This window comes from Aegilops tauschii, chromosome 4, assembly GCF_002575655.3.
Source record: "Aegilops tauschii subsp. strangulata cultivar AL8/78 chromosome 4, Aet v6.0, whole genome shotgun sequence".
NCBI classification, from domain to species: domain Eukaryota; kingdom Viridiplantae; phylum Streptophyta; class Magnoliopsida; order Poales; family Poaceae; genus Aegilops; species Aegilops tauschii.
The window spans coordinates 281,811,451-281,883,539 of record NC_053038.3 but is presented as its reverse complement, the minus strand read 5'-3'; positions in this window follow the sequence as shown (position 1 = coordinate 281,883,539).

Here is a 72,089-nt window from a genome sequence, read left to right as displayed (position 1 = left end):
GCCCCCGCCCCGAGCTCGCCGGCGATCCCCGTAACCTGCCTCCTCCCTCTCCAGAGCCGCTTGTGCTCCACTGGCCTCTCCAACGTGTCCGTGGTGGTCCACTGGTGCGTGCTGGTGCCATTGGAGCTACTGAACCGGCCCTGCCTTGCCGGAATCGCCATCTTCGACGAGCCCCACCCGCTGCCGCCGCTGGAGAGCCTCGCTCCGACCCCGTCCGGCCACCCCTAGTCACACTACGGGTACGGGCGGGAGCACCTCGCCCTCCTCTTACTTCCTATCCTTCTGGATCTGGCCACCGACCTTTCCTCGCCGGAGAAACCCCGGCGCGTCGCCGTCCCGTCTCTGTTTCTCTCCCCCCCCTCTGACTTTGACCACTGGGGCCTGCTGTCAGCCACTCAGGCCACGCCTGACGCGGGATGAGTGGTGGCGCCCCGTGGGTTTACGTCTTCGACGTCACCCCCTCCCCAGTTTCTGTTTTTATTTAAATTCAATTCAAATTATCCAGAGAACTTCAAACAACCACAACTCTTTAATCATAAGTCCAAATGAAGTGATTCTTTTTGCATTGTGTTCCTACAGGAAAGATCAAGCCGCTCACCAAAAATGAGATTTCTCTCAGCTATCTAGATTTTCTGGTGATTTTCTGAGCGTTTCTAGATATTTTCTTTCTCTATTTTTAATTATTTTTAGAAGGTGAAGCTTGTCTTGAGGATCACTTGGAGGAGTGTGAACCTTATCTGCACTAAGGCAAGCCAATGCAACATTTTCATGGTGCCATTTCAATATTTGTGATTTTTCCAACTTGAATAATGATTTAGTTCATGCATTTAAATCACTCAACTAAATATTTAATTCTGTTGAATGCTTGATTTGCTGGGTATGTTTAGTTTACAGTAGTATGAAACTAACTAAGTTAGTTATAGTCAGTAGAAGTAATATTTGGTTATGTAGAAATAAAATGACTATGGAAAAATAATTTTGGTTAGTATTTTCTTAAGTGAGAAAATGAATTATATTAAGTTAATATCATGGTTAAGTTTGCTGAATAATAATATCCAAAGAAGTGGTATGAGTTGTTGATGATTATGGTTAGTACTTGATGAGGTTGACCCATTTATTTCCGATGATATGTGATGCATATTGTAAGGTTGCATTTTCATGGCATATCATGGCACCGGTTATTTTTACTTTGAGTTAAACCTGATAATTACTCAACTTGAACATATCATTGATCGGGTCATCGTGCCACTGAATCGAGTTTTTCCCAGTGCAACCACATTCGCCTTTATGGGAAGGCCTTTATTCGGTCCGTTGTCATGCCTCTGGTCGGTGCCTCCAATGAGGGAAGGTTATGGGCGTGTGTTACCCTGGACCGGTAAGCAGACATAACCTTGTGTGCCCGTAGTTGTTATGGTACCTTGTCCACGTTTGGGACCGTTTATGTTTTGCCACGATGGTGGCCATTTTGCCAAGACGGTGGCCGTTGGTGCCTTTGGTAGGCACGGGGCCACCCAGGACGTAGCACAGTGGGGAGTAAGTCGGAGTGGCCGGGAGAGTGTCATGGCAATGGAGGGGTTCCGTCGGAATGCCGTTGGTCCACCCGAATGGGAGTGCGAGGCCATGGATTCCGTGGTGTGGGTACAGTGCGCTACCTCTGTAGAGTGTATTTAATCTATCGATAGCCACGTCCTCGATGACGGACACATCTCGGAAGTAGGTCACACCATGGGTCAATGTTTAAATAATCATGCACACTAATGTTAATAACATGGCATTGTTGGAAAGATGATATGTTGATGATGGAGACCAAAGTGATGGTCCGTTTGTGATCCGAGAAAGATCACCATTTCGTTACGAGGTAACCGTTTGGAGAGACCAAAGTGTTGGTCCGTTTGTGATCCGAGAAAGATCACCGTTTGGTTACGAGGTAACCCGTTTGGAGAGACCAAAGTGTTGGTCCGTTTGTGATCCGAGAAAGATCATCATTTGGTTACGAGGTAACCCATTTGGTAAGCAAGTCCGAGGGACTTGAGGCACGAGATCATGTTCACTGAATCCCTAGTATGATTTTGCATTGATGATAATTTGTTTAATATCATGATATTGTTTGTCATTATGTTTATGCTGGTTGTCAGCTTGCAAGTACATTCAATGTACCGACCTGGCGTGTCATGCCTGATTTCAGGAAAGTCTCGCTGGATCGAAGTGATGTCCGAGTCTAGATCGTGTCCACATCGGTGTCACTGTGCTATGGAGTCCCGCTTCATCGTCGTTCCGCTACCGCGTAGTTGTCGTGCTCGAGGCCCCTTTATGTTCACTAAATAATGTACATATTGTTCAGCCGCACCGTGTGTGCCGCTTGGCCTCGCAACTTGATGTAATGGGAACTATGTTCCGCTAGTATCCATAAAGCGGTTGTTTTGTGTACAAAGATGTTGTGTGTTGCCAGAAGACATGATCTCTGGGCTGACAATGCAAGATAAACCGGTTGCTCTGAGCCGGGGTGCCACACTCTCGCTCCGAAGCAACCCTACAGGGCGAGAGCGCTGCATTTTTCCACCAGAATCCACCATAAGTCAACCAAAGCAGGATTAGGGTTTTACGCCTCACGGCAGCCCGAACCAGGGTAAAACTGCCTGTGTGATCTCCGCCGTGCTGTGTTACGCTTCTCCGCTCTTTGTGCAATGTACCCATCCCCCCGCCAAACCACAAAGGGGCCGGTGGCCCAATTTTTGGTCATTGTTTCCCGCGACATCTTTGGCACGCCAGGTAGGGGGGCAGCTTGCGCGAACCCGAGAGTCCCGCCAAACCACAAAGGGGCTGATGGCCCCATAGGTGGCAGTTGTTTCCCACGACATCTTTGGCGCGCCATGTAGGGGGGCAGCTTGCACGAACCCGAGAGTGTAAGCAGCTCATCATCTTCAGCGTCAACAACGTCATTCCTCGATGGCGCCCAAGAGAGGATGGAGAATGGCAGGGACGGAGGGGGAGCGCAACGTCGCTCCCCAGCCGACCCTGTCCAGTCTCCATCGCTCCGTTCCACCGCGGTAATAGTAGCGGCGGAAACCAGAAATCAGGGCAACAAGACTGCCCTGGGCGGATTAAGCAGTATGGATGTACTGCAAGCCTCGTCCAAAAAAAGGGAAGCAATGTGCAAAGGTACGGGGTTTGTCTCTCTCTCTATCGCTCTCGCTTATCGGCAATCGAGCTACTCTAGGTTTTTTAGCATCATCTGCGCCGATGAGCCTGCGTGACAATTGGTTCAGTACTTACCCTACTGGGGGGAATCTTGAGTAAAACGCCAGTGCAAATCCATTGATCGATGCTCCGGCAAGTACGCTCTAGCAAGGCCATCCGCATTGGCATGACTTTTGTGCCAATCGCCATTGGATTGTTTGGAGAGTGTGAAGAGAAGGAGAGGGAAACCCGCCATGCCCGACATTGCATCCTACCGCCCACGAGATACATAAGGTTTTTTTACCGACCCTTGCCGGGGGCTGGAAACAAATATGCAAGCGGCACCATCTTTCCCGAAGTCTACGAGCCAAGCAAGCGGCCGCAGCTGGGAGGAATGGATGGAAACACAAATAAGTGCTAAGTTCATGCTATCATTGCGTTGCTACAGATTTTTTGATTCGCATTTGTTTATCCTTTTGAGTGCCGAGGTGTTCGTATGATGAAATCTTTCACAAAATGGTGCCTTTACTAGATTCTTGTATGCACCCTCGTTCCATTTAGAGCCAGCTCGCGGAATGAGTGGCTGCGTCGGAAACTACTGAGGAAAAACCTGTCGGGACGCATCTACGCCAACATAACTGACAAGGACCAGACTCTTACGACCATTGCGGCAATATGATACCGGCAGGCAACCAAAATGTGCAGAGAGCCTAATCATGCGAACACTAAAAGGATAAAGCTCAAAAGGGATAAACACGCAATTCAGATTAAGCAAAAGTATCAAGTTCCACACAAAGCATAAACAGCATAGTGTCTAACACAGGACATGCATCATAATTTTGGTTTCAGAACAACACAGTAGCGGGAGTAATTCAAGGATGGGTCTGCCGACCTCGCGAAGCAACGGAGACACCAAGAACCTTGTCGGCGAGAGGGGTGGCTTTCTTCTCGGCAGCAGAAACGTCTGCGCCCGGCGGCGGCTTTCTAAAGCCGTCGGCAAGGTCGAGATCCGGGTGGCGACAGGCGATGTTGCTCAAGACCATGAAGAAGGTGTTGCGGACAATCTTTTGAGATTCACTTGCGAAGCGACCCGCCCTTCCTTCTTCGTGCGCCTTCAGCTTCTCGATCAGCTCGTTGAAGAAGACCCCTAGCTTAGCGCTAGGGGGCCTCCTATTTGCTGGCTGAATAAACCGGCCCTTCCATGCCCATTGCCACAGTTTGGGCAGTGAGACGCTTAGAAATGTCGACCAAGCTTTTGGTCCAGAGGTCGACCTGCCCGGAATGGTTCGCCTGTTTGTCCTCTGCATCTTTTTGGAGGCGCCTTGTGGTGTCCAGATCCTTCGACAACTACTTCTTACGAGCCTCGATGGATTCTATCAAGCCCTCCATGGAACCAATCGTGGCCTTCAGATCTTCGATGGTGCCATTGGCAGTCTCAAGGCCTTGACTCTTGGAGGAGAGCTACGACTTTGTGTCCTTGAGAAGGGTCTCTGCTTTCTGCACCTCCTCCTTGAGAGTCAAGACCTCCTTGGAACTCCCGGTAAGCTCTTCATTTAACTTGGCCACCTGTTGGTCGAGGTCAGTCTTGGCGGAGGAGGCAGCAGCAAGGTCATCAACAAGCTTTTTCAGCTAAGCGGCAGAGTCAGTTACCAGAGTGTCCAGGGCGGCCTTGTGTTTGTCCTTCAGCTCTTTTGTGCGATGCTGAACAAGGGCCTCCAGGTCATCATGTTTGGCGCGAAGAGTTGTTTCGAGCTTCTCCTCTCGGAGGGCCATATCCTGCTCCACGGTGTCCAAGAGCGCCTTGCGCTCCTCCAGGCGCGCCTCCCGAGTGATGGCGTCCTCCTTCATCATCAAGAGTGTCTCATGTTGCCTCAAGAAAACTTGGAATTGCTTACCGTGCAAGTCGCGCAATTTAATTCCCATGTCCTTCAGCCTCTGGTCCACCTGATTGACGGACTTGTGATGTTCTTTGAGCTCATGCCATTTCCAGTGATGTCGGTCCCGCATCTTTTTGATGCCCGCCGCTTTGGACTCCATGAAGGACAATCCTTGGTGATGGTGACGGAGTCGTCCACTTCTTCGACCCCTTGGTACAGCGATGCCAGAATGCACTGAAGCTCTTCATCAAGTTACGCGCTCGTTGCCGCTGACGAACCAGGAGCTCCAAGTCCGGGCTGCGCAAGCACCAAGGCCAAGTTGCTCGAAGATGGTGGCGGAACCTCCACCGAGGTGCCAAACGAGGGAAGGGGCCCATGCACTACAAAAAAAAGACACATCCGTGACATTTTGAGCCGAACGAATTTTTTTACTGTCATGCCTATGACACTTCTATGACGATAATTGTGACAAAACCCGGTATCATCATAGATGTGGTGGGCTCATACTTCTCTGGCAAAAAATCATGAAAGAAAATGGGCTTTTCGTCTTGGGCGGGCCGGAGATGCAGCTGCATGACATTCTTTGGGCCGTCCATAACGGAACAACCCGTGGTAGATGCGAGGGCGAGGAAAATCGGGGAGTTCCCGGTTACAGTGGGTGGTCGGGGGCTGAGCAATGTGCATTTCTCTCGTACACGTACGTGCGTGGGTGCGAGCCGTTGGGCTCTAACTGAACCCGAGCGAGGCGTTCGCCTACTAAACCCAAGTGATTGCACTGCAGGCTACGCATTACTGAACCCGAGTGATCGATCGATCTGGCTGTTAACTGAACACGATCGAGCGATTCCTTTGCTACTTCTGCTAACTAAAGCTGATCGAACCTGCTGCCTCCTTCCCTTGATGAACAATGAGCGTTGTTGGGGGGGTGGATGAATAGTTCCCGGTGGGGGTTGGATGAACAGGACCCCGTGGTAGTAGAGGCCGTTGCCGCTAGATGAACAGGACCCCGATCGATCGAGCCGGTTGGGGTGGATGAACATGACCCCGTGGAGGGTCGGATGAATAGGACGACCCTGTGCAGGGCTGGTTGAATGGTAGCCGGTGGAGGTCCGGATGAACAGTAGCCCATGGAGGGGTGGTTGAATAGAACCCCGTGGAGAGGGCTGGTTGAACAATAGCCGGTGGAGGAGCGGTGGAGGCTGGATGAACAGGAGTCTGTGGATGAATAGTCGCAGGTGGAGGCTGGAGGAGGTCGACGGTGGATGAACAGTAGCCCGTGGAGGCTGGAGGAGGTCGACGCTGGAGATGAACAGTAGCCCGTGGAGTCCCGTTTTGCGGTACGCCACACCCCTCCCGATGAACAGGACCCCCATTTCGACAGTACCGCTCCAACACAAGTCCCTTTCCTCCGTTTTGCAGTACGCCACACCCCTCCCAATCAACAAGACCCCGTTTCAACCGTAGGAGGTCCAAGAGAAGTCTGTTTTCTCCATCTTGCGGTATGCCAGACCCCTCCCTTTGAACAGGATCCCGTTTCGACCGTGGCCGGTCGAACACAAGGCCATTTCCTCCGTTGTATGGTACGCCAGGCCTCGTTTCGATCGGATGTTCCGTCCAAGCCGGTTGGCTCCGATGAACATGACGACGCATTCCGTTCCGACCCAGCCGGTTGGTTCCCGATGAACACGGCATCGTCGCTGCCTCAACATGTACACGAGCCCTGGCTGTACCTATGCGCGAGTAGGCGTTCGAGGCCCCGCCCGTATGTACGTACGTGGCCGTATTTACTTTCTTGCACCCAGGTTGTACGTACATGTACACGATATTAACGAGACTGCCTGACATGCTACGTGCGTGCCTCTACTACAACACGTGAGCACCTATACTACCACACGTGCCCTTCCTTACTCGGCCACGGTTCATCGTTGCAGCCTGCAGACAGACCGATCGACCAGTATGTACGTACACGTTCACGACCAGAATGACAACGCTATGTACGCTTCGACCAGGTGGGTCCCAACTGTTAGGCACTTCCTTGCGTGCGAAGATGTAGTTGGTGGGTCCCAGCTGTCTGGGGGAAATGTGTTTTTCATGAAATACAGTGGCCTGCCTCGTGGGTCCCTGCTGTCAGATGGAGGAATCATTATTTTGCGCGTAATAAGGAGGCACTTCCTTGCTATGGCCGTGGACCCAGCTGTCAGCCTCTCCACGTACAATACACTTCCAATGGAAGTTGTTCCTTGACCACATTGACCACGCTGCGCCGAGAGCACCAAGGCGGTGGACAAAGGCGAGGCCTAGGAAGGGGACGACACGGAGCCGGGGAAGACGCGGCAGTGGATGCCCACGCGGAGAGGAGTATGAGGGTTCTCTGGTTCGGCTGTGGTGTGAGGCTGCCGTAGCCGAAGAATAACAGGGGGTGTGGGTGAGTAGAGAGATGGCCTAGCTAGCGGTGGGAGTAGTAGGGGGCAGTGAGGCCTCCGCGGCAGCACAACCGGCCACGGGAGGAAGGAGCATGCGACACGACCGATGCTGGTTTGGGCTGCTGGAGCAAGAAGACCAGAGGTTGAAGAAGAACTACAGCCGTTGGATGGACATCGTATGGTCACTAGAGCTAGAATCATTCATATTGACTAAGTTGACAACGCCCTCCGTCCCCGTCAACTTAGTAGGCCCACAAGTCAGCCTCCCACTATGGTGGGTCCCAGCTAGCAAGGGGTATTCATTTTCTTTGTGCGTAACAAGGAGGCACTTCCTTGCGTGCGAAGATATAGCTGGTGGGTCCGAGCTGACAGCGGGGGGAACATTTTTTCGCGAAATACAGAGGCCCTTCCAGTGGGTCCCAGCTGTCAGGTGGAGGAATCATTATTTTGTGCCTAATAAGGAGGCATTTCCTTGCGTGCGGCCGTGGACCCAGCTGTGAGCCTCTCCACATATAGTCCACTTCTGATGAATGTCGTTCGTTGACCATGTTGACCACGCCACGCCGATAGCACTATGGAGGGAACGACACGGAGCCAGGGAAGACACGACAGTTGTTTCCCACGCGGAGGTGAGTACGAGGGTTTGCTGGTTCGTCTGTCGTCGCCGGAGAATAACAGAAGGTGTGTGTGAGTAGCGGGATGGATAGGACAGTGATGGGAGTACGGTGGGGCGGTGAGGCCCGCGCGGCAGCATAGCCGGCCGCGGGAGGAGGGAGCAGGCAGTCCCACCGGCGCTTGTTTGAGCAGCTGGAGCAGGAAGAGCAGAGATTGAAGAAGCAAGACGGCCGTTTGATGGACATCCAACAGTCACTGCTCTCGTGTGTTGACTAAGTTGACACGACGTTGCGTGTGCGCCAACCTTTTTTAGGAAAGCGTACGTGTCAACCCATAATAGGCGCACAAGTCAGCCTCGAATACATGGAAAACAGCATACAGCCCATCTGCCAGTATTTCTAATAATATACAGCCCATTCACTAATTCTTAAGGATTTTTTTCGAGCCCATCTTCTTTTTGTTAGCAATACAGCCCATATTGTGGCCACGGTTAAAAATAATAATTTTTGTTTGCATATTTCGGTGCGGTCAACTGTGTTTAATCCCGACATTTCGAGTCACATTCAAACTAATTTGAAAAATAAATTCATATCAATATAAAATCCAAATAATTGTCCGCGCATAAAAATCAATGGAATTTAAAATCTCAAAATAAAAAAAGAAATTTGAAACTAATTGCCGGTTTGATTTGTTTTAAAAATGTACAGCCAATTTCTCATTATTGATAGCCCATTTTCTTGTCTTGAAAGATTTGCAGCCCAACAGGGCTGACAAAGCGAGTTGGCCTCGGTTGGGTATTCTGCAGAAGAACTAAAAAACTGGGCTAGCCATTTTCAGAATGAAAAAAACTGCTGGGTTGGTCTTGTGGTAAACATAAAAGAAAAGGCTGGCTAGACAGGCCAGAGTGCCCCACATAGCCAAGTAGACACCCTGCTTTCGTCTCAAGAACAGAGATAACTGGGCAAGCTAATTCCCTAAAAAAACCTGTGCAAGCTACTGGGTCCCTCATGTCAGCCGCTCGTTGTGCAATTCTCTTGTTTATTGACTACGTTGACAATGGCATGGGACCCGGATGTTAGAAATTCATTAGGAGGATCCATTTTTCTGGCTCGAAATAAGGAGGCACTTGCTTGCGTACTGCCATGACGCTGGTGGGTCCCTGTTGTCATCCTCTCCACGTACAATCATCTCCTGATTGTGTACGCGTCAACCTAGTAGGCCCAGAAGTCATCCTCTAAACCCGTGACGGACAAATACAGTCCATTTAAAAAAATAACAGCCCATTCCATACGTTCACACGGAAAGTTAAACATACAGAGAAAAGTAACAGGTCTGGCCAGATATAGATTGCTGAACTTTCACATTGACAACCATCATAGCCAATTTAACAATCTAATCCCACTAATACTCTAGTGTACAAGTACTGACTTACTCCTAGCTAACTAGACGATGTCAGCCGCCATCTGCGGTACACGCTAAATGCCGGCACTGACGTCCTCATCCTCGCCTCGGACTTGTCGGAGGTGCGATAGGGCATGTTTCTCGCGCACGTTGGCCCTTTCCATGCCGGCGTGGTCCACTGAAGCTTCGGCTTGTAAGTGGGAAACCCACTTGAGGAGCTGGTAGTAAAATCCGACGTCGCGCACGCGTGCGTGCTCGACAGCCTCTAGGGCTATTTGCCGGGCACCGGCCTCCACGTAGTCGGCTCAGTCGCGAGCACTCTACTCGCTACTCAAAGCGGTAGTGCGTTGCTGCTCCATACCCCACTGGCGGCGCAAATCAGCGATACGCCACTCCTCCACTAGGCGGTAGCACTCCAACAAGTCCTCATACTCCGCGTTGCCATCAAAAGATCGATAGAATGCCTCCTCCCTCCATCTTCCTTCATGTGAATAACCAAACACTTTCTCCTGCGGGGAGCGCCTCTGGCATCGCCTATTGCGGACGGCCGGGGGCATGACGGGTGTGGCGAGAGCGAGGGCAAGTGGCGAGCAACGTCGGCCCAGTGGGGGTTGTGAGGGGAGCCGATATGGCGAGTTGGGTGACGGTGCTACCGGAGAACGCCGGGAACCAGTAGTTATAGGCGGAAGGTAGTTGAAGTAGTGTGTCGCGGGAAACGCGACGGTCATCGGCATTCAATGGATAAGCAGGCATTGCTTAGTGCGCCAGCTTACCATGGAAAACAGGAAAAACTGATGTGTCGTCCCGTCCCGTCAGTGGTGCATCTCGTCCGTGCTGGGTCACACTTCGGCATGACGGTCAAACGAGTGCACTTGAATCATCTAGATGAGGTACTCCCTCCTTGCCAAAAATGATTCCACCACTCATCATCTACCTTGGTTGGTGAGATTTTTGAATTGAGCCTTGCAAACCGAAAAGGAGGTAGTACTGTCGGATGTTGGGTTCCGGCAAACCCTTAAGGTTCGAACTCTGGGGTGCGCGTGAAGTCTTTCCCTCCTACCGACCTACGCCCTAGCTCGCTAAGATCTCGCGGTCGAACTTGACGAACTTGCAACACAGAAAGACACGAGATGTATACTGGTTCGGGCCACCGTTGTGGTGTAATACCCTACTCCAGTGTGGAGGTGGTGGATTGCCTCTTGGGCTGATGAAGAATAGTACAAGGGGAAGAACAGCCTCCTGAGGTTGAGGTGTTCTTGTGCTTGGTGAACTTAGCGGGAGAGAGCTGGGTGAACTACTCGATGCCCCTACTGTGGTGGCTAGATCTACTTATATAGGCCCTGGTCCTCTCCCCAAATATTGAGCGGGAAGGGAGCCAACAACGGCGGGCAAATTTGAAGGGGGACAGCTAGTACAAGCTATCCTGACAAAAGAGGTCTACGCCTGCAAAAGGCTCTGGTGGTGACGCCGTCTTCGGCTCAACAATGGCCTCCGTCTTGCCGTCCTCCTGGTCTTGATATCGTTGCACAGATAAGGCAACCTTTGTCTGATGCCTCGGTACTCCTCGCCTGTGCTGGCCTCCTTAGCACCAAAGAGGAAACAAGGACTCTACGCGCGCTGGCGCCCGCCTGGTGCCAATCGTCATGGCTCACGTCACGAGAGCCTCGTGAGGTTCGCCCCGCCTTGATATCTCCGCTCCTCGTGAACCCGCCTGACTAGGCCACTCCTGAGGAGGTATTGCATCGTCCGCCTCGCGAAGCTTGGCCCCTCGCGAGGGTCTTGTATGTCTTGCTGATGAAGATGGGCCATACCGCCCGCTGGCCTGGTCACGCCGTGGGCCGCAGGCAGGCAAGTCTGGGGACCCCCATTCCCATAACGCCGACAGTAGCCCCCGGGCCCAAGGTGCGCTCGGGCTTGGCTTCGCGGCGAAGCCAAGGGTCAAGTATGGAGCGCCGCGGGCCCCAAAAGCCCGCGGCCTCGGTTGACGTGTGGCGGTTGATTGGATGTGGGCGTCTCCACTTCCCGACGCTGCCCTTGAACCCGCCTGGCTATGTGGCCCCCGCATCTCACACAGTTATTCTTCCGTCGCCCACGCCTGGCTCCTCCAATCTCCCTGCTTCCTCGAGGCCCTGCTTTGCCCTTCCAATCTGACTTTCGCTCCGCCTGCTTCATCGCCATGGCGCCAAAATAGGCTGAAAAGGGGAAGAAACCTCTGTCTTTGCCAACGGCGCCTCCGTCCTTTGAGCAGCGCTCGGCCGGCTCGGGTGCTCAACGACGAGGCCATGGACAAGGTGCGCCCCATGCTTGCCTCCAGTTTCAACGAGTGGGGAGAGACGGCGGCTTGGCCCGTGTCTCGCACTCGCATGGCGCAGGCAGCCACTGAGGTCCCGATCTTCATAGATGCCCTCTGGGCTGGCCTGATTCCTCCCTTCTCTGTCTTCTTCAACGCGGTGCTCGAGCATTATCAGATCCACATGCTTCATCTCGACCCTCAATCTGTGACACTTCTTGCCGTCTTCGCCTTCTTGTGCGATGCCATGGTGGGTATCGCTCCTTCCGTGGCCCTCCTCTGCCATTTCTTCTAATTGCATCTGACCGGTCCCCAGCAGAGCTTGGGGTGCGTGGGCTTCCAAACCGTGGCCGCGACAGCGGGCACGGGGATTGACTTCGAGCTTCCTTCATCCACGAGCGAGTTCCTGATACGATGGGTGTTTGTTGACGCCGACGTGCTCACACCTCTGCTCCAAGTTCCGGCGGGGCCTGCTGTTCCAAACTCCGGCTGGGGCCATCAGAAGCTCACGAGCCCCCGCCTTGCCCCCGTCTGGGCCAGGTTGAGGTGGTTGATGGACCGCGGGGTGACTGCGCCTATGGTGCTGAAGGAGTTTGTCAAGCGTCGAGTCGCTCCACTTCAGCGCCACTCCCGCCCGATGTGGCACTTGCTCAGCAGCCAGGGCCATATGAGGTTTCAGGAGAAGGGGCTTCCTCTTGCGACGCGGCAAACGGTGCTCACGGTCCAATCGGGTGTCCCTCTGCCGGACGAGATGCCCAGGAATAGCTGCCTGCTGTACCGCTGCGAGAACAAAGCCACATTTGCCACGAGCATGCCTTCCTTTGATGAGTGGGGGCTGCGCCCAATCGTCCTGGTGTGGTCCCGCGAGAACCCCGTCGTCGTGGTTCCCTTCTTCACCAACGGTGCCGAGTTCGCCCCAGGTGAAGGTGCGGGAGGGCGAGCTCCGACGGGGGCCGGTGGCTCGAGTGCTGAGCAGCACATGCCGAGTGGTGGTCTTGGGGTATCGTCCTCGGGGGCCTGCGACCCCCCTCCTGAAGCGTCGGTTACTGAGGAGACACGGCCTGCGGCTCCCGAGGCCAAGGCTCCAGGAGCCTCGTGAGGTTGGGGTGAGACGGTGTTCGGCGGTTTGCCACAACCGAGCACCCCTGAAGCCATCTTTCCAAGCTCTTCTCCGGCCCCGCCGCGCACCGGCCGTCACGTCCAGCGCTTCGGTCGTCTTTGCGTGGACTTCGAGGAGCTCCGTAAGAGGAAAGGATCCCCTAGCGTTAGCAATATCTTCGGGACGTGCCCCCTCCCTAGCTGCGTGGGACCTTATTTGCAGGCCAAAAAACAGGGGAGGTCTTGGTATTCTAAACCTTGGTTCTCAGAATGTTGCACTTCTGATCAAACATGCGAATAACTTCCTTAATAAAAAGGATCTCCCTTGGGTTTCTTTAATTTGGGATACCTACTATCATAATAGGGTCCCCTAGGGAACTTCTGATTGTGGCTCATTCTGGTGGAAGGATATTTGCAAGGTCATGCATCATTTTAGGGAGTGTGCTTGGGTTCAGATTAATGCAGGGGACACTACCCTCATGTGGTCAGATAACTTGCAGTTTGATGGTCAGGTGTCTTGCCTTCAACTCAGATTTCCCAGGCTCTATTCCTATGTTAAGGACCCCTGGGTCACTATTCTTGAGTTCTTGGACTCTCAGGATATTTTCCAGCACTTCCACCTTCCTTTGTCCAGCCAGGCTTTTGATGATCTGACTATTCTCCAGTCCATGTTGGGTGGCCTTAATAGAACACCTGGGTCCGAGGATATTTTGTTTTGGAAGGGCACTGCCAAGGGATACTCACCAAAGTTGTTTTACTCACATACTTTTGCATCAGCATATTTCAACCCTTTGACAACTTGGATCTGGAAGTCCTCTTGTACAATGAAAATCAAAGTTTTTGCTTGGATGCTTATTATGGACAGGATGAACACCAAGGTCATGGTGGATAGGAGGCATTGGCATTTGGAGGATGGAGTAAACTGTGTCCTTTGTCCTTTGCAGACTAGGGAAACAAGGGATCATCTGTTCTTTAATTGCAACTTTAGTGTCAGAGTTTGGAACTATCTGTAAATTGATTGGTCTTCTGGTGACTCCATGGCTCATTTGGTTCTTAATGCTAGCAGGAGTTTTAGGAAACCCTTCTTCACCGAAGTGCTATTCATTGCTTGCTGGAATATCTGGATCATCAGGAACGCTAAGGTCTTCAGGCATGAGAGAGCTAGATTTAATAAATGGAGATCTGCATTCATCCATGACATCAGCTTAATGCAATATAGAGTGAAAGCTGCCTACAAAGATGATCTTCTTCGCTGGATTTCATTTCTGCCACCTTGAGGCCAATAGTATGTATCTTTTAACTTGTTTTTTCTCCTTCTTCCCCTAGCTTACTTTGATTACCTCTTGTAATCCCCCTTTGTACTTGTACTGTATCTCTTTTTCTCAATAAAGTTTTAATATGCTGTGGGGGTTTCCCCTACAGTTCCCAGTCAAAAAAATATCTTCGGGACGTTGAAGCGATGAAAGTACATCGCCATTGACGCCTAAGTATCTTATTGTCATGGCTTCTTGCATGTAGTCTTCTTATCCTGACGTCAGTCCTTCAGGGCTCCTTCCGTTGAAGCTGTTGCGTCTTCTGAGAAGTGGCCTCCTCCTTCCTCAACTCCCCCATCGGCCTTGAGCGTTCCTGGTCTGCCTGCCGCCCCTGGAGCAGGGTCGGTTGAGGGAGCGTTTCCGCCTTCGTGGTGCGCTGAGCCCGCGGCTTGGTCACCCCTCCCCCACAGTCTGGCGTGGAGCTTGGCTGGCGTGCCCAAGACTCCTCCTTTGCTCGTGGACAGTAGTTGGTTGGCTTCAATCTTCGGCTCCTCTTCAAGCAGCGAGCCCCGATTGGCTCGGGCTCCTGGCGAGGACTGGCTGACGTCAGGTGCGGTGCCGGCCCAACAGGGCTGACAAAGCGAGTAGGCCTCGGTTGGGTATTCTGCAAAAGAACTAAAAAACTGGGCTAGCCATTTTCAGAATGAAAAAAAACTGCTGGGCTGGTCTTGTGGTAAACATAAAAGAAAAGGCTGGCTAGACTGGCCAGAGTGCCCCACACAGCCAAGTAGACACCCTGCTTCCGTCTCAAGAACAGAGATAACTGGGCAAGCTACTTCCCTAAAAAAACTGTGCAAGCTACTGGGTCCCTCATGTCAGCCGCTCGTTGTGCAATTCTCTTGTTTATTGACTACATTGACAATGGCATGGGACCCAGATGTTAGAAATTCATTAGGAGGATTCATTTTTCTGGCTCGAAATAAGGAGGCACTTGCTTGCGTACTACCATGACGCTGGTGGGTCCCTGTTGTCATCCTCTCCACGTACAATCATCTCCTGATTGTGTACGCGTCAACCTAGTAGGCCCAGAAGTCAGCCTCTAAACCCGTGGCGGACAAATACAATCCATTTAAAAAAATAACAGCCCATTCCATACGTTCACACGGAAAGTTAAACATACAGAGCAAAGTAACAGGTCTGACCAGATATAGATTACTGAACTTTCACGTTGACAACCATCATAGCCAATTTAACAATCTAATCCCATTAATACTCTAGTGTTCAAGTACTGACTTACTCCTAGCTAACTAGACGATGTCAGCCGCCATCTGCGGTACACGCTAAATGCCGGCACTGACGTCCTCGTCCTCGCCTCGGACTTGTCGGATGTGCGATAGGGCATGTTTCTCGCGCACGTTGGCCCTTTCCATGCCGGCGTTGTCCACCGAAGCTTCGGCTTCTAAGCGGGAAACCCACTTAAGGAGCTGGTAGTAAAATCCGACGTCGTGCACGCGTGTGTGCCCGGCAGCATCTAGGGCTATTTGCCGGGCACCGGCCTCCACGTAGTCGGCTCAGTCGCGAGCGCTCTGCTCGCTACTCAAAGCGGCAGTGCGTTGCTGCTCCATGCCCCACTGGCGGCGCAAATCAGCGATACGCCACTCCTCCAACAGGCGATAGCACTCCAACAAGTCCTCATACTCTGCATTGCCATCAAAAGATCGATAGAATGCCTCCTCCCTCCGTCTTCCTTCATGTGAATAACCAAACACTAGCTCCGGCGGGGAGCGCCTCTGGCATCGCCTATTGCGGACGGTCGGGGGCATGACGGATGTGGCGAGAGTGAGGGCAAGTGGCGAGCAACGTCGGCCCAGTGGGGGTTGTGAGGGGAGCTGATATGGCGAGTTAGGTGACGGTGCTACCGGAGAACGCCGGGAACCAGTAGTTATAAGCGGAAGGTAGTTGAAGCAGTGTGTCACGGGAAACGCGACGGTCATCGTGCATAAGCAGGCATTGCTTAGCGCGCCAGCTTACCATGGAAAACTGGAAAAACTGATGTGTCGTCCCGTCCCGTCAGTGGTGCGTCCCGTTCGTGCTGGGTCGCACATCGGCATGACAGTCAAACGAGTGCACTCGAATCATCCAGATGAGGTACTCCCTCCTTGCCAAAAATGATTCCACCACTCATCATCTACCTTGGTTGGTGAGATTTTTGAATTGAGCCCTGCAAACCGAAAAGGAGGTAGTACTGTCGGATGTTGGGTTCTGGCAAATCCTTAAGGTTCGAACTCTGGGGTGGGCGTGAAGTCTTTCCCTCCAACCGATCTACGCCCTAGCTCGCTAAGATCTCGCGGTCGAACTCGACGAACTTGCAACACAGAAAGACACGAGGTTTATACTGGTTCAGGCCACCGTTGTGGTGTAATACCCTACTCCAGTGTGGTGGTGGTGGATTGCCTCTTGGGCTGATGAAGAACAGTACAAGGGGAAGAACAGCCTCCTGAGGTTGAGGTGTTCTTGTGCTTGGTGAACTTAGCGGGAGAGAGTTGGGTGAACTGCTCGATGCCCCTACTGTGGTGGCTAGATCTACTTATATAGGCCCTGGTCCTCTCCCCAAATATTGAGTGGGAAGGGAGCCAACAACGGCGGGCAAATTTGAAGGGGGACAGCTAGTACAAGCTATCCTGACAAAAGCGGTCTGCGCCAGCAAAAGGCTCTGGTGGTCACGCCGTCTTCGGCTCAACGATGACCTCCATCTTGCCGTCCTCCTGGTCTTGGTCTCGTTGTACCGATAAGGCAACCTTTGCCTGATGCCTCGGTACTCCTCGCCTGCGCTGGCCTCCTTAGCACCAAAGAGGAAACAAGGATGCTACGTGCGCTGGCGCCCGCCTGGCGCCCGCCTGGTGCCAATCGTCATGGCTCATGTCACGAGAGCCTCGTGAGGTTCACCCCGCCTTGATATCTCTGCTCCTCGTGAACCTGCCTGACTAGGCCACTCCTGAGGAGGTCTTGCGTCGTCCGCCTCGCGAAGTTTGGCCCCTCGCGAGGGTCTTGGATGTCTTGCTGATGAAGATGGGCCGTACCGCCCGCTGGCCTGGCCACGCCGTGGGCCGCAGGCAGGCAAGTCTGGGGACCCCCATTCCCAGAACGCCGACAGTAGCCCCCGGGCCCAAGGTGCGCTCGGGCTTGCCTTCATGGCGAAGCCAAGGGTCAAGTACGGAGCGCCGCGGGCCCAAAAGGCCTGCGGCCTCGGTTGACGCATGGCAGTTGATTGGACGTGGGCGTCTCCACTTCCCCACGCTGCCCTTGAACCCGCCTAGCTATGCGGCCCCCGCATCTCACACAGTTATTCTTCCGTCGCCCACGCCTGGCTCCTCCAATCTCCCTGCTTCCTCGAGGCCCTGCTTTGCCCTTCCAATCTGACTTGCGCTCCGCCTGCTTCATCGCCATGGCGCCAAAATAGGCTGAAAAGGGGAAGAAACCTCTGTCTTTGCCAACGGCGCCTCCGTCCTTTGAGCCTGCGCTCGGCCGGCTCGGGTGCTCAACGACGAGGCCATGGACAAGGTGCGCCCCATGCTTCCTCCAGTTTCAACGAGTGGGGAGAGACGGCGTCTTGGCCCGCGTCTCGCACTCGCATGGCGCGGGCAGCCACTGAGGTCCCGATCTTCATAGATGCCCTCTGGGCTGGCCTGATTCCTCCCTTCTCTGTCTTCTTCAACGCGGTGCTCGAGCATTATCAGATCCACATGCTTCATCTCGACCCTCAATCTGTGACCCTTCTTGCCGTCTTTGCCTTCTTGTGCGATGCCATGGTGGGTATCGCTCCTTCCGTGGCCCTCCTCTGCCATTTCTTCTCATTGCATCTGACCGGTCCCCGGCAGAGCTCGGGGTGCGTGGGCTTCCAATCCGTGGCCGCGACAGCGGGCACGGGGATTGACTTCGAGCTTCCTTCATCCACGAGCGAGTTCCTTATACGATGGGTGTTTGTTGACGTCGGCGTGCTCACCCCTCTGCTCCAAGTTCCGGCGGGGCTTGCTATTCCAAACTCCGGCTGGGGCCATCAGAAGCTCACGAGCCCCCGCCTTGCCCTCGTCTGGGCTAGGCTGAGGTGGTTGAAGTACCGCGGCGTGACTGCACCAAGGGTGGTGAAGGAGTTCGTCAAGCGTCGAGTCGCTCCACTTCAGCGCCACTCCCGCCCGATGTGGGACTTCCTCAGCAGCTAGGACCATATGAGGTTTCAGGAGAAGGGGTTTCCTCTTGCGATGCGGCAAACGGTGCTCACGGTCCAATCGGGTGTCCCTCTGCCGGACAAGATGCCCAGGAATAGCTGCCTGATGTACCGCTGCGTGAACAAAGCCACATTTGCCACGAGCATGCCTTCCTTTGATGAGTGGGGGCTGCGCCCAATCGGCCTGGTGGGGTCCCGCGAGAACCCCGTCGTGGTGGTTCCCTTCTTCGCCGCCAGTGCCAAGCTCGCCCCAGGTGAAGGTGCGGGAGGGCGAGCTCCGACAGGGGCCGGTGGCTCGAGTGCTGAGCAGCACATGCCGAGTGGTGGTCCTGGGGTGTCGTCCTCGGGGGCCTGCGACCCCCTCCTGAAGCGTCGGTCACTGAGGAGACGCGGCCTGCGGCTCCCGAGGCCAAGGCTCCAGGTGCCTCGTGAGGTTGTAGTGAGACGGCGCTCGGCTATTCGCCACAACCGAGCACCCCTGAAGCCATCCTTCCAAGGTCTTCTCCGGCCCCACCGTGCACTGGCTGTCACGTCCAGCGCTTCGGTCGTCTTTGCGTGGACTTCGAGGAGCTCCGTAAGTGGAAAGGATCCCCTAGCGTCAGCAATATCTTCGGGACATTGAAGCGACAAAAGTGCATCCCCATTGACGCGTAAGTATCTTATTGTCATGGCTTCTTGCATGTAGTCTTCTTATCCTGACGTCAGTCCTTCAGGGCTCCTTCCGTTGAAGCTGTTACATCTTCTGAGAAGCGGCCTCCTCCTTCCTCAACTCCCCCAACGGCCTTGAGCGTTCCTAGTCCGCCTGCCGCCCCTGGAGCAGGGTCGGTTGAGGGAGCGTTTCTGCCTTCGTGGCGCGCTGAGCCCGCGGCTTGGTCACCCCTCCCCCAAAGTCTGGCATGGAGCTTGGCGGGCGTGCCCAAGACTCCTCCTTTGCTCGTGGACAGTAGCTGGTTGGCTTCAATATTCGGCTCCTCTTCAAGCAGTGAGCCTCGATTGGCTCGGGCTCCTGGCGAGGACTGGCTGACGACAGGTGCGGTGCCAGTCCCCAGCCCCCTGCCGGGAGGTGGTGCGCCGCTTGGCGCCCCGCCCGCAGCTCCTGAGGTAGAGGACGAGGTGGGCCGAGCGTTCGAGCTCGAGCGCGGGCGGAGCGTAGTTCGTCACGAGCTCCTCCAGGAGGCGATGGGCGCGATGAGTTGACTTGGTGAGGAGCTCGCAGGTGTCGACTCGCGCCTCGAGGCTGAAGGTCTCCGGCTGGTGGAGGAGCAGCGCAAGCTGAGGGTGGCCATCAACCTCGGTCTCTATCAGCGTGACCTTGAGAACGCGAAGGCCGAGGCGTCCCTCAAGGTTTCCCATGACGACTGCTCGCGAGCCTTGGAAGAGGCTCGCGAGGCTGACCGCCGTTGCGAGGCTGCGGAGAAGTGCGCGTGGGAGCTGCAGGCCTGGAGCGCGTCCCTTGAGCAGCAGGTGGAGGCGCGTAGGGCCGCTCTTGCATCACTGAGTGGGACGCCCGCGGAGGAAGAGGAGGTCCAGAAGCGCGAGGAGGTGCTAGCCCTAGAAGCCGTGGAGCGCAGCCTCGAGCTTGAGCAACTAGAGATGAGGGAGCGTGAAGTTGCTCAAGTAGAAGATGTCATCGGGGCTCGCGAGGCCAGTGTCGAGGAGGAGGTCGATCGCCAGGTGGTCGAAGTTCGCACAGACCTGGAAGGTAGGTACGACTTGAAGCTGAAGCTCGTGAGTGTGGAGGATGCGGGCAGGGCCGCTGCCCTCAGACCCAGGTTGGATGAGGCTGAGAGGTGTGCGGAGGCCACGGCCGCTGCCCTGGTTACGGCGCACGCGGACTTGGCCTCCGCCCGCGCCGAGCTGCTTTCTCTTCGGAAGCGGGTTGATGACGCTGAGGCCGTCGCACGGCAAAACAGGGAGGAAGTGCTCCAACGACGAACGCTGGAGCGCGAGCATGCCCCCATGCTTCAGGATCTCCGGATCAGGGCCAATACCGCACTGGGCCATATTTGCAACGAGGATGCACCGGCCCCTCACTCGAACGACTATGCCAGCCACCTGACCTTCTTCACCGAGGTGGTGACGCGCCTAGAGGCCCGATCTGACAGAGCTCGCCAGCTTGTGGAGGAAAGGGGTCGTGGCCTGCTTGAGCGCGCTTTCTCCCGTGTCTTCAGCCACCTTCTGAATGCCAACCCGACTTTGATTTCGACGCCGCCATCGCCCCCGTACCCAGATGGCGCGTTGGGTTGAGGACAATGTGGACGCGTTGGTTAGGGCCTTCACTTCGGAGGACGACGCGGTGATGGTCGTCGCAGATGAAGGCGACGTGGTCAACGACGGTGATGGGGGCGTTGCCAATGGCGGCGACGACGAAGATGATGACGACGAGAGTGACGCGTCCGAGGGTGATGTAGCGAGTGACATTTCTGGCTGACCCATGTTCTCCTGTCGGTTCACCATGTACACAAAACTCGGGCATGGCCCCTAAAAAACTTGTAAGAGCATTTTGAGAGGGGGAGCCCCTCATGTAAGCAAGTTGTAGCCTTTACTTCCCTATGCGATATCTAGTATGTGCCCTCGTGAACTCGTGAATCCAGGGGTGAGTTTTCTGTCGTGGTTTACCTTAGTCAGCACCAGCTTTGAGCTGGGTCGCGAGGCGTCGAGTTTCTGAGAACCCTGCGGAGCTTGTCGCCTCGTCAGAAGGGCCCCCGCAAGAGGTGAGCACCAGTTGCAGCGCTGACGCGCGCTTGGCGTGCAGTCCCACTCGCGAGTAGCTCGTGAGGGGAAGGTGATGGACATGAGTTCCAGACGAAACAAGATCCAGAAAGCAAGAAATTGCTCGAGCGAGAAAAGGCACCCCCAGCGCGCATCGATAAAAACTCGACTTCAACTTAAATCCAGATCCAGAAAGCAAAGCTACAGAAAGAGAGATCCAAAGCAAAAGGCCACGTCCGGCATCTAGTCTAGTCTTCTAGTCTTCAAGTCTTCTCACCAGCGCGGAGCTAAGTGCTGCCACTAGGCGTGGGAGGGAGCCCAGGGCCTGAGGCCGGCACCCCTGAGACTCCGGGGCATGTACAGCCCCAACTCATTATTATGTGAGAGTGTCACGGGCGGCGAGCTTCACAGGCACTGGGCCTTCTTCACAGGTACCGGCCTTGCTTCATATCGCCAGACGAGGGCCCCTGCCTTGCCCCACCCTTGAACTCCTTTGAGACGACCGGCTACTAGGACGACACAAAAGAGGGAAAGGGGACACCATCGGTACCCTCGGCGACCACAAATCCTCTGCCGGGGGAAGGGTCGTCGAAGCCTCCCCGGCAGAGGGCCTACCTCCGGGTGTGTCAGGACCCCGATTCCAAGTCACATCGATCTAGCCGGTAACACCTCATATCACTTTGCGGCCTCACGCACGGTATTCCCACGGGCGTCGCCTTACCATGGCCCGGGACCATTTGCACCTTTTGGCTCACGTATATGATAGTGTCGCTATGTCAGGACCCCGATTCCAAGTCACATCGATCTAGCCGGTAAAACCTCATATCACTTTGCGGCCTCACGCACGGTATTCCCACGGGTGTCACCTTACCATGGCCCGGGACCGTTTGCGCCTTTTGGCTCACGTATATGATAGTGTCGCTATGTCAGGACCCCGATTCCAAGTCACATCGATCTAGCCAGTAACACCTCATATCACTTTGCGGCCTCACGCAAGGTATTCCCATGGGTGTCGCCTTACCATGGCCCGGGACCGTTTGCGCCTTTTGGCTCACATATATGATAGTGTCGCTAGCATCCATATGACAGAGAACCCGGGCCGACATGACTAGTCGTGAACCCAAAGTGGCCCTAACTTGCGGGGACAGGCATACATGAATCAACATCGAGCATGTCGGTCAGTAGCGTGCGAATCCGGGCTGTAGCACTTGGCTAGCAGGACTCCGGTGAACCGGGCTGTAGCAGGCTAGGCAGGACTCCGGATGTCACCGCGTGACATTTCCCCAAAGGGACAGACACAGGAACGAAGTGAATCACATGCCGGCCAGTCAAGTGTTCCGGAATAGTAGTGCTAGGCTAGCAGGACTCCGGTGAACCGGGCTGTAGCGGACTACTATGGCTCATGGAAGCACAAGACTACATTTCCCCATAAGAGAGGCTACCAAGGATAAACAACTAGGTAGTCGGATCCCACACATACCAAACATTTCAATCATACACACAATATGCTTGATATGTGTAAATACAACATGGCATCACAACATAACTCTACGACTCAAGTATTTATTCATTAGGCTCCGAGGAGCGAGATATTACAAACATGGGTGTCATGACCCAACATTCAGAGCATACAAGTCAAAGCACATGCGGAAGCTTTACATGTCTGAGTACAGACATCTACAAATGAAAAAGGCTGAGAAGCCTGACTATCTACAAGATCCTGCCGAGGGCACAAGATCGTAGCTGAGGTATCAAGCTAAACGTCGAAGTTCACACAGAACTACTAGCGAGACTGACGTCTCTCTGCAAAACATAAAATAGGCAAATGTGAGTACAAATGTACCCAGCAAGACTTACATCAGAACTAACTACATATGCATCGGTATCAATAAAGGGGCGGTGGAGTTTGACTGCAGCAAGCCAGCTTTGACTCGGTGGCTATCCTGAACTACGACTGCAAATAACTCTTTTGAGGTGGCACACACGAGTCCACATATTCACCATATCAATACACCACTATGGATCCGCTCCTGTCTCCCTACGAGAACGCCATCCATAGCACTCACGCTTATCTTGCGCATTTTAGAGTATCCACTTTTCACTTGTCTATGAACTGTTATAGGCAACCCAGAAGTCCTTTACCGCGGACATGGCTATTCGAATAGATCATTATAACCCTGCATGGGTGTACTTCTTGACACATGTTTCCACCACTTAGCGTCTGCACACGATATGTGCTCGGCAGACTTCAAGCGAAAGCCGACGTGGGTGTAGACCACGAGCTAACTAACCACACAAGTCTCCAATCCAGGTTTATCGCCTATTCGGGTTCTATCCGCGAGCAGATCCGGTCGGGGTTTCGCTCACAGCCCCAAACGATGTGTGCAGGGTTCCCGAGACACCAAACGGGCGCTCGGTACACCGGGCCACGGTGTATCTACCGCATCATAGCCCACCCTTAGGGTCAGCGCTACGCACGGCCTCCAACACATATCGTACAAACACCAGAAACTAGTTGCAACGCCTGGACAGAGGACAAGGGCGGTTAATAAGTCGAGCGGGGTCATATTTCAGGGCCCAACGTGTGGTAGTAGCTGTTTCATGGATCACAAACACAGAACTCAGTTCCTGAGGACGGTTTCAGTGAAACAACCCACCATGTACTCCTACATGGCCTCTCACCGCTACCTTTACCAAATCGTGTTCACACACTTAGCTCACACACAGTAGGACATGTTCATCACCATTCCAATTCATCCCCGATGAATCAGACCTAGCTCAACTCTAAGCAGTAGCAGGCATGACAAACAAGCATGAATGAGTAGGCACATCAGGGCTCAAACAACTCCTACTCATGCTAGTGGGTTTCATCTATTTACTGTGGCAATGACAGGTCATGCAGAGGAAAAGGGTTCAACTACCGCAGCATGTAACCGTTGATTCGTTGTTGTCCTAATGCAGTAAAAGAGAGCAGCAGCGAGAGAGTGGGATTGTATCGGAATGAACAAGGGGGTTTTGCTTGCCTGGCACTTCTGAAGATAGCATTGAGTCTTCATCAGTGTCAACGATCACAACGTCGGAACAACGTCTACCGAAGGGGAACAACACCGGCAAACAGAGAAGAAACACGATCAATGCAATGCACAATATGATGCATGATCATGACATAGCAATATGCTATGATTTGAGCTAATGCAGCTAGTAACAGAAGGGTTTGGGTTGATTTGAACTCAAGGTTCAAATTCAAATTCAAACTATGAATTTCCAAAGTGCATAAACATGTTTTGATCTATACAGCAAGGTTAAGTTGCTTTAACATGCATGAAACCAGTACCAATGGATAGATTGGATTTTTCTGATCATTTTTTATATATAACTAATTTCATTTGGAGTTACGGTTGATTTTATATGATTTTTAGAAGTTTATAACATTTTCTGGAATTTTCTGAATAAGTTTAAATCCATAAAATTCTTTACTGCGTCACCACTACCTCACTATGACGTCAGCAAGTCAATGGGCGGCCTAGGTCAAACTGACCAGTGGGTCCCGAGTGTCAGTGCCTAACTAAATTAACCTAGCTTAGTTAATACTAACCTAACTTAATTAGCCGGGCGGGGCCCGCATGTCAATGGCTCATCTAATTAGCTAAGTTAATTAACACTAACTAAACCTAACACTAATTAAACAGGCGCCTGGGCCCACACGTTAGGGGAGGTCAAACCCCTGGTCAGCGGGGTCAAACCCGCCGGACTTGGTCCACGGCTCGACGCCGGCGACGACAAACACGGCGCATGGCGTTGGGTTTTGACGTCCGGTGACCAAACAAGCGGCGGAGAGGCTCTACGCGTAGCTGGCGCTCTTCCGCATCCAACGGGACTAGAGTTAGCGGCTGGGGTGGCCGGAAATGGCGGCGGCGACCTCAACGGCGGCGGCCGGAGCTCGGTGGGTTGCGGGTTTGGGGTTGTGGGGCGCTAGGGGAGGAGATGGTGCGTGAGTTCGGTTCCTGGGGGCACGGTGAGCACAACGGTAGGCTCAGAAAGGTACCGCGGCAGCTGTGGCCATGGCAGCAACACGGCAGGGCGACGGCGAGCTCGGGCACGGCGGGGATCGAAGCTAGCAGCCATATCCGTCAACGGAGAGAAAGGAAAGGGGGCGCAGCAGCTCATAGATAATACGATGAGGTGGTCAGCGAGCTTGGGGACGTCCTCGTTGCTGTGAATTGAGCAGCGGCGATCGCTGGCCGTGGCGATGAAGACGGCGGTGATGGCATGGCTTCGGGGCACCCAGCGTCGCGTGCGTCGGTGTAGAGCTTCACGTATCCGAGGCGGAGCTTTTGGCTTGCTGGATGGGCGCGGGGATGCTGGTGGCCGCAGTGGTGTTCGTCGGGGCTCTCCGGCTCGTTCGGGCGGCCGCGAGGGGGAGAGCAGAGGAGAGGGAAGAGGCACGGGGAGAGTGGGAGAGAGGTTGGGGGCTGCGTGGCGACGCATGGAGGCGTCCAGGGCGTCGGGGACGCAGGCAGCCAGGCAGGAGGTGGCACGGGCGCGTGTGCGCGCGCAACGAGCACACGCTCTACCTACTGGCCTAGGGAGAAAGACGACAGGGGAGGTGGAGGTGGGCTGGGCCGACACAGGGCCAGGCCAGGTGGGCTACACAGTAGGTAGGTCCAGGTAACTTTCTCTCCCTTCTCTTTCTATTTCTTTATGTTTTCTATTTTCTGCAATTGGTTTTGATTTAGCAAAAATGCCAAACCACTTTGTAAAATGCTCAAAATATTTGTGGCACTTGGGAAATTATTTCCCACAGCCCTCAAATTCTTTCAAGATTATTTGGACATTTAAAAGTATTTATAGAATTTAGTTGTCCAAATTCAAATACTTATGAATTAACTCCAAAATCCATAAATGTCCTAGAAATGTGTGCATCATTTTTGGGAGAAGTTTTCATCCATTCCAAAATTCATGAACTTTTCTGAAGGCCATTTTGGGTAGATGGAAAAGATTTAGTTTGACCCTAGTTATATTCCATTTAGTGCGAGGGTTTTAACATCCCCATTTCAAGTTTAATTGAAATTAAAAATGATGCATGGATGCAATGCCACTAATTACAAGAAGATTTCTAGGGTTGTGACAACTCACCCCCACTAAACAAGAATCTCGTCCCGAGATTCAAGTCGTGAGGTAAGAAGACAGAGGGGCACAAGACCAACACAATCTTCGCGATCCAGGTTGCACCTCATAAGGTTGTTGATTCGTTGCATACGTTGATCTTGACATCCTCGCTTTTGAGATCTTCATCCATGCGATGACGACGGAAAGAAACTCTACTAGGATAGATCTTCTCGAAGATCGAGCTATACAAGATCAACTCGCGGAATAAGATGTTGAAACATCTCGAGTTGAGACACAAAACAGATCGCGAGGGATGGAAGAACAAACGATGAGGTTTGATTTGGTGGGCAACAATTCCACGCTTAGAGAGATGGTGGATGGTGTCAATGTGGCGAGGAAATAATTGCCATGATCCCATAACGGGGCACCTTGGGGGAGGTGACTCGTAGAGTTATTCCCTTAAATGGCAAAAACAATTACTTTTGATATCTAGATCATTGAAACTCTTTATACCAGCCTAAGGCAATCACAAACGATCGTTTGGCGGAGTTCAAAGGAATGGCATATCCGGATTCGAATGGATGATGTGGACTACCTTGTTGAAGACAACACGATGGATGATTTCGCTTTTCATCGGAAATGGATGGGTCCCATGGTAGGACTACTTTTGAAGATGATCCTAAACAACAATCACTGAGAGGGCAACCCATGGGAATTGGCACAATGGTGGTGCAAGCTGGGAACAAAATGTAGATGTAGGGAATGTTCCAACCATGATATCTGCCTGAGATTCAGATCTGGTTGCTGTCAGGATTTCCAGACTCATCCAGTCTAGAGAGAAAAAATGAAAGATTGCAACACAAATCGACGAGATGGCGTTGCGAGATTCTCGGGAGATGAACTACGATAGCAAGCTCCAAAACATGAGCTGGTTCTGCTACATACATGTGAACACGTAGTCCAAGACAAGCATGACCACATAGTAGTCTTAGAACGCAACACTACCGAGTTCCGATTGGGAACCATCATTGCGGAGAGCGAAGTCCTGCGCATGTACCTTTGGGTCCTTCAGGGTTAGCACTCAAGAGCTTCTTTTCCTTGAACAAATCAATCAGTGGCTTGGTGTGCTAGGGAATACATATGGGGTGGAGGTAATTAATCTACCAAACCATAGAATACATTCGCACATGCATAACTGACTTGGGATGGTACCAGAGGAAACAAAAACAATCTTTCTCGAACTCACGGCGGCAACTTGCATCAAATGCACATGAATTCGAGGAAGTTACTTCTTCCATCCAAGCATAAGCTTCATGAACGGAACATGAAGGCATTGCTTACAAAGTTTCCAACACTAGGTTGATGTTCAACATGAATCATTGGGGGAGACAAAATGCTGCAGATGGGCTCAACAGCAACTCATCGGAATTTTCCATATCACTGGAATTCCACCATTATGTGAACAATGTGATAGTATTGGTCAGACCAAAGGATGTAATGGTGTATGCTCGAGGAACAACCACGAGTAAGACAACATTGTTAATATCGTTGGTTCTAACTTGATTTGATAATAGCCCACACTCAAATCAAGGTTTGGACAAGACGATAGATTCAACAACCGGTCACGAGGAACAATCGATGAAGATATCATCTCTCGTCAACACACACACACACACACACAAGATATCCCCTTTGGAGTGAACTAAGTGGATTAAGCTTTTATCTTCCAACTCTCCAAGTTGTTGTTTTAGCTTAACCAATTAGTCCAGAGGTATCTAACACGGATTCTTCGAGAAAGAGTGGTTTACAAGAAAACAAACTTGATCACGAACTCAACATAGCGGTTAGGTGACAACCTGGTAACACTTCCGAGAAGATATTCCGAAAATCACGTACCACCGATATGCTATTAAGCTCGAGAACAATCTTTCTTTTCGGGACAAGATGATATGATCAAATAAGCAAGGGATTGAATAATCCTGGCTCATTGATCGAAGAGTGCACCAGAAATAAGGACTAGGTAGCACAATCTATCTTAGAATGACGGTTCAGTAACCAACACGCTATGAATGAATTTATCATCCATTAACTACCGAGCAACGGGATTGCTAGGAGTATTGATTTCACACATCATAGTTCACTTGTCAGCATTCCGGTTGCATCAACACAGAGACCGAGGAATGAGGAACGATGGCGAGAGTATCACAGCGTCAAGAGTTCATAAGAGGTTGTGCAATTCCCATGACATTCTTGACATAAAGATGGTAACACTCCAAGGTAAACAGAGCAAAAGCTGGATTAGCATTTTGATCCACGGAATACAACTACTTTGTCCCAATCCCTGAAGTGGACAAGGTACTGGAGTTTGTTTCTCCTAGTCGTTCTGAAATAGAACGGCTCGACGGACCACAAGGATAATAGACACTGACGAACACGATGGCATAACTATTCCTGACTATCACTTGATAGACGGAGGTCAGGATACAACTAAAGAGGGACAACTCAAAGGGACATATGTTTTCCTGAGTTGCGGATGCAAAGATTAGCATGTCGAACGAGTTCAACATATTTCTTCCAGATAACCCATGCAGAAGACGAGGGACTGGCAGATTCACAATTTTGAATGGAGAACTCATCAAGAGCAATCTTGTTGTGATCTTTTGGTTCAAAGGAACTCCTGCCAAGGCTGGTTCATGGTAGTTGGAAGAATGATATACCACGGACCTCGAAGACTATCACAAAGATTACTAATATCCTAAAGGTACGAGCAACACTATCAACACGAGGTATGTAGAGTGAATCTTGGGTCAAGAACCCAGGAGTAGAATACCTACTACTAAATGGCATCACGGGATGCTTTCAAGAATGGTTGCCAGAATCATCACACCGGGAACACAAAACATGGCTAGATTGCTAGGTGACTCCCTAAAACACCTAGGGTCATAATAATAGCTCCAACATATATGTCGAGGCAATAGAATACCTCAACTCAGCAATTAGTGTGGTTGAACTGGCCCAAAGGAACATCGGGAACGGAAAGAAGGGATTTCCAAATGCATCAGAGTATTTAGAAACCTGGGATGACTCGGACAGCATAACGGCTGTAAATGCTCAAAAATATTTGAGACATCATGCAAAATGGTGGCATAACCACTTAGCATCGCAATATCAAGGTTCTGAGATCAACGGTCAACATACGGATGTAGTAGAAACAGAACTAGGGCTTAAATCCGTCAATCCTATAAGTCTCTATCATAGTAACTCGTCATCCTGATAGATAGATGAGAAGGCCTAGTTCTTAATCCCCGTAGAAAGGAAGAGGATGACTCAGATCAGAGGGCATGAGGTATAAGGACTAAAAAGAGCCTTACGTTCCATCCCACAATCAATTCCCTTATATAACTAAAGCATTTCTAGACACAACTTTGACCAGTTTGGCTTGGTAATCCTACAGGCAGCCAGGCTCTGGTACCAACGCTGTCAGGACCCCGATTCCAAGTCACATCGATCTAGCCGGTAACACCTCATATCACTTTGCGGCCTCATGCACGGTATTCCCACGGGTGTCGCCTTACCATGGCCCAGGACCGTTTGTGCTTTTTGGCTCACGTATATGATAGTGTCGCTAGCATCCATATGACAGAGAACCCGGGCCGACATGACTAGTCGTGAACCCAAAGTGGCATTAACTTATGGGGACAGGCATACATGAATCAACATAGAGCATGTCGGTCAGCAGCGTGCGAATCCGGGCAGTAGCACTGGGCTAGCATGACTCCGGTGAACCGGGCTGTAGCAAGCTAGGCAGGACTCCGGATGTCACCGCGTGACATTTCCCTGAAGGGACAGACACTGGAACGAAGTGAATCACATGCCGGCCAGTCAAGTGTTCCGGAGCAGTAGTGCTGGGCTAGCAGGACTCCGGTGAACCGGGCTGTAGCCAACTACTATGGCTCATGGAAGCACAAGACTACATTTCCCCATAAGAGAGGCTACCAAGGATAAACAACTAGGTAGTCGGATCCCACACATACCAAGCATTTCAATCATACACACAATATGCTCGATATGTGTAAATACAACATGGCATCACAACTTAACTCTACGACTCAAGTATTTATTCATTAGGCTCCGAGGAGCGAGATATTACAAACATGGGTCTCATGACCCAACATTCAGAGCATACAAGTCAAAGCACATGCGGAAGCTTAACATGTCTGAGTACAGACATCTACAAATGAAAAAGGCTGAGAAGCCTGACTATCTACCAGATCCTGCCGAGGGCACAAGATCGTAGCTGAGGTATCAAGCTAAACGTCGAAGTTCACACGGAACTATTAGCGAGACTGACGTCTCCCTGCAAAAGATAAAATAGGCAAACATGAGTACAAATGTACCCAGCAAGACTTACATCAGAACTAGGGTGGTGGAGTTTGACTGCAGCAAGCCAGCTTTGACTCGGTGGCTATCCTGAACTACGACTGCAAATAACTCTTTTGAGGTGGCGCACACGAGTCCACATATTCACCATATCAATACACCACTATGGATCCGCTCTTGTCTCCCTACGAGAACGCCATCCATAGCACCCACGCTTATCTTGCGCATTTTAGAGTATCCACTTTTCACTTGTCTATGAACTGTTATAGGCAACCCAGAAGTCCTTTACCGCGGACATGGCTATTCGAATAGATCATTATAACCCTGCAGGGGTGTACTTCTTCACACATGTTTCCACTACTTAGCGTCTGCACACGATATGTGCTCGGCAGACTTCAAGCGAAAGCCGACGTGGGTGTAGACCACGACCTAACTAACCACACAAGTCTCCAGTCCAGGTTTATCGCCTATTCGGGTTCTATCCGCGAGGAGACCCGGTCGGGGTTTTGCTCATAGCCCCAAACGATGTGTGCAGGGTTCCCGAGACACCAAACGGGCGCTCGGTACACCGGGCCACGGTGTATCTACCGCATCATAGCCCACCCTTAGGGTCAGCGCTACGCACGGCCTCCAACACATATCCTACAAACACCAGAAACTAGTTGCAACTCCTGGACAGAGGACAAGGGCGGTTAATAAGTCGAGCGGGGTCATATTTCAGGGCCGAACGTGTGGTAGTAGCTGTTTCATGTATCACAAACACAGAACTCAGTTCCTGAGGACGGTTTCAGTGAGACAACCCACCATGTACTCCTACATGGCCTCTCACCGCTACCTTTACCAAATTGTGTTCACACACTTAGCTCACACACAGTAGGACACGTTCATCACCATTCCAATTCATCCCCGATGAATCAGACCTGACTCAACTCTAACCAGTAGTAGGCATGACAAACAAGCATGAATGAGTAGGCACATCAGGGCTCAAACAACTCCTACTCATACTAGTGGGTTTCATCTATTTACTGTGGCAATGACAGGTCGTGCAGTGGAAAAGGGGTTCAACTACCGCAGCTTGTAACAGTTGATTCGTTGTTGTCCTAATGCAATAAAGAGAGCAGCAGCGAGAGAGTGGGATTGTATCGGAATGAACAAGGGGGTTTTGTTTACCTGGCACTTCTGAAGATAGCATTGAGTCTTCATCAGTGTCAACGATCACAACGTCGGAACAACGTCTACCGAAGGGGAACAACACCAGCAAACACAGAAGAAACATGATCAATGCAATGCACAATATGATGCATGATCATGACATAGCAATATGCTGTGATTTGACCTAATGCAGCTAGTAAAAGAAGGGTTTGGGTTGATTTGAACTCGAAGTTCAAATTCAAACTATGAATTTCCAAAGTGCAATAACATGTTTTGATCTATACAGCAAGGTTAAGTTGCTTTGTCATGCATGAAACCAGTACCAATGGATAGATTGGATTTTTCTGATCATTTTTCATATATAACTTATTTCATTTGGAGTTACGATTGATTTTATATGATTTTTAGAAGTTTATAACATTTTCTGGAATTTTCTGAATAAGTTTAAATCCAGAAAATTATTTACTGCGTCAGAACTACGTCACTGTGACGTCAGCAAGTGAACGGGCGGCCCAGGTCAAACTGACCAGTGGGTCCTCAGTGTCAGTGTCTAACTAAATTAACCTAGCTTAGTTAATACTAACCTAACTTAATTAGCCGAGCCGGGCCCGCATGTCAATGGCTCATCTAATTAGCTAAGTTAATTAACACTAACTAAACCTAACACTAATTAAACAGGCGCCTGGGCCCACACGTCAGGGGAGGTCAAACCCCTGGTCAGCGGGGTCAAACCCGCCGGACTTGGTCCACGGCTCGACGCCGACGACGACAGACACGGCGCAGGGCGTCGGGTTTTGCCGTCCGGTGACCAAACAAACGGCGGAGAGGCTCTACACGTAGCTGGCGCTCTTCCGCATCCAACGGGACCGGAGTCAGCGGCTGGGGTGGCCGGAAATGGCGGCAGCGACCTCAATGGCGGCGGCCGGAGCTCGGTGGGTTGCGGGTGTGGGGTTGTGGTGCGCTAGGGGAGGAGATTGTGCGTGCGTTTGGTTCCTGGAAGCTCGGTGAGCACAACGTCAGGCTCAGAAAGGTACGGCGGCAGCTATGGCCACGGCAGCAACACGGCAGGGCGACGGCGAGCTCGGGCACGGCGGGGATCGAAGCTAGCAGCCATATCTGTCGACGAAGAGAAAGGAAAGGGGGCGCAGGAGCTCACAGAGAATACGATGAGGTGGTCAGCAAGCTCGGGGACGTCCTCGTTGCTTTGAATCGGGCAACGACGATCGCCGGCCGTGGCGATGAAGACGGGGGTGACGGCGTGGCTTCGGGGCACCCGGCGTCGCGTGCGTCGGCGTAGAGCTTCACGTATGCGAGGCGGAGCTTTTGGCTTGCTGGATGGGCGCGGGGATGCCGGTGGCCGCAATGGTGTTCGTCGGTGCACTCCGGCTCGTTCGGGCGGCCGTGAGGGGGAGAGCGGAGGAGAGGGAAGTGGCACAGGGAGAGTGGGAGAGAGGTCGGGGGCTGCGTGGCGACGCATGGAGGCGTCCAGGGCGTCGGGGACGCAGGCAGCCAGGCAGGAGGTGGCTCGGGCACGTGTGCGCGCGCGGCGAGCACACGCTCTGCCTACAGGCCTAGGGAGGATGACGACAGGGGAGGTGGAGGTGGGCTGGGCCGGCACAGGGCCAGGCCAGGTGGGCTGCACAGTAGGTAGGTCCAGGTAACTTTCTCTCCCATCTCTTTCTATTTCTTTATGTTTTCTGCAATTGGTTTTCATTTAGCAAAAATGCCAAACCACTTTGTAAAATGCTCAAAATATTTGTGGCACTTGGGAAATTATTTCCTACAGCCCTCAAATGCTTTCAAGATTACTTGGACATTTAAAAGTATTTATAGAATTTAACCGTCCAAATTCAAATACTTATGTATTAACTCCAAAATCCATAAATGTCCAAGAAATGTGTGCATCATTTTTGGGAGAAGTTTTCACCCGTTCCAAAATTGATAAACTTTTCTAAAGGCCATTTTGGGTAGATGGAAAAGATTTAGTTTGACCCTAGTTGTATTCCATTTAGTGCTAGGGTTTTAACATCCCCATTTCAAGTTTAATTGAAATTAAAAATGATGCATGGATGCAATGCCACTAATTACAAGAAGATTTCTAGGGTTGTGACAACTCACCCCCACTAAACAAGAATCTCGTCCCGAGATTCAAGTCGTGAGGTAAGAAGACAGAGGGGCACAAGACCAACACAATCTTCACGATCCAGGTTGCACCTCATAAGGTTGTTGATTCGTTGCATACGTTGATCTTGACATCCTCGCTTTTGAGATCTTCATCCATGCGATGACGATGGAAAGAAACTCTACTAGGATTGATCTTCTCGAAGATCGAGCTATACAAGATCAACTCGCGGAATAAGATGTTGAAACATCTCGAGTTGAGACACAAAACACATCGAGAGGGATGGAAGAACAAACGACGAGGTTTGATTTGGTGGGCAACAATTCCACGCTTAGAGAGATGGTGGATGGTGTCAAGGTGGCGAGGAAATAATTGCCATGATCCCATAACAGGGCACATTGGGGGAGGTGACTCATAGAGTTATTCCCTTAAATGGCAAAAAGAATTACTTTTGATATCTAGATCATTGAAACTCTTTATACCAGCCTAAGGCAACCACAAACGATCGTTTGGCGGAGTTCAAAGGAATGGCATATCCGGATTCGAATGGATGATCTGGACTACCTTGTTGAAGACAACGCGATGGATGATTTTGCTTATCATCGGAAATGGATGGGACCCATGGTAGGACCACTTTTGAAGATGATCCTACACAACAATCACTGAGAGGGTAACCCATGGGAATTGGCACAATGGTGGTGCAAGCTGGGAACAAAATGTAGATGTTGGGAATGTTCCAACCATCATATCTGCCTGAGATTCAGATCTGGTTGGTGTCAGGATATTCCAGACTCATCCAGTCTAGAGAGAAAAAATGAAAGATTGCAACACAAATTGACTAGATGGTGTTGTGAGATTCTCGGGAGATGAACTACGATAGCAAGCTCCAAAACATGAGCTGGTTCTGCTACATACATGTGAACACGTTGTCCAAGACAAGCATGACCACATAGTAGTCTTACAACGCAACACTACCGAGTTCCGATTGGGAACCATCATTGCGGAGAGCGAAGTCCTGCGCATGTACCTTTGGGTCCTTTAGGGTTAGCACTCAAGAACTTCTTTTCCATGAACAAATCAATGAATGGCTTGGTGTGCTAGGGAACATATATGGGATGGAGGTAATTAATCTACCAAACCATAGAATACATTCGCACACGCATAACTGACTTGGGATGGTACCAGAGGAAACAAAAAAAATCTTTCTCGAACTCACGGCGGCAACTTGAATCAAATGCACATGAATTCGAGGAAGTTACTTCTTCCATCCAAGCATAAGCTTAATGAACGGAACACGAAGGCATTACTTACAAATTTTCCAACACTAGGTTGATGTTCAACATGAATCATTGGTGGAGACAATATGTTGTTGATGGGCTCAACAGCAACTCATCGGAATTTTCCATATCACTGGAATTCCACCATTATGTGAACAATGTGATAGTATTGGTCAGACCAAAGGATGTAATGGTGTATGCTCGAGGAACAACCACGAGTAAGACAACATTATGAATATCGTTGGTTCTAACTTGATTTGACGATAGCCGACACTCAAATCAAGGTTTGGACAAGACGATAGATTCAACAACCGATCACGAGGAACAATCGATGAAGATATCATCTCTCGTCAACACACACACACACACACACACACAAGATATCCCCTTTGGAGTGAATTAAGTGGATTAAGCTTTTATCTTCCAACTCTCCAAGTTGGAGTGAACTACGTAGCACGATCAATTCAATAACAAACACGCTAAGAATGATTGTCCATTAGCTACCAAGCAACGGAGTTGCTAGGAGTATTGATTTCACGCATCATAGTTCACTTGTCGGCATTCCGGTTACAATAACACGGAACCGAGAAATGAAACAATGATGGCGAGAAGTATCACTGCGTCAAGAATTCATAAGAGATGGTGCAATTCTCATGACATTCTTGACATAAAGATGGTAACACTCCAAGGTAGAACAGAGCAAAGGCTGGATTGGCATTTGATCTGCAGAGCACAAATACTTTGACCCAATTCTGGATATGGATGAGGTACTGTAGTTTGTTTCTCCTAGTCATTCTGGAATAGAATGGCTTGACGGACCACAAGAATAATAGGCATCGATAACACGAATGCACAACTAGTCCTAACTATCAATTGATAGACAAAGGTCGGAATACAACTAAAGAAAGACAACTCAAAGGAACATATGGTTTTTTGAGCTGTGGATGCATAGACTTAGTATGTCAAACAAGTTCAATATATTTCTTCCAGATAATCCATGCAGAAAGATAGGACTGGCAGATTCACAATGCAGAATGGAGAACTCATGAAGAGCACTCAGGTTGCGATCGTTCGGTTCATCGAGGAACTTCTGCCATAAGTAGTTCATGGTATTTGGAAGAAGGAAATACTACGAACCTCGAGGACTATCGCAAAGGTTACTAATATCCCAAAGGAACTAGCAACCACTATCAACACGAGATAAGTAGAGTAATTCTCGGGTTCAAAAACCCAGGAGCAGAATGCCTACTAGCTAAATGGCATCACGGGATGCTTTCGAGAAGAAATGGCCAGAATCATCACACTGGGAATACAAAGCATGGCTAGATTACTGGTGATTCTCTAAGATACCTAGGGTCATAGTAATAGTTCCAACATATATACTGAGGAGTGGAGTACCACAACACATCGGTTAATGTGGTTAATCTGGCCTAGAAGGCCATCATAACAGGGAGAAAGAATTTGCAAATGCATCAGATTATCTAGAAACCTGGGATGACTCGGACAGCATAACGACTGTAAATGCTCAAAAAGATTTGAGACATCCTGCAAAATGGTGGCATAACCACTCAACATCACAAAATCAAGGTTCTGAGGCACAGCTATGAACATACGGAAGTAGTAGAAACTGAACTGAGACTTGAGACCATCAATCCTATAAGCCTACGGATTAGTAACACGTGATCCTGATAGAAAGACAAGAAGCCTAGTTCTTAATCCCCGTAGAAAAGAAGAGGTTCGCTCAGATCAGAAGGACATAAGGTAAAGGAGTAAAAAGAGCCTTACTTTCCCTTCCACAATCAATTCCCTTATATAACTAAAGCATTTCTAGACTCAACTTCGACCAGTTTGGCTTGGTAATCCTACACGCAGTCAGGCTCTGATCCCAAAGCTGTCAGGACCCTGATTCCAAGTCACATCGATCTGGCCAGTAACACCTCATATCACTTTGCGGCCTCACGCACGGTATTCCCACGGGTGTCGCCTTACCATGGCCCGGGACCGTTTGCGCCTTTTGGCTCACGTATATGATAGTGTCGCTAGCACCCATATTGCAGAGAACCCGGGCCGACATGACTAGTCGTGAACCCAAAGTGGCACTAACTTACGGGGACAGACATACATGAATCAACATCGAGCGTGCCGGTCAGCAGCGTGTGAATCCGGGCTGTAGCACTAGGCTAACAGGACTCCGGTGAACCGGGCTGTAGCAGGCTAGGCAGGACTCTGGATGTCACCGCGTGACATTTCCCTGAAGGGAAAGACACAGGAACGAAGTGAATCACATTCCGGCCAGTCAAGTGTTCCGGAGCAGTAGTGCTGGGCTAGCAGGACTCCGGTGAACCGGGTTGTAGCGGACTACTATGGCTCATGGAAGCACAAGACTACATTTCCCCATAAGACAGGCTACCAAGGATAAACAACTAGGTTGTCGGATCCCACACATACCAAGCATTTCAATGATACACACAATATGCTCGATATGTGTAAATACAACATGGCATCACATCATAACTCTATGACTCAAATATTTATTCATTAGGCTCCGAGGAGCCATGTATTACAAACATGGGTCTCATGACCCAACATACGGAGAATACAAGCATCAAGCACATGCGGAAGCTTAACTTGTCTGAGTACAGACAACTACAAATGAAGAAGGCTGAGAAGCCTGACTATCTACAAGACCCTCCCAAGGGTACAAGATCGTAGCTGAGGTAACAAGCTAAACGTCGAAGTCCACGCGGAACTACTAGTGAGACTGAAGTCTCTCTGCAAAACATAAAATAAGCAAACATGAGTACAAATGTACCCAGCAAGACTTACATCAGAACTAGCTACATATGCATCGGTATCAATAAAGGGGGTAATGGAGTTTGACTGCAGCAAGCCGGCTTTGACTTGGTGGCTATCCTAAACTACGACCGCAAGTAACTCTTTTGGGGTGGCGCACACGAGTCCACACATTCACCATATCAATACAGCACTATGTATCCGCTCCCGTCTCCCTACGAGAACGCCATCCATAGCACTCACGCTTATCTTGCGCATTTTAGAGCATCCACTTTCACTTGTCTATGAACTGTACAGGCAACCCAGAAGTCCTTTTCCGCGGACACGGCTATTCGAATAGATGATGTTAACCCTGCAGGGGTGTACTTCTTCACACACGCTCTCGCCACTTACCACCATGTACACGTCGTGTATCTCGGCAACCTTCAAGTGGAAGCCTGGCGAGGGAGTCGGCCACGACCTGACTAACCACACAAGTCTCTAGTCCAGGTTTATCGCCTATTCGGGTTCCATCTGCAAGGAGATCCGGCCGGGGTGTCGCGCACGGCCCCAAACGATGTGTGCAGGGTTCCCAAGCCCACCTCGACGGATGGATCTACGCTTGGTGCACCGTGCCACGGTGCCTAGTCTGTCCCAAGCCCACCTGTACCGGGTACCACTTGGTAGACTACTAACACTACCTACAAACACCAGAAACTAGTTGCAACTCTTGGACAGAGATCAGGTTGATTAATAAGTCGAGAGAGCTTGGAGCGCCCGGAGCCCAATGTGTGGTAGTAACTGTTCATGGATCACAAACACAGAACTCAGTTCCTGAGGACGGCTGCAATGAGACAACCCACCATGTACTCCTACATGGCCTCTCACCGCTGCCTTTACCAAATCGTGTTCACACACTTAGCTCTCAACAATAGGACATGTTCACCACATTCCAATTCATCCCCGATGAATCAGACCTGACTCAACTCTAAGAAATAGCAGGCATTACAAACAAGCATGAATGAGTAGGCACATCAGGGCTCAAACAACTCCTACTCATGCTACTGGGTTTCATCTATTTACTGTGGCAATGACAGGTCATGCAGAGGAAAGGGGTTCAGCTACCGCAGCATGTAATAGTTGAAACGTTGTTGTCCTAATGCAGTAAAAGAGAGCAGGAGCGAGAGAGTGGGATTGTATTGGAATGAACAAGGGGGTTTTTCTTGCCTAGCACTTCTGAAGATAGCATTGAGTCTTCATCAGTGTCAACGATCACAACGTCGGAACAACGTCTACCGGGGGGGACAACACCGGCAAACAGAGAAGAAACACGATCAATGCAATGCACAATATGATGCATGATCATGACATGGCGATGTGCTGTGATTTGAGCTAATGCAGCTAAGAACAGAAGGGTTTGAGCTTATTTGAACCAAAGATTCAAATTCAAACTCAAAACATGAATTTATAAAGTGCATTATCTTGTTTTGATAAGCACAGCAAGGTTAAGTTGTTCAAACATCCATGAAACCAGTGCAGATGGATAGACTGGATTTTTCTGATCATTGTTAATATATCACTTATCTCATTTGGAGTTACAGATTAAATTCTATGAATTTTTGAAGTTTAAACTAAATTCTGGAATTTTTTGAATTATTTCAAATCTAGAAAATGATTAATTGCATCAGGGTGACGTTAGCAGGGTCAACAGGCTGGCCCGGGTCAAACCTGACCAGTGGGTCCCACTGGTCAGTGTCACGGTACTGGCTAGGGTCACTAACGTGTGGGCCCAATCAACGACCACGTCAGCATGGTCAAAGCTAACGCGTGGGCCACTTTGGTTAGGTAAATCTAAACAGGGGTTTACCCCATGGTTAATTAGCGTGGTGGGGCCGGTCTGTTAGTGACACAGGGCGAGGTTAGCTTGGTAATTAGCCTCGGGCAAATGACGCCACGTCAGCTCACCGGAGTTGGGCCGGCGACGACCAAACCGAGCGGCGGAGACGCGTCGGGTTCACGCTACAAGGCATGGCTTGGGGCGCGGTTGGGTTCTACGGAGAGCTGGCGGTCGCGCATATCTAACGAGGAAAGCGGGAGCAGCTGAGGTGGACTGAGCTCGTCGGAAGCGAGCTCGCGGCGGCGGCCGGAGCTCGGGCACCGACGGGTTAGGCGCTGAGCACGCCTATGTGCTCTGGTGCGACGTGCGGGTGTTGCAACCGCGGCGGCGACATGGCCGGCGGCGGGGAGCGCTCGGCTCCGGTGGTTGATGCGGCTTGGGGGAGAATCAGGCAACGGGGCATGGGGGAAACGGTGCAATGGCTCACCGCGGTTGTTCTGGTGTTGCTGGCGAGGCAGGGGAGGCACGGGGTCCGGCGAAACGACGGTGGGGATCACCGACACCCGAGGTCGAAAACGGCGGCGTTAGAGATGCAGCAGAGCTTCTGGCGCCGCGTGACCTGATGGAGAGGACGACGACGTCGTGGCGGAGCTCGTGGTTACGTCGGAGAGGCGCGGGGAAGGCTGTGGTCGCGGCAACGGCGAACGGCGGCGACAGGCGCGTTCGGGTGCGCTGCGGGGAGAGAGCGGAGGAGGGGAGAGGAGAAGTGGATAGGCCAGAGGGGTCGAAGGGGTTGCATGGCGTCTGCTGCCGGTCTCCAGCGTCGGCGGAAGCAGGAGGTGGCTCTGGTGCGTGCCGGCACACGGCGACCACGCGCGCGGCGTCCTTCCGGCGCAAGGTTAGTGGTGATTGGCACTGTGGGCCAGTGGGCCGCACAGTGCTGGGCCGTCCAGGTTAGTCCCTCTCTCTCTGCCTTTCTTAATTCTTTCTGTTTTTCTATTTTGCAGGTTTGTTTTTATTTAGTTTAAAATACCAAATTAATTTCATAAATCCTGAAAATATTCCTGAGCACTTTCTGAAATATTTCAGTGGCCCACAAATAGTTCCAACATTATTTGAGCATTTAAATTATTTATAGTGTTAAAATTCTCAAAGTCAAATACAATATGATTTAATTCAAAAATTCAGGAATGACCTAGAAATATGTTCATCATTTTTGGCAGAGGTTTTCACCTTTATTAGAAATCATGAACATTGTCAAAGGGCATTTTTGGTTCATTGAAAATGATTTAAGTTTGAACCTAGTATTTTTAGAATGGTGCTAGGGTTTGATCAATCCCCATTTCAAATTCAAAAGAATTTAAACATGATGCAACACATGGAAGCTAGCCTAGGTTCGACCAGAACTAGGGATGTGACAACTCACCCCCACTAAACAAGAATCTCGTCCCGAGATTCAAGACATGAGGTAAGAAGACAGAGGGGGCACAAAGCTAACACAATCTTCACAATCCAGGTTGCACTTCATAAGAACGTTGATTCGATCACCATCTTTGACTCGATGTCTTTCTCTGAGAACTCCAACCAACATGACAACGAGAGGAAAGGAAAACTCTAAAGGGATCGATCTCCTCAAAGATCGAACAACTTAGGATCAACTCATAGAGTGAGACATGGTAACATCTCGCGAGTTGAGACACAAAACACACATAAGGGTGATGGAAGAAACAGATGACGAAGGTTCAATTTGGTAGACAACAATTCCTTGCTTAAAAATATGGTGAATGAGTTTCAGAGTAGCGAGGAGTTGATTGCCATGATTCCGTAAACGGGCACCTTAGGGAAGGTGACTCGTAAAATTATTCTCTTAAGTGGCAAAAAGAATTACTTTTGATACAAAGATCATTGAAACTCTTCATACCACCTAAGGAAATTCACAATCGGTTGTTTGAAAGAGTTTGAAGGAATGGCATACCCATACTAGAGTGGATGATGTGGACTACCTTGTTGAAGACAATGTAATTGATGATTTTTGCTTATCATCAGAAATGGATGGGACCCATGGTAGGACCACTTTTGAAGATGATCTTGGACAGCAACTGCTGAGAAGGGCAGCCCATGGAAATTGGCACAATGGCGGTAAAACCTCGGAACAAAATGCAACTTTTGGGAATGTTCCAACCATCATATCTGCCTGAGATTCAGATCTGATTGGTGATAGGATACTTCAGACTCAGCATGTTTGAAAAGAAAGTTTGCAACACAAATCGACTAGATGAAGTTGCGAGATTCTCGGGAGATGAACTACGATAGCAAGCTCCAAAACATGAGATGGTTCAGCTACACACATGTGAATGCACTGTCGCAGACAAGCATGACCACAAGGTAGTCTTACAACAAAACACTACTGAGTTCTGGTTAGGATCCATCATCCAGGATTTCGAAGTCTTTACGCAAGTCCATGGATTAGATCCCAAGCATAGACTTCTCTTCCTTGAACAAATCAGTAAGTGGCTTGGTGTGCTAGGAACACATATAGCATGGAGGCGGCCAATCTATCAAACCATAGCGTACTTCGCACATGCGTGACTAACTTGGGACGATTCCAGAGGAAGCAAAAACAAACTTTCTCAGATTCACGGCGGCAACTTGCTTCGATTGCCCATGAATTTGAGGAAGTCACTTCTTTCATCCAAACATATGCTTCCTGAGCTAGCATGAAGAAATGCTTTCAAAAGTTTCCAACACTGGCTCGATGTCCAACAAAATCATGGATAAGATAAGGATGTTGTGGATGGGCTCAACAACAAACCATCCAGGCTTCCGTATAGATGGAATTCCAGAATTAAGTGAACATGGTGATATCATTGGTCAGACCAAAGGATGTAATGGTGTATGCTCGAGGAACAACCATGAGTAAGACAACATTACAAATATCGTTGGTTCTAACTTGATTTGACGATAGCCCACACTCAAATCAAGGTTTGGACAAGACAATAGATTCAACAAATGATCACGAGGAACAATTGATGAAGATATCATCTTTCTTCAACACACACACACAAACACAAGGATATCCCTTAGTGATGAACTAAGTGGATTAAGCTTTTATCTTCCAACTCTCCAAGTTGTAGTTTAGCTTAACCAACTAGCTCAGGGGTATCCAACACAGATTCTTGCAGAAATGGTGGTTTACAAGAAACCAACTTGATCACGAGCTCAACATAATAGTCAGGAGACAACCTGGTGAAACTTTTGAGAAGATATTCAGAAAATCACGAACCACCGATATGTTATTAAGCTCAGGATCATTCTTGCTTTCGAGGCAAGATGATGTGATAAAATAAGAAAGGGATTGACACAATCCTAACTCTTTGATCAAAGAGTGCACCAGGAAATATGGACTAGGTAGCACGATCAATCTTAGGATGATGATTCAATAACCAACACGCTAAGAATGAAATTATTGTCCATTAGCTACCAAGCAACGGAGTTGCTAGGAGTATTGATTTAATGCATCACAGTTCACTTGTCGGCATTCCGGTTACAATAACACGGAAACGAGGAATGAAACAATGATGGTGAGAGTTATCACTGCGTCAAGAATTCATAAGAGATGGTGCAATTCTCATGATATTCTTGACATAAAGATGGTAATACTCCAAGGTAGAACAAAGCAAAGGCTGGATTGGCATTTGATCTGCAGAGCACAACTACATTGACCCAATCCTGGATATGGATAAGGTACTGTAGTTTGTTTCTCCTAGTCATTCCAGAATAGAATGGCTTGACGGACCACAAGAATAATAGGCATCGATAACACGAATGCACAACTAGTCCTGACTATCAATTGATAGACAGAGGTCAGAATACAACTAAAGAAAGAAAACTCAAAGGAACATATGGTTTTCTGAGTTGCGGATGCATAGATTTAGTGTGTCAAACAAGTTCAACATATTTCTTCCAGATAATCCATGCAGAAAGATAGGACTGGCGGTATCACAATGCAGAATGGAGAACTCATCAAGAGCACTCTGGTTGTGATCGTTCGGTTCATCGAGGAACTTCTGCCATAAGTAGTTCATGGTATTTGGAAGAAGGAAATACCACAAACCTCGAGGACTATCGCAAAGGTTACTAATATCCTAAAGGAACTAGCAACAAATATCAACACAAGATAAGTAGAGTAATTCTTGGGTTCAAAAACCTAGGAGTAGAATGCCTACTAGCTAAATGGCATCATGGGATGCTTTCGAGAACGATGGCCAGAATCATCACACTGGGAATACAAATCATGGCTAGATTACTGGGTGATTCTCTAAGATACCTAGGGTCATAGTAATAGTTCCAACATATATACTGAGGCAGTGGAGTACCACAACACACTGGTTAATGTGGTTAATCTGGCCTAGAAGGCCATCGGAACAGGGAGAAAGAATTTGCAAATGGATCAGATTATCTAGAAACCAGGGATGACTCGGACAGCATAACGGCTGTAAATGCTCAAAAAGATTTGCGACATCCTGCAAAATGGTGGCATAACCACTTAACGTCACAAAATAAAGGTTCTGAGGCACAGCTATGAACATACGGAAGTAGTAGAAACTGAACTGAGACTTGAGACCATCAATCCTATAAGTCTACGGATTAGTAACACGTGAGCATGATAGAAAGACAAGAAGCCTAGTTCTTAATCCCCGTAGAAAAGAAGAGGTTGGCTCAGATCAGAAGGACATAAGGTAAAGGAGTAAAAAGAGCCTTACGTTCCGTTCCACAATCAATTCCCTTATATAACTAAAACATTTCTAGACTCAACTTCGACCAGTTTGGCTAGGTAATCCTACAGGCAGTCAGGCTCTGATACCAAAGCTGTCAGGACACCGATTCCAGGTCACATCGATCTAGCCGGTAACACCTCATATCACTTTGCGGCCTCACGCACGGTATTCCCAAGGGTGTCGCCTTACCATGGCCCGGGACCGTTTGCGTCTTTTGGCTCACGTATATGATAGTGTCGCTACCATCCATATGAAAGAGAACCCGGGCCAACATGACTAGTCATGAACCCAAAGTGGCACTAACTTACGGGGACAGGCATACATGAATCAACATCGAGCATGTCGGTCAGGAGCGTGCGAATCCAGGCTGTAGCACTAGGCTAACAGGTCTCCGGTGAACCGGGCTGTAGCAGGCTAGGCAAGACTCTGGATGTCACCGCGTGACATTTCCCCGAAGGGACAGACACAGGAACGAAGTGAATCACATGCCGGCCAGTCAAGTGTTCCGGAGCAGTAGTGCTCGACTAGCAGGACTCCGGTGAACCGGGCTGTAGCGGACTACTATGGCTCATGGAAGCACAACACTACATTTCCCCATAAGAGAGGCTACCAAGGATAAACAACTAGGTTGTCGGATCCCAGACATACCAAGCATTTCAATCATACACACAATATGCTCGATATGTGTAAATACAACATGGCATCACATCATAACTCTACGACTCAAGTATTTATTCATTAGGCTCTGAGGAGCCAAGTATTACAAACATGGGTCTCATGACCCAACATACAGAGCATACAAGCCTCAAGCACATGCGAAAGCTTAACTTGTCTGAGTACAGACAACTACAAATGAAGAAGGCTGAGAAGCCTGACAGTCTACAAGACCCTCCCAAGGGTACAAGATCGTAGCTGAGGTACCAAGCTAAACGTCGAAGTCCACACAGAACTACTAGTGAGACTGAAGTCTCTCTGCAAAACATAAAATAAGCAAACGTGAGTACAAATGTACCCAGCAAGACTTACATCAGAACTAGGGTGGTGGAGTTTGACTGCAGCAAGCCAGCTTTGACTCGGTGGCTATCCTGAACAACGGCCGCAAGTAACTCTTTTGGGGTGGCGCACACGAGTCCACACATTCACCATATCAATACACCACTATGGATCCGCTCCCTTCTCCCTACGAGAACGCCATCCATAGCACTCACGCTTATCTTGCGCATTTTAGAGCATCCACTTTCACTTTTCTATGAACTGTACAGGCAACCCAGAAGTACTTTTGCGCGGACACTACTATTCGAATAGATGATGTTAACCCTACAGGGGTGTACTTCTTCACACATGCTCTTGCCACTTACCACCATGTACACGTCGTGTATCTCGGCAACCTTCAAGTGGAAGCCTGGCGAGGGAGTCGGCCACGACCTGACTAACCACACAAGTCTCTAGTCCAGGTTTATCGCCTATTCGGGTTCCATCCGCAAGGAGATCCGGCCGGGGTGTCACTCATGGCCCCAAACGATGTGTGCAGGGTTCCCAAGCCCACCTCGACGGATGGATCTATGCTTGGTACACCGTGCCATGGTGCCTAGTCTGTCCCAAGCCCACCTGTACCGGGTACCACTTGGTAGACTACTAAGACTACCTACAAACACCAGAAACTAGTTGCAACTCCTGGACAGAGATCAGGTTGATTAATAAGTCGAGAGAGCTTGGAGCGCCCGGAGCCCAATGTGTGGTAGTAACTGTTCATGGATCACAAACACAGAACTCAGTTCCTGAGGACGGCTGCAATGAGACAACCCACCATGTACTCCTACATGGCCTCTCACCGCTGCCTTTACCAAATCGTGTTCACACACTTCGCTCTCGACAATAGGACATGTTCACCACATTCCAATTCATCCCCGATGAATCAGACCTGACTCAACTCTAAGCAATAGCAGGCATGACAAACAAGCATGAATGAGTAGGCACATCAGGGCTCAAACAACTCCTACTCATGCTACTGGGTTTCATCTATTTACTGTGGCAATGACAGGTTATGCAGAGGAAAGGGGTTCAGCTACCGCAGCATGTAACAGTTCAAACGTTGTTGTCCTAATGCAGTAAAAGAGAGCGAGAGAGTGGGATTTTATCGGAATGAACAAGGGGGTTTTGCTTGCCTGGCACTTCTGAAGATAGCATTGAGTCTTCATCAGTGTCAACGATCACAACGTTGGAACAACGTCTACCGGGGGGAACAACACCGGCAAACAGAGAAGAAACACGATCATTGCAATGCACAATATGAGGCATGATCATGACATGGCGATATGCTGTGATTTGAGCTAATGCAGCTAAGAACAGAAGGGTTTGAGCTTATTTGAACCAAAGATTCAAATTCAAACTCAAACCATGAATTTATAAAGTGCATTATCATGTTTTGATATGAACAGCAGGGTTAAGTTGTTTAAACATGCATGAAACCTGTGCAGATGGATAGATCGGATTTTTCTGGTCATTTTGCATATATCACTTATCTCATTTGGAGTTACAGATTAAATTCTATGAATTTTTGAAGTTTAAACTAAATTCTGGAATTTTCTGAATTATTTTAAATCTAGAAAATGATTAACTGCGTCAGTATTGCATCAGGGTGACATTAGCAGGATCAACAGGGCTGCCCTGGGTCAAACCTGACTAGTGGGTCCCACTGGTCAGTGTCAAGGTACTAGCTAGGGTCGCTGACGTGTGGGCCCAGTCAACGGCCACGTCAGCATGGTCAAAGCTGACGCGTGGGCCACTTTGGTTAGGTTAAATCTAAACAGGGGTTTACCCCGTGGTTAATTAGCGTGGTGGGGCCGGTCTGTTAGTGACACAGGGTGAGGTTAGCGCGGTAATTAGCCTCAGGCTAATTACGCCACGTCACCTCACCGGAGTTGGGCCGGCGACGACCAAACCGAGCGGCGGAGACACGTCGGGTTCGCGCTACAGGGCATGGCTTGGGGCGCCGTTGGGTTCTACGGAGAGCTGGCGGTCGCGCGCATCTAACGGGGCAAGCGGGAGCAGCTGGGGTGGACCGAGCTCGTCGGAAGCGAGCTCGCTGCGGTGGCCGGAGCTCGGGCACCGACGGGTTAGGCGCTACAGCACGTTTCGAGGCGGACTAGTGGGGTCTGCGGCTTCCTGAGGAAGCGCTGGGCATGCCTACGTGCTCTGGTGCGACGTGTGGGTGTTGCAACCGCGGCGGCGACATGGCCGGCGGCAGGGAGCGCTCGGCTCCGGTGGTTGATGTGGCTAGGGGCGAATCAGGCAACAGGGCATGGGGGAAACGGTGCAACGGCTCACCGCGGTTCTTCTGGTGCTGCTGGCGAGGTAGGGGAGGCACGGGGTACGATGAAATGACGGTGGGCATCACCGGCACCCGAGGTCGAAAACGGCGGCGTTGGAGATGCAACAGAGCTTCTGGCGCCGCGTGACTTGATGGAGAGGACGACGACGTCGTGGCGGAGCTCGTGGTTACGTCGGAGAGGCACGGGGAAGGCTGTGGTCGCAGCAACGGTGAACGGCGGCGACAGGCGCATTCGGGTGCACTGCGGGGAGAGAGCGGAGGAGGGGAGAGGAGAAGTGGATAGGCCAGAGGGGTCGAAGGGGTTGCGTGGCGTCTGCTGCCGGTCTCCAGCGTCGGCGGAAGCAGGAGGTGGCTCGGGCGCGTGCCGGCACGCGGCGACTATGCGCGCGGCGTCCTTCTGGCGCAAGATTAGTGGTGACTTGCACTGTGGGCCAGCGGGCCGCACAGTGGTGGGCCGTCCAGGTTAGTCCCTCTCTCTGCCTTTCCTAATTCTTTCTGTTTTTCTATTTTGCAGGTTTGTTTTGATTTAGTTCAAAATACCAAATCAATTTCATAAATCCTGAAAATATTCCTGAGCACTTTCTGAAATATTTCAGTGGCCCACAAATAGTTCCAACATTATTTGAGCATTTAAATTATTTATAGTGTTTAAATGCTCAAAGTCAAATACAATATGATTTAATTCAAAAATCCAGGAATGACCTAGAAATATGTTCATCATTTTTGGCAGAGGTTTTCACCTTTATCAGAAATCATGAACATTTTCAAAGGGCATTTTGGGTTCATTGAAATTGATTTAAGTTTGAACCTAGTATTTCTAGAGAGGTTCTAGGGTTTGATCAATCCCCATTTCAAATTCAAAAGAATTTAAACATGATGCAACACATGGAAGCTAGCCTAGGTCAGGTCAGAACTAGGGATGTGAGAGGGTGTCCCCTGGCTTCGCGCGCTGTGGGGAGGGGCCTGGCTCCCGACCCCTCTCCTATAGCCCCCAACGCGATCCTCCTGCTGGCAGGGAGGCCGCCGAGCTGGGGCCGCCAGCCGTTGTGGTGATCTGTTCCTCCTGCGACTCATGGTTAGCGTAAGCTTGCTCCTGAGGGAGTAGGGGTACCCTGTAGTGATCGCTGCACACGCGGTCGTGGTGGTTCCCCGGCGGCTCCTGGAAGGCTTCGACTCCTAGCGCCCCTTCTTCCCAATCTTCTCCAATGAACGAGCCGGGGTCGTCCTCCGGTGTGTACTCCTGGTGCGTCATGCGGGGCACGTAGGCTTACGGGGATGTTACCCCGAACACCTCGCCGTAGTGCCCCACACTCCACGTTGCCCGGCCAATCATGGCGTCCTAAGGATAGTAGCATGGCATCTCGCCGGGACCATGGGGGACGACACTTGTGCCCGTGCTTGTTGCGGGCGGTATGGGGGCGGCGGAGCCCCCGGCGCTGCCTACCGCGTTGGTGTTGACAAAGCCACCATACGCGCCCGACGGCACGTGGTTGCGGCGAGGCCCGCCATGAGTCCCCGTAATGGCCTGAGAAGGGAGTCGATAGCAGAAAGGCGGCGCCCCCGAGGCCGCGGTGTCCAGCAGCTCAGGAACGCGTTCCAGCAGCGCGTCCCGGCCGCTCTCCATCAGTCGGCACCGCAGCAGCTCCCTTGCCACGGTGAGTGCTGCCCGCATGTTTGCCAGCTCTCGCCGCGAGTGCGGCGCCGTTGCCGCGGCATGGCTTGCAGCCCTTGCGGCGGCTCGTACTTGTCGTGGGGTGGGGGTGGACGACACCTGGATGCGCCGCCCGCGCCCCGCAGCGTTGGACGACGCTCGCGACGCCTGGAGCACGGGGTCGAGGTCTTCCTCAGCGGGCGTCGTCGCCCAGGCCAGCCAGGCTGCCCAGCGGTCGGAGTCAGCTCTTGGGTCACCGGACATCTTGACTTGAAGGAAATATGCCCTAGAGGCAATAATAAAGTATTATTTATTTCCTTATATCATGATAAATGTTTATTATTCATGCTAGAATTGTATTAACTGGAAACATAATACATGTGTGAATACATAGACAAACAGAGTGTCACTAGTATGCCTCTACTTGACTAGCTCGTTAATCAAAGATGGTTATGTTTCCTAGCCATAGACATGAGTTGTCATTTGATTAACGGGATCACCTCATTAGGAGAATGACGTGATTGACTTGACCCATTCCGTTAGCTTAGCGCCCGATCGTTTAGTATGTTGCTATTGCTTTCTTCATGACTTATACATGTTCCTATGACTATGAGATTATGCAACTCCCGTTTACCGGAGGAACACTTTGTGTGCTACCAAACGTCACAACGTAAATGGGTGATTATAAATGTGCTCTACAGGTGTCTCCAAAGGTACTTGTTGGGTTGGCGTATTTCGAGATTAGGATTTGTCACTCTGATTGTCGGAGAGGTATCTCTGGGCCCACTCGGTAATGCACATCACTATAAGCCTGGCAAGCATTGTGACTAATGAGTTAGTTGCGGGATGATGTATTACGGAACGAGTAAAGAGACTTGTCGGTAATGAGATTGAACTAGGTATCGAGATACCGACGATCGAATCTAGGGCAAGTAACATACCGATGACAAAGGGAACAACGTATGTTGTTATGCGGTCTGACCGATAAAGATCTTCGTAGAATATGTGGGAGCCAATATGAGCATCCAGGTTCCGCTATTGGTTATTGACAGGAGAGGTGTCTCAGTCATGTCTACATAGTTCTCGAACCCGTAGGGTCCGCACGCTTAACGTTATGATGACAGTTATATTATGAGTTTATATGTTTTGATGTACCGAAGGTTGTTCAGAGTCTCGGATGTGATCACGGACACGACGAGGAGTCTCGAAATGGTCGAGACATAAAGATTGATATATTGGACGACTATATTCGGACACCGGAAGTGTTCCGGAGAAGTTTCGGATAAAACCGGAGTGCCGGAGGGGTTACCGGAACCCCCCGGGGAAGTATTGGGCCTTAGTGGGCCTTGAGGGGAGAGAGAGGGCAGCAGCCAGGAGGTGGCGCGCCCCCTCCCATGAGGAGTTCTATTAGGACTAGGAGAGGGGGGCCCAGCCCCTCTTTCCCTCTCCCTCTCCCTCTCTTTCCTTCCCCCCTTCTCTTCCTAGTTGGACTAGGAAAGGGGAGTCCTACTCCTACTAGGAGGAGGACTCCCCCCCTCTCCTTGGCGCGCCTAGGGCGGCCGGCCTCCCCCTTGCTCCTTTATATACGGGGGCAAGGGGGCACCTCTAAACACACTTGATATACGATATTTTAGCCGTGTGCGGTGCCCCCCTCCACCATATTACACCTCGATAATACCGTTGCGGAGCTTAGGCGAAGCCCTGCGTCGGTGGAACATCATCATCGTCACCACGCCGTCGTGCTGACGAAACTCTCCCTCAACACTCGGCTGGATCGGAGTTCAAGGGACGTCATCGAGCTGAACGTGTGTTGAACTCGGAGGTGCCGTACGTTCGGTACTTGATCAGTCGGATCGTGAAGACGTACGACTACATCAACCGCGTTGTAATAACGCTTCCGCTGTCGGTCTACGAGGGTAGGTGGACAACACTCTCCCCTCACGTTGCTATGCATCACCATGATCTTGCGTGTGCGTAGGAATTTTTTGAAATTACTACGTTCCCCAACATTGGCATCCGAGCCTGGTTTTATGCGTTGATGCTATGCACGAGTAGAACACAAGTGAGTTGTGGGCGATATAAGTCATACTGCTTACCAGCATGTCATACTTTGGCTCAGCGGTATTGTGAGATGAAGCGGCCCGGACCGACATTACGCGTACGCTTACGCGAGACTGGTTTCACCGTTGCGAGCACTCGTTGCTTAAAGGTGACTGGCGGGTGTCTGTCTCTCTCACTTTAGTTGAACCGAGTGTGGCTACGCCCGGTCCTTGCGAAGGTTAAAACAGAACCAACTTGACAAACTATCGTTGTGGTTTTGATGCGTAGGAGAGAATGGTTCTTGCTAAGCCCGTAGCAGCCACGTAAAACTTGCAACAACAAACTAGAGGACGTCTAACTTATTTTTGCAGGGCATGTTGTGATGTGATATGGTCAAGACATGATGTGCTATAATTTGTTGTATGAGATGATCATGTTTTGTAACCGAGTTATCGGCAACTGGCAGGAGCCATATGGTTGTCGCTTTATTGTATGAAATGCAATCGCCATGTAATAATTTTACTTTATCACTAAGCGGTAGCGATAGTCATAAAAGCAATAAGTTGGCGAGACGACAACGATACTACGATGGAGATCAAGGTGTCGCGCCGGTGACGATGGTGATCCTGACGGTGCTTCGGAGATGGAGATCACGAGCACGGTGCTTCGAAGATGGAGATCACAAGCACAAGATGATGATGGCCATATCATATCACTTATATTGATTGCATGTGATGTTAATCCTTTATGCATCTTATCTTGCTTTGATTGACGGTAGCATTATAAGATGATCTCTCACTAAAATTTCAAGATAAAAGTGTTCTCCCTAAGTATGCACCGTTGCGAAAGTTCTTCGTGCTGAGGCACCATGTGATGATCGGGTGTGATAGGCTCTACGTTCAAATACAACGGGTGCAAAACAGTTGCACACGCGGAATACTCAGGTTAAACTTGACGAGCCTAGCATATGCAGATATGGCCTCGGAACACGGAGACCGGAAGGTCGAGCGTGAATCATATAGTAGATATGATCAACATAGTGATGTTCACCATTGAAACTACTCCATCTCACGTGATGATCGGACATGGTTTAGTTGATATGGATCACGTGATCACTTAGAGGATTAGAGGGATGTCTACCTAAGTGGGAGTTCTTAAGTAATATGATTAATTGAACTTGAATTTATCATGAACTTAGTCCTGATAGTATTTGCAAATTATGTTGTACATCAATAGCTCGCGTTGTTGCTTCCCTGTGTTTATTCTTGATATGTTCCTAGAGAAAAAATATGTTGAAAGATGTTAGTAGCAAAGAAGCGGATTGGATCCGTGATCTGAGGATTATCCTCATTGCTGCACAGAAGAATTATGTCCTTGATGCACCACTAGGTGACAGACCTATTGCAGGAGCAGATGCAGACGTTATGAACGTTTGGCTAGCTCAATATGATGACTACTTGATAGTTTAGTGCACCATGCTTAACGGCTTAGAATCGGGACTTCAAAGACGTTTTGAACGTCATGGACCATATGAGATGTTCTAGGAGTTGAAGTTAATATTTCAAGCAAATACCCGAGTTGAGAGATATGAAGTCTCCAGCAAGTTCTATAGCTAAAAGATGGAGGAGAATCGCTCAACTAGTGAGCATGTGCTCAGATTGTCTGGGTACTACAATCGCTTGAACAAGTGGGAGTTTATCTTCCAGATAAAATAGTGATTGACAGAATTCTCTAGTCACCATCACCAAGTTAGTAGAACTTCATGATGAACTATAGTATGCAAGGGATGACGAAAGTAATTCCCGAGCTCTTCGTGATGCTGAAATCGACGAAGGTAGAAATCAAGAAAAACATCAAGTGTTGATGGTTGACGAGACCACTAGTTTCAAGAAAAGGGCAAAGGAAAAAAGGGCAACTTCAAAAAGAACGGCAAGCAAGTTGCTACTCAAGTGAAGAAGCCCAAGTCTGTACCTAAGCCTGAGACTAAGTGCTTCTACTGCAAAGGGACTGTCACTAGAGGCGGAACTGCCCCAAGTATTTGGTGGATAAGTAGGATGGCAAAGTGAACAAAGGTATATTGGATATACATGTTATTGATGTGTACTTACTAGTGTTTATAGCAACCCCTCAGTATTTGATACTGGTTTAGTTGCTAAAGAGTAGTAACTCAAAAACGGGAGTTGCAGAATAAACAGAGACTAGTAAAAGGTGAGGTGACGATGTGTGCTGGAAGTAGTTCCAAGATTGATATGATCATCATCGCACACTCCCTATACTTTCGGGATTAGTGTTGAAACTAAATAAGTGTTATTTGGTGTTTGCGTTGAGCATGAATATGATTTGATCATGTTTATTGCAATACGGTTATTCATTTAAGTTAGAGAACAATTGTTGTTCTATTTACATGAATAAAAACCTTCTATGGTCATACACACCAACGAAAATGGTTTGTTGGATCTCGATCGTAGTGATACACATATTCATAATAATGAAGCCAAAAGATGCAAAGTTAATAATGATAGTGCAACTTATTTGTGGCACTGCCGTTTAGGTCATATTGGTGTAAAGCGCATGAAGAAACTCCGTACTGATGGGATTCACTTGATTATGAATCACTTGATGCTTGCGAACCGTGCCTCATGGGCAAGATGACTAAAACGCCGTTCTCCGGAACTATGGAGAGAGCAACAGATTTGTTGGAAATCATACATACAGATGTATGTGGTCCGATGAATATTGAGGCTCGTAGCAGGTATCATTATTTTCTGACCTTCACAGATGATTTGAGCAGATATGGGTATATCTACTTGATGAAACATAAGTCTGAAGCATTTGAAAAGTTCAAAGAATTTCAGAGTGAAAATCATCGTGACGAGAAAATAAGGTTTCTATGATTTGATCGCGGAGACAAATATTTGAGTTACGAGTTTGGTCTTCAATTAAAACAATGTGGAATAGTTTCACAAATTCATGCCACCTGGAACACCACGGTGTAATGGTGTCCGAACATCGTAACCGTACTTTATTAGATATGGTGCGATATATGATGTCTCTTACCGATCTACCACTATCGTTTTGTGGTTATGCATTAGAGACAGCTGCATTCACGTTAAATAGGGCACCATCAAAATCCGTTAAGACGACGCCTTATGAACTGTGGTTGAGCAAGAAACCAAAGTTGTCGTTTCTTAAAAGTTTGGGGTTGCGATGCTTATGTGAAAAGGTTTCATCCTGATAAGCTCAAACCCAAATCGGAGAAATGTGTCTTCATAGGATACCCAAAGGAGACAGTTGGGTACACCTTCTATCACAGATCCAAAGGCAAGACATTCGTTGCTAAGAATGGATCCTTTCTAGAGAAGGAGTTTCTCTCGAAAGAAGTGAGTGGGAGGAAAGTAGAACTTGATGATGTAACTGTACCTGCTCCCTTATTGGAAAGTAGTTCATCACAGAAATCTGTTCCTGTGACTCCTACACCAATTAGTGAGGAAGTTAATGATGATGATCATGTAACTTCAGATCAAGTTACTACCAAACCTCGTAGGTAAACCGGAGTAAGATCCGCACCAGAGTGGTACGGTAATCCTGTTCTGGAGGTTATGTTACTAGACCATGACGAACCTACGAACTATGAAGAAGCGATGGTGAGCCCAGATTCCGGAAAATGGCTTGAGGCCATGAAATCTGAGATGAGATCCATGTATGAGAACAAAGTGTGGACTTTGGTTGACTTGCCCGATGATCGGCAAGCAATTGAGAATAAATGGATCTTCAAGAGGAAGACGGACACTGATAGTAGTGTTACTATCTACAAAGCTAGAATTGTCGCAAAAAGGTTTTCGACAAGTTCAAAGTGTTGACTACGATGAGAGTTTCTCACTCGTATCTATGCTTAAGTCTGTCCGAATCATGTTAGCAATTGCCGCATTTTATGAAATATGGCAAATGGATAAACAAAACTACATTCCTTAATGGATTTATTAAAGAAGAGTTGTATATGATGCAACCAGGAAGTTTTGTCAATCCTAAAAGTGCTAACAAAATATGCAAGCTCCAGGGATCCATCTATGGACTGGTGCAAGCATCTCGGAGTTGGAATATACGCTTTGATAAGTTGATCAAAGGATATAGTTTTATACAGACTTGCGGTGAAGCCTGTATTTACAAGAAAGTGAGTGGGAGCACTACAACATTTCTGATAAGTATATGTGAATGACATATTGTTGATCGGAAATAATGTAGAATTATTCTGCAAAGCATAAAGGAGTGTTTGAAAGGAGGTTTTCAAAGAAAGACCTCGGTGAAGCTGCTTATATATTGAGCATCAAGATCTATAGAGATAGATCAAGACGCTTGATAAGTTTTTTTCAATGAGTACATACCTTAACAAGATTTTGAAGTAGTTCAAAATAGAACAGTCAAAGAAAGAGTTCTTGATTGTGTTACAAGGTGTGAAATTGAGTAAGACTCAAAACCCGACCACGGCAGCAGATAGAAAGAGAATGAAAGTCATTCCCTATGCCTTGGCCATAGGTTCTACACTGATTTTGGCAAGGGAGTACAATAGTGATCTAGGAGTAGATCACTGGACAGCCGTCAAAATTATCCTTAGTGGAATAAGGATATGTTTCTCGATTATGGAAGTGACAAAAGGTTCGTCGTAAAGGGTTACGTCGATGCAAGTTTTGACACTAATCTAGATGACTCTAAGTCTCGGTCTAGATACATATTGAAAGTGGGAGCAATTAGCTAGAGTAGCTCCGTGCAGAGCATTGTAGACATAGAAATTTGCAAAATACTTACGGATCTGAATGTGACAGACCCGTTGAACTAAAATTATCTCACAATCAAAACATGATCACACCTTAGTACTCTTTGGGTGTTAATCACATAGCGATGTGAACTAGATTATTGACTCTAGTAAACCCTTTGAGTGTTGGTCACATAGAGATGTGAACTATGGGTGTTAATCACATGGTGATGTGAATTATTGATGTTAAATCACATGGCGATGTGAACTAGATTATTGACTCTAGTGCAAGTGGGAGAATGAAGGAAATATGCCCTAGAGGCAATAATAAAGTATTATTTATTTCCTTATATCATGATAAATGTTTATTATTCATGCTAGAATTGTATTAACCGGAAACATAATACATGTGTGAATACATAGACAAACAGAGTGTCACTAGTATGCCTCTACTTGACTAGCTCGTTAATCAAAGATGGTTATGTTTCCTAGCCATAGACATGAGTTGTCATTTGATTAATGGGATCACCTCATTAGGAGAATGACGTGATTGACTTGACCCATTCCGTTAGCTTAGCACCCGATCGTTTAGTATGTTGCTATTGCTTTCTTCATGACTTATACATGTTCCTATGACTATGAGATTATGCAACACCCGTTTACCGGAGGAACACTTTGTGTGCTACCAAACGTCACAACGTAAATGGGTGATTATAAAGGTGCTCTACAGGTGTCTCCAAAGGTACTTGTTGGGTTGGCATATTTCGAGATTAGGATTTGTCACTCCGATTGTCGGAGAGGTATCTCTGGGCCCACTCGGTAATGCACATCACTATAAGCCTTGCAAGCATTGTGACTAATGAGTTAGTTGCGGGATGATGTATTACGGAACGAGTAAAGAGACTTGCTGGTAACGAGATTGAACTAGGTATCGAGATACCGACGATCGAATCTTGGGCAAGTAACATACCGATGACAAAGGGAACAACGTATGTTGTTATGCGGTCTGACCGATAAACATCTTCGTAGAATATGTGGGAGCCAATATGAGCATCCAGGTTCGGCTATTGGTTATTGACCGGAGAGGTGTCTCGGTCATGTCTACATAGTTCTCGAACCCGTAGGGTCCGCACGCTTAACGTTACGATGACAGTTATATTATGAGTTTATATGTTTTGATGCACCGAAGGTTGTTCGGTGTCCCGGATGTGATCACGGACATGACGAGGAGTCTCGAAATGGTCGAGACATAAAGATTGATATATTGGACGACTATATTCGGACACCGGAAGTGTTCCGGAGAAGTTTCGGATAAAACCGGAGTGCCGGAGGGGTTACCGGAACCCCCTGGGGAAGTATTGGGCCTTAGTGGGCCTTGAGGGGAGAGAGAGGGCAGCAGCCAGGAGGTGGCGCGCCCCCTCCCATGAGGAGTCCTATTAGGACTAGAGAGGGGGGCGCAGCCCCTCTTTCCCTCTCCCTCTCTCTCTCTCTTTCCTTCCCCCCTTCTCTTCCTAGTTGGACTAGGAAAGGGGAGTCCTACTCCTACTAGGAGGAGGACTCCCCCCCTCTCCTTGGCGCGCATAGGGCAGCCGGCCTCCCCCTTGCTCCTTTATATACGGGGGCAAGGGGGCACCTCTAAACACACTTGATATACGATATTTTAGCCATGTGCGGTGCCCCCCTCCACCATATTACACTTGGATAATACCGTTGCGGAGCTTAGGCGAAGCCCTGCGTCGGTGGAACATCATCATCGTCACCACGCCGTCGTGCCGACGAAACTCTCCCTCAACACTCGGCTGGATCGGAGTTCGAGGGACGTCATCGAGCTGAATGTGTGCTGAACTCGGAGGTGTCGTACATTCGGTACTTGATCGGTCGGATCGTGAAGACGTCCGACTACATCAACCGCGTTGTAATAACGCTTCCACTATCGGTCTACGAGGGTACGTGGACAACACTCTCCCCTCTCGTTGCTATGCATCACCATGATCTTGCGTGTGCGTAGGAATTTTTTTGAAATTACTACGTTCCCCAACATGACTGTGGAGCGTCAGCAAGTCGATTGGCGGAGAAGAACCTCCGGTGCACCCCTACCTGGCGCGCCAAATGTCAGATGTGGGGTTCCGGCAAACCCTTAAGGTTCGAACTCTGGGGTGCGCGCGAAGTCTTTCCCTCCTACCAATCTACGCCCTAGCTCGCTAAGATCTCGCGGTCGAACTCGACGAACTCGCAACGTAGAAAGACACGAGATTTATACTGGTTCGGGCCACCATTGTGGTGTAATACCCTACTCCAGTGTGGTGGTGGTGGATTGCCTCTTGGGCTGATGAAGAACAGTACAAGGGGAAGAACAGCCTCCTGAGGTTGAGGTGTTCTTGTGCTTGGTGAACTTAGCGGGAGAGAGCTGGGTGAACTGCTCGATGCCCCTACTGTGGTGGCTAGCTCTACTTATATAGGCCCTGGTCCTCTCCCCAAATATTGAGCGGGAAGGGAGCCAACAACGGCGGGCAAATTTGAAGGGGGACAACTAGTACAAGCTATCCTAACAAAAGCGGTCTTCGCCTGCAAAAGGCTCTGGTGGTGACGTTGTCTTGGGCTCCACGATGACCTCCGTCTTGCCGTCCCCCTGGTCTTGGTCTCGTTGCACCGATAAGGCAACCTTTTCATGATGCCTCAGTACTCCTCGCCTGCGCTGGCTTCCTTAGCACTAAAGAGGAAACAAGGACGCTACGCGCGCTGGCGCCCGCCTAGTGCCGATCGTCATGGCTCACGTCACGAGAGCCTCGTGAGGTTCGCCCCGCCTTGATATCTCCACTCCTCATGAGCCTGCCTGACTAGGCCACTCCTGAGGAGGTCTTGCGTCATCTGCCTCGCGAAGCTTGGCCCCTCACGAGGGTCTTGGATTTCTTGCTAATGAAGATGGGCCGTACCGCCGGCTGGCCTGGCCACGCCGTGGGCCGCAGGCAGGCAAGTCTGGGGACCCCCGTTCGCAGAACGCCGACAAGTACGTGCGTGATCTGCTATTTATTCATATACGATCGAGTAGGTCGGATAGTGTATGTGTAGGATCGAGTAGGTCGGATAGTGTACGTGTAGGATCGCATTAGGTGATGAACGTTTGCTGGGAGATAAGGCATTTGCGAACATTTTTGCTAGCAGTTTCTTCAGATTCGCATGTCATTTTCTTCAGAACAGCTTGTCGGTTTCTATAGAGATATGCATTTTTATTCAGAAAACTGCCATCTTTGGATCTTGTGTCGCAACTAAAACTGCCAGGAGCGTATTAGTAGGGTAGCTGGTGATCGATAAGTAACTTGTAAACACTGAGCGAACAGAAATGAGGAACTGCTAGTAACTTGTAAACACTGAGAACATAGAAATCAGGATCATGCTATGCATAGTAGTAAGAGCCGATCCGTTCGAAATGTTCACACGAGACTCACAGGCCTAGCATTGTAATATATTCACATTAGTATCCCAACTTCACAACCAACTAGTAACATGTTAATGCATCTCAATGATTCATAGATCATATACAAATATGTAGCTCCAAAAGCAATGATCTAGAAAAAACATATGTTCTTCCTACTAACATGGATGCTTCTCTGGGCCAACATTCAGTACACAGTGAAAGACAAATTTGTTTGTGAAGTCTACAATTCCTCTTGCAAACGTAAGTGGTTTTACCAACAGCTGGAACCATGAGACTCAAGCACACATGACAAAGGAACATCCACTACAATATGATTTGGTCTTCTCTCGATCACACGATGAGACTATTTTCGGAATACAAACTTTAACTTAGGCAAAATGATGCCCATTGTATAATCAGACCAAAGCAATGAAGCACCTAGTGTTGGCCAATAAATAGTACAGTACTACTTTTGTGTAGTCCATGAAGTGACTATGCAGTCTTTCTGTGTCTATTTTCAAATGGCACTGCATGCAGTGAGTATACTATTCTTTTGTGCAGTTCTACCAAAATTGCGGTCACTTTGTTTGTTCGGGCAGACATCTGTTTGCACAAATATCAACCGGCTAGTAAAAATATACCCCACCTTGTATTTTCGGTTTAAACACGCATCTTCCGCTTAGGATCTGCCATGTTTTGCACTGTACAATTTGATACTGTCATGCTTGGCCATGGACAATTTCGTATTGAATTGATTTGATGGTTCAGAGCAGAAATATAGCGCCTATTCTCCATCAGACCAAGGATATCCATTTTCACAATGAAGGAAGAGGTGAAATTGATACAACCGAAATTGAGCATCCAATCATTGAATCATGTCCTACACCTCCAATGTAGGTCCACCCTGCCAATAAATTCACATGCAAACCACTAATATTACTATCTAATGACAGTACAAAAAGAGTAGCAAGATAGTGGCAAACCATGTACCTTCGTAATGAACAGCTCATAGTGCCACCAATTGGATATAAAGGTTTGCAAGAAAACATGCTCCTAATGTTGAACAATTTGGACTTTTTGTGCAGTTACACTAAAATCGAGCATCCCTATTTGCATAGATATTGAAAGTGTGATTACTATAAAAGTGGCACTAGTTGAAGCATAGACTCACTAATATAAGCATTCCAATTTCTGAATGGGAAAAGGTAGCAAGACTGTTTCTAACCACCTGTTTGAAGGAATAAATAAGGCAACAACGGCTGATGTTAGGAAGGCATACATAGTTTTTTCTAATAAAGTGAACCATTCCTGACCTTTCCTCTTCTTTTAAGCATATTTTGTGCAGTTCAACTAAAATAAAATGCCATCACCGTCTTGACAATTCAGTGACATTGTACAAAAGGAAATGACTTAACATTGCATCATGATGTCAGGTATGTAATCGACATGCATTAGAGACAAACATACAGACCTCCTCCGATAACATAATGAATATTAATTTTAACAAAGGTGTGACTAGCTTTACCGAGATAATTTGAGTGAACTCTACACCCTCTGTTCCTTAATATAAGACATTTTCGCTGTTCAATTTGAAGTACCCAAACGTCTAGTATTTAGAAAAACAGGTAGTAGTTTTCTTGAGCACATATCTGGGAAAGCTTGCCACACTTTATATATGTCCATACACTAATGCAACACCATTCGAATAGTACAAATATACACTAATCAAGTGGCTAGTGCAATAGTAGAGTAGTTTTTTTATTACAGGGTACAGTACAATGGTTTTACTGAACAGATTTCCATAAGCTAGCACTGGAAGATTTCTATAAGAATTAACAATACAAAATGTAATGGTAACACATTTCAGCATTGGTATACTAGTTGTGCAAGAGCATTAAACCAGATACAAAAGTCTGAAGGTAATTGGCATTATTAACTAATGATGGTACAAAAAAGATACAAACCATGTACATGCAAGGTAAATATCATTTCGAACTCGAGGGGACCTAAAAATTGATATCCCAATCTTGATAATCGAGCAAACATAAAAACTTTATCGAACGAATCAAGAGAACAGCCGGAGGAGGAGGTGCCCACTCTTGACCTTTCCTCTTGTCTTCATAATTTTTTGTGCTGTTTAACCAAAATAAAATGACACCATTGCCTTGGCATTTTGGTGACACTATACAAAAAAATGGATTTATCTCATGAAAGTGAGGTATGTAATCTATAAGCATTAACAATGCAAAAATCTGAAGGTAGCAACAAATTACATCGTTGGTATACTGGTTGTGCAACAGCATTAGAATGTCTTAGCTGAAAAATATTTAATACATCCGCAATCAACAGCTAACCCTGAAATAATCCAGTGACATTAAATGGCATTGCTTAAATTTATCAGTGGCATTAGACTGAGTGTGGCATTAGTTAAATGTGGCATCACTTTAGCAGTGGCATTGCTTGACTTTACCGCTGGCGTTATACTAATAGCAAAAAAGTGGCAATAAGAGCATGGGAGGCCCATTCCGACAGTGGGCACACCAGTACAATGTACCTCCATGGACGCATACAGTGGTGAAGGAGGTATGGTTGCCGAGAGCAACAAATATCCCGGCAGCATATGTGGATTACGTCCCATTTTTTCTCTTTAGCCACCTTTTTCCTATGTGAGGACAACAAACCGATCGACCTGGTCATTCTCTATTGTGTTGTCATGCCTTTCTACCCCTTTTCACCCTTTTTCAACCAATAGACACGAGACTCGTTCCTTAGCTACTGTTTTTCCCCCTTTCAACCTAGATGCGGGTTCGATGCCTAGTCTCTTGGACAGTACTTTCTCCCTTCCTTTCCTTATTCAACCCAGACATGGATTAGTCTGCATGAAGTAGGGTTTCCTTTAATAGTGCAAATTAAGGTTTTCGTCTGCGTGACCAGCAGAGCAGAGGATAGCAAATTGGGAAGATGGTGGAGTGGAAAAAGATCCACATGCAGTGATGTGGCAGATGGGACAATAGAACAAGGGTATGGTGAGGTAGCTTACCTAAGGGTCGGCGGGAAGTGGCTTCGCTCGTGGTTGTCATCCTCCGCACACACTACGGCAGCGAGCTTGGCGATGGAGGCCATCCCGTGTGGGCGCTAGGTCTGAGAGGACGGCCTTGTCCTCAGTGCATGACCTCGCTCACCGACGACGAGTGCGTCAACGCTGCACGTCCTTTTCTTCCGCGGCAGATCTGAGACTACCGGTGAGGAGGGAGAGAGAGGCCATATTTTTTAGATCTGGAGAGAGGGTGATAGTGTGAGAAGCAAGTGGGCAGCCCTTAGCAAGAAAGCGCTGAAGCTCCAGCCTATGTATCTCTTTTGATACTAGTACTAGAGGTGGAGTAGTGGTAGAGTATTTTATAGTTTCTCCGCATACAGTACCAGTTAGTCGTGCTTCAAAACGGAACGGTACGCCATTAAAAAAATAAAGGTCAATAACTAATGCGGCACCTCGGGCTAACGTGGCGAGATCGTATTTTGCATGAGAAATTACACACCATGTTTTGTTGACATGTGGTCCCGTTCCAACATGTCAGTGAGACGACGGCGAGTCCTTTTGTACAATTTCCGAACGGACGTCTATCTAGGCCGGGGCGCCTCTTCGTGTACCGTGGCAACCGTCCACCGCCTCTTTGCCTTTCCCTCTTGATTTGGAACTGCTGTCGCACGCTCTTCCTCCCTCCTCCATTTGCCTGACCGCGTGAGGTTGGCTTGCCCGTAGTATGATGTAGGCATAGGGCTTGCTGTGTTTCCTACTCCTCTGGTCTAAATGTGGAGAAGATTTGGTCGAGTTCTTCCTCCTTTTGCCGACACGTGGGACATCCAGCATCCAGGTCGTGTCATGCAAGAAAATGGAGTGCTATTTGAAGCCACGTGATGTGCATCTTGGGTTAAACTGTAAATAGAATCTTACTCTTGAGTAACTCCAAAAGCGGCCACCAAAGGTCTTTATTGGATTTTTTTCATTACGAGCACGTCAAGGTCAAAGATGTGCAAGTTTAGTGGGTCCTCCCGCGTTTTCACTGACATGTGCGACCGCATGTGAGCAAACAGACGATGGGCTCCACGCATTTGCTAGCTGGCTGAGAAGAAAGAGAGAGGAGGGCTGAGCACGGACTCTAGGAAATTTGTTCTACGTAACCAGCACCTTGATATAGGCTCGATATAGTGGGGTGGCATGGGCCATAACTAGCATTCACGTCTAGTAGTACGGCACACGCCACCCACACGAGTCCCATCTGACAACAATTTTCTTGGAGTCCGTGCTACAACCTTCTCTTCTCCCTCCTATTTTCTCAGCCATCGCGCGGTGGGCGGGGTGGGGGTTTGCCGATAGTCGGTTTGCTCAACTGCGTTCCCACTTGTAAGTGAAAATTCAACACAGCACGCATTCCCCCTTGAGCGGCGTGCCGTACCAACCGTGTGGGGGTGCGACGCAAACACGGCAGGCTTTTCCTTTTGAACTTGTAACTTTTAAAATTTGGAGGTGGTTCTGCTCCATGGCCTGACCGATAGATAGAAATAACAATTTTCCCTTGAGTAATGAGAAGTCTGGTTCTGGCGCGGTTCATGCATGGAGTACGTATGAAAATTATGCCGTTGATGTGGAAGGCAAGATAATTACTACTTGTACCATATACTACTACATGGATTTGACAGAAAGATAAAGATACATACGGATCCATCAACGACATCCTCACGCCCTAGTGAGCCAGGTCACCAACCAACATGTGAGGAGCAGCGGCGTTGGCGGCGAGTTCAACGTGCTTCTGAACAATGCCGTCCAAGGTTGCCCTGGGGTCCAAGAAGGCTAGCGACCTATCTTCCTCCTCTTGCACGTAGTAGTCCTTGTGGACGATTTGCGCGTAGACGTGGGTGATTATGTCAACGGTGTCTTGCTGCGCCAGCCGCTACGCGGAGAGCGCAACCTCAAGGTGGACATTCTCCGGCGCGATGGCGGGCAGTTGCAGGGCCACCAGTGCGTCGAAGAGGTTGTCACCATAGAGGCCGTTGAGGGTGGCGGGCATCGCAGAGCCTGGGCGCGTGGGCTGGAGGTGTACGTCAAGGTCGTCCATGAGCTTCTTGACGATGGTTAACTTATCGAGGAAGCCGACGAGGACCTCGTCGAACAAGGAGATGAAGCTATCGTCCAAGCGGCCTCTCGCCCTTGCGGCCTCAAGCATGACCTAGAGACGTTCCTCGGTGCCGGGCCGCAGGCCGTCATCGTGGACCCTCTGGCATAGCCGGCTGATGCTCGCGCTCATCGCCTCCATGGGTCTAGCTCCTAGTCAACTAATCTTGCGATTGGAGTGATCACTCTTGCTCTTGGTTAGGGTGCGTAGGTGCGTAGGATTTCGTAGATTGGACTGGCGGGGAGCCTTTATATGAGAAGTGTAGACTGCGTTGCATTCACGTGTGTGTTGGCCATCTACTCCTCGGCCCTCTACTGCACCTGCCTTTGGCTGTATGACAAGTGGGCCAGCCACCAGTTGTGCGCACCTGTCATACACCAAAGACAGGTGCAGTAAGTCAATGAAGCTGCGTCCCCGTGGGACTGAGCTCCGGTGCCTTAACTGCACCTGCTTTTGGCTGCATGACAGGTGGGCCAGCCACCTGTTGGGTCCACCTGTCATACACCCAAATGCAGGTGCAGTAAGTCAATGAAGCTGCGTCCCCCTCCGTGCCGGTGTACTATAGTCATCTCACCGGACCTCTAGTTGGGGCCAAACGAGAGAACTTTGATTTTACTGGTTTATTGGTCCCGTTTGCATTTTGCACCAAGTTTTGACCTTTGATTTAACTAATAAAATGTTAATGCATGTAACCAAAAATGTTGTGCTAAGTAGTCTCAAGCCATTGGATGCATACGCACCCCACGTCTCATATTGGGTGATTTATTTTTTCGTGGCAAAACACAGGGAACGAGGTGGGTAGTTAATGCACCGCGGCTAAAAGTTTTGGGATTACTATTTGGTTTTCATAACGTGACTAATGCACCAGTACGGAGGGAGTACAATAGTACTCTTTGATTGCAATTTTTTGTTAGTAGCTTACCAAGCTGAGCGCTCGGCAAGTACAATAGTAGTCTGATTGATGAGACTTCATATTTGAGCCATCTACTGGTAGGAATAAAACAATGCACCATGTATTTATTTACAGAGGGAGTAGTATATTTTTTTGTGACGGACGTGGAGTACTACTAAATCCAGACGGTGGTGCTAGTACTAGTAGTAGTACTACCAATGTAGTAGTACTGTACTACCCGTTGGTCAAATTATTACGTGCTGCTCCTCACAGTGAAGTGACAAGACCCTGCGCCGGAGATGACACCTGAGTGTAGGCGCTGTGTTCGGCATACCAAAGTCAGCCTCACCGTCTACAACCACTACCATCATGGCTATAGAGGTAGCCTGCTTACAACTAGCCGTGTTCGACATAATTTCCCCTGCATTGCATGGAACACCAAGATTGGGGGTGGACGGCGCCGGCAGCGGCCATCGCGCCAGATTTTTCCATGGCCTACTAGATGTGGTGGGGAGTAGATAAGGCTGATTTTGAGAGACAAGGAGTTGTTCATAAATAAGGAACAAGTGCGGGCATCTTTTTGCAAAACTGCAGAAGTTTGGTTTGTATGCGTCAGATCTAGATCCGATGGCTATTGGTGAAAGATGGCAGGCACAACATCATCACCAACTCAAGACCTCTTTGATTTGCAGGATTTTGAAAACGCATGAATAGGACACGGCAATATTATAAGTTTCAAACAGATATTACAAATCTTAGGAGTAATGTTGCACCTACGAAGAGGGAATTACTAGGAAGTTTATGTAAGAACTTTCGTTACTTTAGGTGGATGCGGTATTATCGTACAAACTAAAATCCACCGCCCTGACAAGCCACTAATCGGCAAATAAATTTTTCGAGTCTCTGGCCACTTGATGTTCCAAAAACAAATTCAGCTTCTGCGGAGACTTTGTCATTTAGGCTTAGACGCTTGCGGTGATCAGCACGCCATTCATTGTTGCGCCAGAGAACGCCAAACCTCGTTACCTTGAGTACACTTGCCTCCAGAACAAAGAACCTGGCCAATTTAATCTCAGATGTGCTGCCTCGATAGTCGATCAAATCAATTTATGTAAGATGGAGATCAAGGCATTCGATGAGATTGTTATAGTGCAGCACATTTTTCACTTTCGGGTCTTGTTTTATGTGCAAAAGAAGAGAACATGTTAGAGCAGCTGGCTGTATAAGATTGCCGTGTCATCAAGAGGTACAAATATCATTCGCTCATACGATAGGGTTGGCTGGCTAGTGATATTTTCTCTCTCTCTCTCTCTCTCTCTCTCTCTATTTCCTCTCATTTACCTCGGAGCACATGAAGAGCTTGGGCATTTGTTGCCTTCCACTATGTGGCCGATGCCATATTTCTCAAAAGTATGCCACATAATACGCATTGATGTCAAATCAAAAGATTTTGGCACCGCTCTAGCGATGTGAGAGAGTTGGCACCGTTGTGCACATAGACCCACATGTATAAACAAATCAATCAAACCAACTACACCGGCCTCTCACTCTCCCAAACAAGTGTTTTTTTATTGCCTCAGTCCTCTCCCTCTCCCACGCAAGTATTTTTTCATTGCATGAGTTAATTTGGCACCGGAGGACAGTAGGTGATCCAGATTGCGGCACCAGGTGAGCAATGGAGGGGCAACAATGCCAAATGCATCACAAGCGAATTTGGCATATGTTTTTGCCTACATAGTGGAGGGCCATTATAGCCCAATTTTGTACTACCTCATATTTAGTGTAAAAGTTTGACCATAGATTTACCTAAGAAAATTCCAATGCATGTCACCAAAAATTATACCATTTGAAATTATGTTCAAATATGAATCCAATGATATAATTTTTAGTGACATGCATTAACATTTTGTCACTTAAATCTACGGTCAATTTTTGATACTACAAAATAGGAAGAGTAAACCAGGACGGAGGTAGTACTTGCTCTTAGGGTAACCATAGAGTTACTAGTCTAAGTTACTTGCCACTATGACTAGCCTAGGCTACAATAGTAGTACAACAAAAAAACGATGCAGGTGATCACGTGAGAAAAAAAATACTAAAAACATTTCTTTCAGTGTAGTGTGTAGATGCAGTTATGAACACTACACTTGTCATCGTAATTTGGGAAATTACGAAAAAATTGAGCTACGTTGTGATTACCATTTACTAATAGGAAAGAAGTTTTACCTTGATGAGTAGCTTCTCCGTGCACGAAAAGTATGTAAGGAATCCAACAACTTGATCCAGATTTGGGCCGATAGATCTTATTGCCAAGATCTTCACTGTGCGCATAGACTGGGTCAAGCTTGTGGGAATCATTTTCTGGATGACAGTCATAAATACATCAAGAAGAAATTTAAAAATGTGAATTTCAAGAAGACGGAGAAGAAGATGAGTGCTATACCTCAACGATTACGGATCCAATAAAGAGTTCGAAAAATTTGGTAGACGGGTACACCAATGCTGTCAATTTCGGCGCATCAATGACCCTGATTTTTGTTGGACCTTCTCGATCAGATACAAGCAATCTCTCAAGGAAAGGCGCATTCTCAATGACCATAACGTGGAACAGCTGGAGTGATCTCTTCCCAATTGATGTCTTGTTGCGGGGCCAGCAAGACACATAAATCCATCGGAGATTCGTCGACACGATGTGGAGGCTAATGAACCCATGGATATGCTCAAGCCGAGGGTACTCGGGTGCAGTACAACTACGGAGCAGGTGCTCCATAGCGTTCTTCAAGATGCCAGCGTCGAAGAGGTTGAGCTGCTTGAGTGGAGGGAGAAGAAGGGCAGGCGTGACGCAGGGTTGGCGTGAGGCGGAGCGCGGACGGCGGTAGAGAGTGACATCGTCTAGCTTCAAAGCTGAGCTCCTTGAGCTGATCTTGGGCGGGGGATAAGAACCACTTGTCGAACTTGGCTTGGACCTTGCTGTTGGTACTGAACATGCGGATGTCAAGGCGTCTGGCTAGGCCAGGGTGTGATGAAAGGATCATGGAGACTGCGGCCATGCGTTTGCAATCCCTATCGCAGAGGCAGCTGTCGACGGTGAGGTTGAGGGGGACGTGGTGCCAGAGGGGGCGCCACCACCGGGAGAGCAGGGTGGTCCGCACGGCTGATTTAGTGGGTAGAAGGCAGATGATGATGAGCAGCATCTCGTCGGGGAGGCTGCTGATGAAGTCCAGGCTCGCCGGATGTGGTTTTGGCTCGAGCCACCTCAACTTGTTGGCTGCCTCGCCGTCCATCTCAGCCGGCGACGACGCGGGTGTACACGTGTGCTGGTGTGTTTTGTGTGCTGGGTGTGCGCGAGTGCGTCCTTCTGTGCATGCCGCCGCGCAATGGTGAATTATGTGTGAATGCGTCCTTCACGCGGAAGAAGTGTGCCCTCAATTTACTAGCGTGCGGGGTGCTACCCTGAATGGTTTCAACTTTGTTTACTTCACCGCATGTCAGATGGGCCTCTAGTTTACTTATTTTCACCCACTGCCACATGGGCCAGCACACGAAGATAGAGGACACGAGCTGACAAGGCAGCATGTGGACTGGTTGACCGGCCCACTAAACAATATACGGAGCTATACGCTGACACAGCGAACGTATAATCCGTCAGTATAGAGAGTTCGAGTGAGAGGGGAGGCCCATGAGAGATAGCAGAGAGAGAGAGAGAGAGAGAGAGAGAGAGAAAGACCTACTCCCTCCATTCGATAATGTAGTGCCTACATTTTTTAAGAGTCAAACTTTTGAAACTTTGACCAAGTTTATAAAGAAATTACTTATATCTACAATACCAAAGATAAATGATAGTATGAAGTAAGTACATGTTGTGATGAATCTAATGATCGTTCTAGATGTAAATGTTTTTCTCCACACATACCTCGTCAGACTTTTCTGAGGTTTGACTTTTCAAAACTACCATATGCTTATGGACGTGAGAGAGTACCTAACTAGAGAGAGAAAGAGTGAAATAGAAAGAGTGACTGAAAAAAGTGTGTGTGTGTGTGTGTGAAAGAGACATGGACAAAACACGATAAACGTAGAGAAAAGGCATGTGTGTCTTATGCAAACATATCACACATGCATCTTTGACAGCGGAAGCAAGGTGAGGAGATAGGGTGTGGTTGTTTGCAACCGAGGGAGAAAGACCCCTAGCATGTGGCCAAGAGGGGTCTAACAAACAAGGGAGAGGTCGAGAGAGACGTACGGAGAAAATGCAGACATTGGGAGGAGAGAGTGTATGTTTGTCATAGAGAGATCCCCTAGAGATCGTGATGGGACTACATGGGTGGGAGATCGAGTGACAAGGTGTGTGTGTGACAGAAGATACCCCGAGAGATATCGAGATAGACATATGGATGGAAGGAGACAATACGTATGTTCCTGATGGCTAGTGAGAGATGGTCATACTTAGGGGGGAGTGCGTGCGCCTATGATGGAGTGAGGGATTATGGTACTTAGGGGGGTGCATGTCACATAGAGAGAGAACAAGGGCGAAGAGTGTTAGATGGGTCTATGTAGTGCGAGCAAGACATGTGTATGTGTGAACCAGGGAGATACAAAGTTTGAGACAGATAGAGGAGCCCCGATAAGGCGGAGTGGTGCGTCAGATACCTGAGAGGGGGGAAGAGATATTCCATCCGCTCGATAAGGCAGTGCATATAAATTTTTTAGAAGTCGAACTTTGGAAAATTTGACCAGGTTTACGCAAATATTGTTTATATCTAAAATACCAAAGATACATCATACAAAACTACATCTCATGATGAATCTAATGTTATATGTTTGTCCTTCTAGATGTAAATGTTTTTCTCCGCGTACATGGTCAAACTTTGTGATGTTTTACTTTTCAATAAATCTATATGCTATGGACCGAAGAGAGTGCCTAAGTCGAGAGAGATCAAGTGCGTGTGAAGGAGAATGAGTGAGTGTGCAAAAAGAGTATGTGTGTGAAAGAGAAAGGGACAACAAACGATAAATTGGAGAGTGTGTGTGTGTGTGTGTGTTCATTTCTTATGCAAACATATCACACATGCATCTCCGAGATAGAAAAGCGAGGTTAGGAGATACACGAAGATAGCTAGTGTGTGATTGTTTGCAACCGAGAGAGACACCCCTATAGCACATGTCCAATAAAGGTCTGGCCAACAAGGAACAAAGGTCGAGGGGGACGCATGGAGAAGATGGACGCATGGGGTGGGAGAGAGGGTGTGTTTGTGATAGAGAAATCCCCTCGAGATCGTGAGGGGACTATATGGGTGGGAGATCGAGGGACGAGGTGCGTGTGCGGTAGAAAGATGCCCTGAGAGAAATCGAGATAGACCATGCACATGTTTGTGATGGAGACTAAGAATTAGCTAGTCATATACATATAGGGGGGGACTGCGTGTGCCTACAATTGAGTGAGAGACCATCATACTTGGCTAGGCATGAGATTGTGTGTGTGCATGTGAGATGGAGACAGAACAAGGGAGAGAGATAGAGTTTTAGATGGGTCTATCGAGTGCCAGTGAGATATGCATGTGTATGTGTGACCCAGGGAGATGGAGAGTTAGAGAGAGAAAGAGAGAAGAGCTTCGAGATGACAGAGTCGTGCGTGAGAGAGTTACGAGTGAGGGAGTCCTGGACTAAGGGGTCCTCGGGTGTCCGGGCTATTTGATATGGGCCGGACTGATGGGCAGTGATTATACAAGGTAGAAGACCTTCCCCCGTGTCCGGGTGGGACTCTCTTATGCATGGATGGCAAGCTTAATGTCCGGATGTATACTTTTCTTTCTCTGTAAACCGACTCTGTATAAACCCTAGGCCCCTCCGTTGTTTAAATAAACAAGAGGGTTTATTCCGTAGAGACTATCACAAATCATATAGGCTAGACATCTAGGGTTTATCCATTATGATCTCGACGTAGATCGACTCTTGTAACCCCTATACTCATCAAAGTCAATCAAGCAGGAAGTAGGGTATTACCTCCATCGAGAGGGCCCGAACCTGGGTAAACATCATGTCCCCTTTGTCTCCTGTTACCTTCGATCCTCAGACGCACAGTTTGGGACCCCCTACCCGAGATCGGCCGGTTTTGACACCGACATTGGTGCTTTCATTGAGAGTTCCACTGTGTCTGAAAGTGCGTTATATCTACTAGAGGGGGGGTGAATAGGCGATTTTTATGCATTCTTCACTGAGGAATTTGTGGGTGAGGAAATTCCTTAGCGAAGAACTACTTGCAGCGGAATAAGTACTCAAAAGTATGCATAGTAGAACACAAGAATAGTCATCATGATGAAATGAAGACAAGCACAAAGTACAAA